Genomic DNA, 63163 nt, shown 5'->3' with positions numbered 1-63163 from the left:
TATCTGATATCCCAACCGCAGGACCAATCATAGCTATCGACTTAGCTCATACTACTATGCTAGTGGCTTAAATACAGGGCATTCATTCAAACATTTTTTTTGTGAAATATGAGATACACCTATTCAGATCCAAAATTATATTTTGTAAAGTTCTTACATGTGTGTGACTTTAGCTACTATCATTTAATGCATGCATCATTGCATAAATTTTTTCTTGTACCGACTTTTCGAGCCCTCTAAGCAGAATACCCTCTTCGAATGAGTGTAACCAGTTTCGTACCTTTTAATTCCGCCCTAATTGCTTATCCTTTGACAGATACTATTTCGACTACCATTTGTAATCTTCCTCATTGTCAGTTATCCACTGAAGAAATCATCTCATTCACCCAATCTCTCAAGTTTTCATCAATAATTGGTCTGATAAATTCTTTCAAAAATTCCCCTAAGTATTTCTTAAGAAACTCATATAAAATTATGCAGAAATTCCGTTAAGAAACTCTAAGGAATACCTTCAAATAATCATTCCCGAATTCTATCAAGGATTCTTTAGTATATGTTTCCATTGGTCCGTTAAAAAATTCTTTTAGAAATATCAGTCAGGATTCTTCCAGATTTTCTTAACGAAACCTTTACAAAATTTCTCTAACGATTTCATCAAGTTTTTTTTTTCAAGTAGGTATTCCTTAAAAGATTTCTACGAGAATTCCCAAAGGAATCCGTGTAGAAATAAAGGAATTTCTAAAAGAATCGTTGAAGAATCTTTTAGAACCTAAATGCATTCTAAGATTAATTCCGGAAAGAATCATTGGATTGATTTTAAAGCTATCGTTATTGATATTCTTGAAGAATTACAACAGAAAAACTTTATGAAATCTTGCATAAGCAGGACTCAATAGCATTTTAGTAAACAAGCATGTTTTGATTGCGGTAGCTCTCACCTCTTTCCACCCACACACACCTATACCTAATACTAGCATATACCGTAATGTGTGTTCATCCTTATAGCGTTGCGTGATCGAAACAAGATTGTTTACAAAACAGCAACTTAGATTTTTTATACGTTAGACCAGAAGTACTATGAGGAATTACGTGAAGCATAGGAATTTTTGAAAGAATTTATTATGAAATGGTAGGTTTATTTCCCAAACGAATCAATGGCGGAATTTCTGCAGAAGGGCTTGGGCGAATTCCCGTAGGGAAGTGGAACCATCTCGGCAGGGGTCCTATTTTAGGCATTTTTCTGCTATAACTCAGCCAATTTTATACGTATAGTATTTAGTCGTGTACAAAATGTCAAGTCAATTGCTTTGGAATTGACTGAATTATAGCGAACAGTGCCCAAAATATCGACCGCTGCCCAAGTGGTTCGCTACCCTATGACTCCCAGAGAAAATTTGTGCAGGAATCCTTTAGAGGTGAACGTGTCCATCCTAGTAGGACTCTCTGGACGAAAAAATTGAGAAATCCTCTAAGGAATCTATGTAACGTATCTTGAAGAAATCCTTGGAGATCCTTTTCAATACTTGGAGAAAAAGATCAAATCCTTACGGGAATTCCTTTAAAGGTTCATGAACAAATTGTGAAAGATGCTGTGTTGTGATGTTTCAGTCCTGATCACCCATATGGTGATGCAGAGGGCCGAATTGTGAAAGAGGACTTAAAAATATCGCAACAGATTTCTTCAGACGATTCTCTACAGCAACTATTGGATAAATTTCTGAAGGAAAGAAAGAAATGCTTGAAGAAATACCTAAGAAATCCTTGAAAGGAATTGTAGAGATATCGTTTGAGGCATTGCAAAAAGAACGAAAATTCTAAAAAAAAAAATGAATTTCTGAAGGGATGATGTTTTACCCCAAATGGTATCGTTTCTAGACATCTTTAAGAAACTCTGTATGTGATTCTTGGCAATATCACTGAAAGGATTCCTTAAGAAACACTTGAATGAATTCCCGAAGCAATCGATGGATCAACATATGAAGGAAATCTTGGAGAAATTTTCTAATAGGTCCTTGAAGTAATTCCTAGATGAATTATAAAAGATATCCTGAAAAGAATTCTTGGAAAAGGTGCCCCAGTTGGAAGAAATACTTTGCATTTTCTTAGAGGTTTTGTGAATTCTGGATGAATCCTTAGTGCTATCGTTAAAGAAATCTTGGAAGAATATAAGATCCTTGAACGGACTCTAGTACAGTTTTTGGAGGAATTTCTGTATTTGGTTCTGTATAATTTTTCAATTTGAATTTTTGCAGTAATACTTGGATGAATACTTGAATCCATGAAGGATTATTGGAGGAATTTCTAAAGCATTTCTATCTAGCAAAAACATGCAAAGGACGCAAAGGATCCTCAAGGAAGAATAGCTAGCATAGCATAGCATGGCATGAATATTTGCACAAATCTTGGGTGTAGTTGCAAAGTTGATGTCGCTACTGTCTATAATGTCAAAGATCCACTCAACTTCACACACCTGGCCAAGTCCTTGCAAGCATTTTTATGTTATATCCATTCATCAACTTAGAAAGAGCCCAGAACTGAAGCAGCTTCCAATAGATGAACGGATGTTGAAAATAGCGTATTTGCAATTTAAATAATGTAGGGAATCGCGCTACTTAGGCGGTGGCTTCTATATTCGTCTGTTTTCCACTATAACTCAGTCAAATTTGAACTAATTGACACAACTTTTGGAATGTGGTGAGATAGGTATAGTATCTACCCGGGTACAACATTTCAAGTCAATTGGTTCAAAATTGACTGAGTTATAGTGGAAAACAGACGAATATAGAAGCCACTGCCCAAGTGGCGCGATACCCTAATCAGAAAGATCTCATCCAATTCCATCGTAGCGTAGTCCACTGACTCTGGCGAGGTTGACGAGAGATGACGGAAGTAGCGCATTTATTGCAGACACTGGCAGACACCACCTTTTCGCGATACCCGATGCTTTTTTTTCTCTAAATATCTACAAAAAAAGGATGGACCGAGACGAAGAACAACGGTCAAGAATCAAGATCCCGGAAACTGCCACCAGCCACACTATAACTGTGGCCAGTCAGTGTCCGACACGAAGTCCAATCTTTCGACACCGACAAACTCTTGTTCCCCCTTACACAATGTTCCCCTTTTTTTCACTCATCTTTTCCTTAAGGCGAAACTGGAAGCATTTCCTCATTTTTTGGTTTTAGATTTTTCATTAAATAACGAAGCAATATTTTCAAAATCGGTTTTCGTGCACATGTAGAGTATTGATCAGGGTATCTTCTGAATTTTTTACGCTGTAGAAAATGTTTTTCGTTTTTGCAGAAACCATTTTTCTCTCGCGTAAAAAAATCAGAAGATATCCTGATCCATACTCTACATGTGCACGAAAACCGATTTTGAAAATATGGCTTCGTTATTTAATAAAAAAATCAAAAACCAAAAAGTGAGGAAATGGATCCAGTTTCGCCTTAAGAAACCCCGACTGGAACGTTGTACAATTTTCTCAAAAGGTTTCGTTTTCGTTATTTTGGTTTCTTCTTGTGTATTCCACGGGGAAAGCATCGCATGCAGCACATCACTGTTTTTCAATTCCCCTCTTTTCCACACGTCCGCGCGCGTTCGTGGACTGCTGCGATACGATCCTCGGGCGAATACCTATAGAATTTCTTTAAGAAATGTGCGTAAGATTCATCGAAAAAAAAAATCTTGTATGAGTAATTGTAGAAATACATGAACACATCCATGCATGAAATAATCCCCGAAACATTTGTTGTACAAAACTGTTGGTACAAGTTCTGGGGAAATTTGTATCTTAAAATTCGGAGAATTGCTTACTGAACTCATTTTTATAAATTCTAGAGAATAATTGAATAAATTCTAAACGAATCTTTTGAGAAATCTCAAAATGATTTATTGGATGAACTACTGAACTTATCTCTGGAAAATCCTAAAATAATTTTGGGAGGAATTTCTAAATGCATCTTTAAGAAGGAATTCCTTTAATTGTTTTGAATAAAAGCTTGGTAGAATTTCTAATGCATTTCTGGAAAAATCCCAAAAGGGATCCTCGGTAGAATTCATGGAAAAATTATCAAATAGATTTAACAAGGAGTGCTTGGATGATAAATCTATGAAACCTTCACAAAAATTTCTTAGAAGAACCCTGAAGAAATTCTGAAAGAATCTGAAAGATAATTATCTGTATTAACGAGATTTTTAGCCCTTAGCTAGTTCATCTCGCGACCCACGGTTTACTTCCCTTCCGAAAGAAGAACTCACATTTTATGAGCTTGTCGGGAGTTGAGGTCCTCGGCGTGACAGTCAAGTATTCTAACCATCACAACAGGTCCGCTCCAGAAATACTTAAGAAAACCTTGGAAAAATTGTCGAGGAAATTTTTAAAGTGATTCCAGATGGATTCTCAATGGATATCCTCAATGAGTCTTAGCCTCACATTAATTACATAAGGATGCTTTTAAGCATTCTTAGAGAAATCCTTAAACAATTTTTTTTTGGAGCAGTTTCAGGAGGAATTATCAATAAACCCTGTGAAATTTCTGGCTGTGATACTTGATGGAATGATTTTTTCAAAAGGTTTCTCGAGACAATTCTGGAAGAGCCCTCTCGAAAATCGCAGCAAGGATGTTTAGAAGAGTTTCTGGACGAATGCTAGCAAGAATTCCTAAAGGATAAATCTTTTTGGAAACTCCTAGAGTAGATGGATTTTGGAGAAGCCTGCGGAGGAATTCGAGAAGGATTTTTCGGAAGAATTCCTATAGATTTAGAGCAACTTCTGCAGGGCATCCTTGGAGGAATTATTGAATTATTATCCCATGGATTTTTACTAGGATGACCCGCATAGAAAAATACAGTTTGCATTAAGGTCCAAACAGTATGTCTCCTTTAACTGTCACTGTTACTGTTTCACGAACAGGTGCTTTTCTGTTGAAAACTATGAAACTCCGGCATTCGATCATAAAGAACGGTCTACGTAACGCATACCAAGTTGTAACAATATGTCATATTGTGTAGAAATTGTCAAAACATATAGCGATGAAACCTAGTGAAACATGGTGGCAAACTGGAATGACCATTTGTCAAATGGTTTGTGATTATATTTGCGCAACACACTCACACTTGGGTATTACACTGTATGCCACTTAAACTCAACAGTTTGCCAAATAGTTGCACACATTGGTGTATGTACCAATCAAACGCCACAGTTTGCAGTTTTGTAGAAAAAACGAAAAAATCTTTTCTGTTATCCACGACGTTATCCACCTGAGTGAAAACAAACGAAAAACTCAAACGAATCACTTCGCGGTAAGCAATTTGAAATAACTGGAGAAAGAAAATGGTAAGTTTTGAATGATAATTCTATTTTGTTTTTTGGTGCTTTATCTCATACATGAATAATATTTTACAGAATTCACGAACTGGAATTCAAAGGAATTCAATAGCATCCTGCCCGAAATTGCAACTGCAGAATGTTTCGCACAATCCGGGAGAAGCGAAGGATTCGTCTTGATGCCGGTGGAAATTGTGTCTCTTTCCATTAGAAATCCGCTGCCGCCCAGGAATGTTCACAACTTTAATCGCCGTATGTGCTGCCGGGCGTACGATAAGATGCGTCGCGAGTCGGAGAACTTCAGCAGTCATCACTGCTTTCGGAATGACCCGGATGCGCTGGATGATGCGAGGATGTCTTTGCATGAAGGTAAATCGTCTTGTTCATCCACAATATAAATATGATGGCAAATATGTATTGTATAATAAATAAATCATCAGTAAACACATAACCGCCTTTTTATTTTTAAATGGTTCAAATGCACTAGACCCATATATCATTTGCTTAAAAAACCATGGAAAACCTTAAATCAATAGTAACACATATAGTGTGCGTTTTTCCTGCAGATTTATTGTTAAATTGTTCTCTAACCATTTGCCATGCAGTGAGTTGTCTTAAAAACTGGATAATACATTGACTGTTTCCTTTACTGTATTGCGAAAAATTTGTTCGAGAAAACGAGCGATTTTTTATGGTAACCTATCTTAACCGCCTATTCCACATACTGTAATTTGGCGGCTTACCATTCGTCAAACTGGCAAATCTGTACATGGAATGGTTATCTTACTGTTATCTCAAACAGTCTGAGAATTGGTTAAATGATAATTGTTTATGGTCATCTACAGTATGAAAAACGTTCAATTTACAGTTCGTGATTATGCGGGGAACCTCTTAGTGAAACTCCTTAAAGAGACTTTGAAGATTTATTTTTCGAAGAAATCATTGCAGTCATTTTTGAATGAAACCTTCGTGTAATTTACGAAGTAATTCCTGGAAAAAATCCACAAGAAATCTGTAAAGAACGCCAAGATGGATGATGCATGCTTGAGGAAATGCCAAGGTAAATCCTTGGAGATATCTCTGGAAGAGTTATGTGAGAGAATAGTTTGGAAATCCTTGAATAATATTTGGAGATATACTTGACTCCCGTGGAAAAAATCATTAAAGGAATATTTAAAGCACATTCTTCTTCTGGCGGTATTCCAAAGTAATTTCTTGAAAAAATATGTGGTTCCGAAGGAATCATTGCATATTTTTTGTAGTAAGTCTTTCTGGAATTTTTTAAGCTTTTTCGTGCATTAGCTGACGCTTACCACGCTGACGTGCTACACGCTTAGCGTCCCTATCTGTATCGCAATGATCCCAATGTACGATTAGGGTTAAAGATTCTTTAAGTGATCTTCTAGAAGAACCCTCAGAGATGTCATCGATAGAATCCTTGGTAGACTTCCTGTATACCAGCGTTTCTCAAACTATGGGTTGCGATCTACTGGTGGGTCGCAGGCTGACTTTTGGTGGGTCGCGAAGTCTTTACTAGCTTATGTTGAATGTTACTGATAGCCATTTTCTAACTTAAAAATACTCTCTATGAGAAACCATTTCAAGGAGAATTATTTCAAGAATTTCAGTTTCTTCTTAATTCTATTCTGAATTTTGTATTATAAGTATTGTCTGAAGGATATTGAATGTTGAAACTTCTCTACGTTCTGAAATTGATTCTAAAACTATGAGTTTTTAATCGGAAGTTTTATGATTACGGTAAAACATTTGATTTTACTTGTGTTCTGAAAAAAAAAAAAATGAGTGTTGCTTGCATTTAACATTTTATGTTAGACTTACACGCTGGTTTCAGCAGTTAAAATATCAAAAAAATTAGAAATAAAAAAAATCTGCAAAATATTACCAAATTTCGACAAGAAACCTTCTTCAGTAAAGCTTCTGTGAAATTCAGATGAATATGGATAATCTGATATTTTACGGAACAACTGAAAAGTGATTTCAATAAAAATGGAAATAAAATAAGTGTGTATGAAGGACCATCTGCCCATGCAGCAATACTATTCTAAAAACTACTTGATGTTCACCCAATCGCTGCGAATATCTATAGCATTTTCAAACGATATTTAATTTTGAAAAAGAATATAAAGTTCTGCAGAAGCATAAAATTACCACTATATTTGAAGCCAGACTGGTATATATATTAGAAACTTGTAATCTTATCTCAAATTTCTAAGATTAAGAGTTAACTGATGCTGCAAACTTGGGCACCTTAATTTCTTAGACTTTCCAATAAATAAAAAAAAAATTTTTTTAAGTCTGAGGGCTACGTAACGCATGTTCATTACAACATATGAAAGTGATCAAATATATTTATTCAGAAAGGCAGTCCAAATTTGTAAAAAAAAATAAAAAAGTTATTTTATAAATTTTTGTGAGTCGTTTATAAAAATGGTGGGTTGCCAAATTCTTAGAAAATCAAAAGTGAGTCACAAGCCGAAAAAGCTTGAAAGCCCCTGCTGTATACAAATATTTCGAGAAATATTTGATGGAGCCTTCGCAAGAATCTGTTGAGGAGTTCTAAAGTACGTTTTAATACATCCTCAGAGACAACACTGTAAGAATTCCTAAAGTAGTGCTTCGATAAAAAAAAAAGTGAATGACATCCTTGCTTTAACCAATCGAAAGATTCTTAAAGGCAAATTAGTTTTCATTTCTGTCCATTTATTACGTAAGGGGATTTTTGCGATTTTTCGACACCCCCTCCCCCCCTCGTAAGATTTTTTGTATGGGAACCTGAATATTTTTGTATGGCGCGTAAGATTTCTCAAACCCCCCCTCCCCCCATAAACCCTTACGTAATTATTCTAAAGGATTACTTGATGGAGTTCCTAAACATGTAAATTGGTAAAGATTTTTTCGGCACAATTCTTTAAAAAATTCTTTCGTTCATTGATGGGGCTGGGAAATTCCCGATGAAATTCATAAACTATGTACTTTCAGTCCTGGGCACCCACGGTGGTGCAGCGTGCCGAATTGAAGGATCTCCATCCTAGGCTATTGCCAGCCATCGCCTTGACCTGCGGCCAGGTCAAACTTCTGTCGACTTGCTTGATTTCATTCTTGAAGCTGCGCCGCCATGAGCCTCTGGGTCTGCCTCTGCTGCGATGTCCTGATGGGTTCCAGTCTAACGCTTGTTTGTCCCTGTGTAGAGTGTGGCCGACCCACGCTCCCGAATTCCTGTCACTATCGGCTTTTGATGACATCGACTATGGAGCTCCACGTTGGATATCCAATTGTGTGGCCACTATACACGAATTATATACCACAGGCATCTATTGATGAAGACCTGTAGACGTTGAGTGTTCTCCACTGATACACACCAGGTTTCACTGGCGTATAACAGCACAGATTTCACGTTCGAGTTGGAAATTCGGATTTTTGTGCGTCGAGTGTCGACTAATCTGGTTGTTTTTCCATACATTTCTAAAACTCGCAAAATAAGCCCTCGACTTCTTGATTAGGGCACCATGGAAGCAATTCATAAAGGAACACAGAAATTCATTTTTAATCTTCCGTCATTTGGCCACCACCGTCAGCATCACGCTATTACTAAGTACAAAAAGCAAGATTTTTTCAACGTGTTGTACAAAATACATCAGCGCGATCACTCGAGAGTTAAATTTATAGATTCTTCATCGTGTGCATCTGTTATTTTCATGGGGCCTCCAAATTCTTAGCTACGCCAATAATGTATGATTTTTACTCGTATGGGAGAGTAAAAACTTGAAATGGAATTCAAATTATCTCATAGCATAGCCGACCGTACACATCCTGGGGTGGCTGTCGATAGAGACGTTAAATGCGCCAGAAAAATTGCTTGGGACTTGGCAAACCTTTCATTGAACGATCTCTTTTTTCGACACCTGGCCAGGTCCTTACGATCAGCGGGGATGGGGAGGAAATGTTGATTAGATATCTACTCAGAATATGTCCAAGAACTTGAGCCACTTCATAGATATCTGGAGTTGGAATTGGGATGGGAAGTAACGGGACTTTCCTTGGCGAGAAAGCAATTATGTAATACATTTCATGATATGAAAAGTATTTATTATACACGCTTACCTGATTATACCAGATATAATGAAATAAATAATGAACAAAATAGTTCGATCTCACCAAATACAAGGATTTGAGTGAGGCCCATGCATTCATCTCGTACACTACTACTGGTTGACACGGCTCCGGTACCCAAACTGCAACAGCTGGAAAACATTCGTTTTGAAGTCAGCGTCGTTCCGCTCTCACTGTGTCCACCATCCACTATAGTATTGTTTCTATTCAGCATACACTTTACTTTCCACAATATCATTTCACTTGAAAAAATCACATTTTGAGACAGACTGAGTTAGAGTTCTATCAGCCGAATTGATTAAAAGCGCTGACAGGGAGCAAGCCAAAAACACGGCACGTGAAAACTTTGCGTCCGTCTTCCGTCGCGGCACCTTGAAATGGAGTTCAAATTACCTCATCACCAAAAAATCATAAAGTACGAATTTACAAACGAAATTCGGGTGCAAATCCCAATATTAAAATAGAGAATTTTCATACATACCTACATGGAGGCGCAAAAAAATTGTAAACTCACAATAGTTATTTATGCAACAAGGTTGATAAACAATCAATATTTGAGATTTGTTATGCACTCTATATGGAAAGATACAGCACGTTGAACTTTTTTGTTAGAGAAACAAAAGTTGCCTATCCCAAACATTTTGGCCACCTCCTGTAACACCAAAAAGAAGCCCTTAAAATAAAAGTAATAGGTTAAAAAGAAGAAGACAAAGAAGGTAAATAATGAGAAAAGGAGAATAAGACGAAGATGAAGACGTAAAGAAGAAGAAGAAAAAGAAAAATAATGAGAACAATTAGATTAAGAAGAAGGGGAAGATAGGAAAACCGTACAAAGAATGTGATATGATCACTCACTTAAAACAGTATAGCTCTTTTATTTCTGTTATAAATTTATTGTTTTGGTAATTCACTTTCAGTAAAATTCTCATAAAAAATCCTATGTGCATGTACAAATATAGTATAGCAAAAAAACTCTTTTCGCAAAAGCTCCTCGAGGAGAAATCACAACACCGATTTCGTTGGTTCATTAAAATTTTTCTTGCAATCTGCTATAAATAGCTACCAACCTACCAGGTAGAATTAAATTTAAAACTCTCTCTAAGGAATAAAGCTTGAGGAGGGAAAATATCCCTCCTGTTCCTTTCAGCACACACGACGCACTTACTCATCTAATTGACTCGATTAGTTCCGGCCTTAAAGCTAGGTACCTATGTCTATCATCCATCCATCGACGACGAAGGCAATGTGTCTTCTCTCATCTCTGGTGGTGTTTCGTTCGGTTTTGGTATGAATGTTTAAAAGTACAAAAGATCTGCATGGTGTTCTAAAAATAAATAACCACCGGCGGCGGTGTTGGGTGTGGAAAACCACACGAAAGAGAGGGGGAAATCTGTTTCTGCGAGAGTATACCCGCTAATACACGTCTGTGTTGATATTTACAGGTATTTAAAGCTCACATCCCCTTTGAATGGGAAAGGCAAAAGAATGTTTGTGTATAAATTGTATCAAAACCGTTTTGACTTCTTTGGCGATTGTCTTGTCTGCACTTGTCAGTCCACTATCTTATCACTATCACTGTACACATGTAAAAGGAGATGGTATATTATACTGGTGTGTTATTGTTTCAATAGGAAATCGAATGAAATCTATCACTTTGGTACGATTAAAGCGGTTGCGGTGTGAAATGACTTGGTAGACCAGCTGATGTATATCCCATATGGTCTAGTGGCTAGGATATCTGGCTTTCACCCAGAAGGCCCGGGTTCGATTCCCGGTATGGGAAATTTTTTTCTTGCCCCCTAGCAAGCCATTTCAGCGCCCCAAGGTCGGTAGGGTTTCGACGAGTTGTTGTTGTAGCTGTTGGAGGTGGAGCTGTAGCCGTGGGTGGAGGTGCTTACGGAGTACCCAGCTGCGTTTCCGTAGCCACCTCGCAGGTTTGAGATGTCGGTGTAGGTGGGGTCGCTTTGGTCGGCGGATTGGGATTGCTGCTGCTGCTGCTGTTGCTGCGATTGTGGGTTGCCGGAAGTGGCGTCGTGTTGACTCGCGTACAGGTCGTGTGCGCTGGCGGTGGCACTTGTTGCGTAGGCTGACGCGTGAAGCGTGTGCGGCGGCACCTGATGGGCCGTTTGGTCGTGTGTCGGGATGGTGGCGACCTGTGGAATGTACGGCGCTGAGGAGGATGCAGTTTGCGGCGCGTAGTTCTGGTGGTAGTAGGACGAGGAGTGTGGAGCGTACGCAGATTGATACGAACTGCTGTGGGACCACGCGGGGCTGGCATTGGCCTTGGAGGAGAGTTCACGTTGCGTGAGGAAACACTGCAGGTGCGACATGAGCCGCAACCGGAGGGGATCTTGCACGTCCATGCCCTCGATGGAGACTAGATAGCGGGCCACTTCGGCGACGCACTCCCGGAAGCCGATGATGTGGTAGTCCATGGCGAAACGCTGCGGATCGTAGCTGGCATCGTCGAGTCCTGCAAGCAAAAAAGCGGGAGAGAGACTAATTTTAATGACCTTATTCTCTTTGGCTGGCGGGGATGTGTGAGAGCCAGGAGTGCACTTCAATATAAATAATAACATAATAATCCTATTTAACAGGTCCCAATCTACCCATAAATATCAATTTTGGTCGCCGTCGTCACTCATCGTTCCCTACCTCATGGCGTGTCAATGTTAACTTTTCCTCACACGTTCCCACGGATCGGCTGGAGCGACAGGGAATAGGGAGCTGGTCGCCGTAATATGCGCAATGCAGAAACAGGGAGTTCTAAAATTAGTGGGATAGCGTATTGGTTTAAAGGATGATTCGCCTAATTTCTTGACTTAACACAGATCGGTGCTTAAAGTTCCGTATTGTGACCATTAGGCATCTTCAGAACTTCAAGTTACCTGAATGAAAATGCAGAAACTTGATAGTTCATAGAAGGGTAACAATAATCATTTCCAAGAATCTCATTTGGGGCGTTCCGATCAAGTACAGTGTCAGTCTCTTAAGCAGCTTGAAAACAGCTTAAGATGCTCTACGGAGCTTTTTAATGTAGCCTGAAGTTGCTCGCAAACATACTTTAGTCCTTTAATCAGCCAGAAAGTTCCGATCAGAGAAGGTGTTGAAATCTTATCTGTAGAAGTTGTGCTATCCCAACAATTCCACTACTCCCTGTAATTTTATTCAAACACGAAGAGGAATTGAAACTCAGAAAAAAAAAATCAACTACTGAGAATATCACGCATGCATATTCCCCCTCTCTATTTCAAATTTTTACACATTATCCTACACACAGAGGTCCGCACGGTCCATTCGTCGTGTGTGAGCACCATCGCCTTCCCTTTCCCACACATCCAGAAGAGCCCCTGATGATGACTGAATCAGCTAGTCGGGTCTCGTCGAGTCAGTTAATATCGAAGAACCCCTCCGCATATTTTTTGATAGAACCTTCCTATTTCCCACAGTTCCTCGTCGGTCGTTGGTTTGGTTCCCGCGTGCTGGCTCTCTGCTGATGATATGATCGTTCTTCTGCTGGCTGGCATATAATATTCCAGAGTCACTGTGGGAAACTTTGGCATGAACAAGTGGTCAAAATTAAGGATACTATTTATCTTAATGTTTTCTTTCTTGGGTGATCGACTGTATGTTGAATGTCTTTAGTTATGTTGCTGGCTTTTCAGTCTTCTGGGAGAATCATAACAACTATTTATTTTCTTGATCCGACGTTTCGGTCCTTATTGGACCTTTTTCAAGGATTCGTCAGTAACAAACCTAAAGACATAATGTTTTCTTCATCTGATTTCTGTCAGATATCCTAACTGGGACTATGACTGCTACTCAGCTTTGTGTTGTATGAGCTTCTTCTCATAAAAGGCATGATGTAGATTCAGTTAACGTTAGATAACTGCAACATGTTAACGTTCACTTATCGATTTAAATTTAATAACTGCCACTACTGTCAGATGTTAAAGAACTGTCAATTGCTGAAAAATTACTTTCAGAAAACATTGCACTGCATCAAAAGGGCATGTGAAAAACGTCGCTTCGCTGTTGACATTTAAATTTGAGGGACAGCGGTGCGATAACTGCAAAACTGTTGCACTTGGCGAACTTGCAATAAAATATTTTTGAATTGGAAAATTGATATCCTTAAAACTTGTAAAACATTTTGTACCTTATGATGAATACTTTCCAAATGAAACACATTTCAATGATATATGAAAAGTTCTATTAGAAATAAGAATTAACTTGAACATCTGAATGTAGTTGGATAGTTTTTAAGTATCTGTATGGAAATTTGTCAAAAAACTAGTTGAAATTTGAGTAGGAAGTTTTGCATGAAAATTGCATCTCCACGGGTTCACCCAACAAACTTATCAGGAGCTCTGCTTTCAATATTTTTCTAAATTATTTCTTCAACATGTTTTCAGCAAATTCTTCACAAATTATCGAAGATATTTATTTCAAAAACATCTTTGTGGAGTCCGAAATACGTTCTTTAATTCTGACCAAAATATACGAATCATTCTAAAAATATTACTAGCAGGTGTTGCCTTGTGGTCTTGACAAATACATGTTCGGTTTGTAAGCAGATCTCCATGGGTCAGCCGTACCACTAACGATTTTTGCAATACGAATAGCTAGATGACGACCTAAGGCTGCATCTAATGAACATTATCCTGATAATGATGGTTAATGATGGTCAATAGATAAGGCTGCCACATGATATACACATGCAAAATGGTCATTGGCAGAGGAAGCTCTCAGTTAAAAACTGTGGAAGTGCTCATTGAACACTAAGCTGAGAAGCAGGCTTTGTCCCAGTGAGGACGTTACGCCAAGAAGAGGAGAGGAGATAAGGCTTTGGGTCACCATTCCGAAGACGGTGGGTTGTCCACTCCCGTTTCAGTTGGAAAATTTTGGATAAATATTCTATCATTATATCGAAATTTTGTATCCAATTTCAATAAAATAAAATCGGAAAAATCAGGAGATTGCGCTTTAATATCTCATTTTAAAAATCCGAATGGAATTTCTCTCGGAATTTCATCAATACATTCCCAAAACTGCTTCTTAAAAACAAAACAGAAAACACTTCAAGAGTACCACCAAATAAGGTGTTTCCCACAATATTCTTAAATAATTTCTATCAAGTAACGAAGAAATAAAGAATAATGCCATCCAGTGCTGTGCAAATTCAGGATGCCCAATGACACTCACTGTGAAGTGAGGATAAAAGCCGGCCACTAAAACAGATGCGTACCACGCCCAAGCCACTCACACTAAGCTTCGTCCAAGGTTGTATTAACATCAACAACATCCAACAGCAGCGAGTACCTCTTTACCTTGACAGGCACGACAAAACACGAAACTTTGACTCTGACATTCACAATCATATGGCGTGCTATATTTGTGTTTGTAACGTCTTGCACTAATACTAAATAAATTGATCCTCCTTCGGTTCAAACTTGGTGACGGTCATTCTGTAGTGACTAGCATGTGTCATAATTTCAGCGTCGGAGCGATTTTACAAATTAAAAAAAAAAAAAATGCGTGGTGGAAGTTCCGATCGCATAAAGGCGTTCGTCGCGAATATGTTTGTTAACGATTGGCAAATAACTTTAACGATGGAAAAATGGTAATGTCGAGGCTTTTTTGTGTTAAAATGGTGATCTTGTGCATGACTGATGTCATCTCTTTTGATTTAGACGCCATCGCAAGTCGGTGAATAAAGTTTATGGGATATGTGGTAAGATAATTTATATACCCAACAAATATTGCTGCACAATGGTTAAATAAACCGCTCTTAAGATTGATTTTTAAGCTGCTATTCAGCTATCATTGTTACTTGGGTAAATGTTCATTATGTAGAGATATTAACCATTCCAAGAAATACAACTTTAAATGGTAAGGAATGAAACTTCAGAACCTGAGAAAAGTCAGATATGCCCAACATATTTAATCAAATGATCAACCGAAAATCCTTAGTTGCCACTAGAACTATCTGAGATTTTTGTAATGTAATAATTTTACTAGAAATAGAAACAATATCAAACATTGTAATATTCCTAATCCTACATTCCTAAGTAATCAAAAATTCCACTACACACGTCAAAATACACGTTAAAGTATCCTGTAGTTCAGAAAAAGTTATAAACGGAGCTTTCTGGCTTCCCAAGAAGCTGTAGTATGCTCACGAACAGCTCCAGGCTACATAATGTTATTCTGAGGAGCATCTTTGGAAACTTACGAGCTTTTGACAAGACGATCGATATACAATTTGATCGGAATTCCGCACATACATGTCAGCAAAAGAACATTGTTCATCTCTGAAGCAGCTTCAAAGCTGTATTGCTAATCATATCTCTTGAGTACTTTTATGTTGGTTTTGGTTGCACATGATTTATTCATGTAATCTACGGTTGTTGCACGTACAATCAAGAGCACCTATTTCTGGATTTAGTAAACTCAAAATACCTTAGTTTGTGTTGTGTTCCTGGTTTTGGTCAGAAACAAATAGAACTACATCTAAACATCATTACCGGGCTCAATAACAAATTGCCGAGTTTATAACAGCTAAGTTGACTCGATAGTCGATCATTACCATACGTAGGTAAATTTTTACATTCAATTGGATTCCAAATGAAAAAAAAATCCCGGTTTTGTTGTATAATACGATTAAGCATGCTATTCTGATCGCAGTAGTATTTTTCCGAACTTCAACAATGACAAAATAGTTCTTGTTTGACATTGGAGGTCAATCTTGACGTAACGAAAGAAAAACGGCGTGCTGCAAAAGATATTACATTGGTTCACCTTTAACAACAAATGTTCCTACTTGACATACACGGTGAAAAGATCAACCTATAATCAGATATTTTGCAACGAATCTGCCAAAAAAATACATCGGGAGGTCTGCGTAAAAAAATATGAGAATTCTCTCAAAAAGTTCCACAGAAATTCGCTGACTATTTCTTAATGTTTCCAAAAAATAAAAGAAAATATTCCTTTACAGTTTTCTGCAATCTGCAAATTGAAATAGCAATCTTTTTAAATAAATTAAAACATCCAAAAAAAATGACCACTTTTTTTTTAAGATACTCAACATTTTTAAGAAACTCATTTTTTAAGAAACTCTGGCAAATATTGCCAATGTTGTGCTGAGGATATCCACGTGGAAGTTCCTAAGATATTGTTGAAATCTTTAAGAAAATTTCTTTAAAAAAAACCAAGCAAAATGGCATTAATGGAAAATTTTAGAGTTATTTCCCTGAAAAAAAATATAATTTGTTGGCAAAACATCTACGCAAGTTCTTATCGTATAGAATAACTTGGTAAACCTTCTTGTAAAAAATTCGGTAAACTTTCCAAAAAAAAGAGGTTTTGGATGTGGAGAAATTGTGTTAAAATTCTGTAGAAATTCAGAAAAAAATGCTCAAGTTTTGCAGGGTTATCAGATGAATTTTGTGATAGAATTCTCGTCAAGAACTTTTTTAGAAGTATGTATTGACGGATCTCTCATGTAAGGTACATCGGGGCAAGTTGAAATGGGTGGGGCACGATGAAATGCAAAATTTTGAAAAAGTTTTCATTACAGCTTTGGAAATAACCCTTAAATAAAAAAATACACATAACATTTAAATTGGCTATAATGATAAGATAACATCAAGCTAACCCACTGTTTCATTTTACCCCACCCGTTTCATTGTGCCCCAGAATTCTAGGAAAAAGCAGGAACTCTAGGGACACTTTCTGAGAAAGTCTGAACCAGCCCTAAACGATTTTAATTGGATTTTTAAGTTATTTTTGACATAAAAAAAAAAACATTTTTTGGAAATAGGCAGGCATGGATAGATTTTTGACGAATTTCTATCGGAATATTTGATTATTTTTTCCAAAAATACTGTGAGAGTTTCAGAATAAAAATAAAAAAGGAACTCGACAAATATTTCTGGTAAATATTGACAGCAGTCTGTAGAAGTCTTGGTGAATTTTTGAAGGGAACAGTGGTATTATTGAAACTATGTGAAAATACTGATGGAAAAAGAGGTTTCTGTAAAATGTATGGACAAGTTTTCATATTATTAAAAAAAAATATTTTTCTTCTTCCAAAAACTCACAATCAAGTTTTTCTCGCAGAATCTAAAGTTTCTCTCTCGCACACCTATCACCATCTTTAAAAAACAACAGCTTAATTACTTGCCTGATTTGGAGGTTATAAACATCCCCCCTGTATTCAGTTGTTTTGGCCAAACCAGTAGTTTTATTCTGATATCAAAAGCTTTTTCCAAAAAATCCAGCTTTTTCTCTAATGAAATGATCCCTTTTTTGTTTTCTGAGAACAAAACTCACTGAAGACAAGATTTTGGCAACCCCTGGTAACATTTTGGACGAGACATTTTTAAGCCATTCTTTAACTCAGTGGTGCCAGAAATGGGCAAGGGATGTTTTAATTTCCAAAATATTATAAGCCAAAGACATTCCTTGCCGCGAATCCATGACACACACTCAATACTGGGAGCAAGCTCAAAGCAATAAACACAATTCCCACATGAATTTCCGGAGAAGTTCATAGAGGAGAGGTCTGTGGAAAAATGTTTGGATGTATCTCAGCCCAAATAGCATTTTGATGACCAATTATGGTATTGAGAACCAATTTAAAAATGAATTGCTTTTTTTTTTGGTTTTATGATGGTTCTAAGAACCTCTTCTAGTCAATTTGACTAAAAATGTTACACCGTGTCCAATCAGTTCTCATACAAAATCAAATTCAATTCATTTCACATCTGTAATTAGGATTTTCAAAGTAAATATATTTATTGAAAGGTCAACTAACTTACACCACATACAGCATATCCCAAGTAACATTTTAAGTTTTGTTCGGCTCTACAAGAGATCTTCATGACCAATTTTATAAAACTTGCAATAAAACTGAATCATACATCAAAACCTCTTGATAACCTCTTTAAGAGCATCTTCCGGCAAAGTGGACCACTCTCGGAGAGGTTTTGCAAACCGCATTAAGAGTAGCAATAAACCCGTTTTAAAACTGAGTTGAAAATTCTCGATTGTTGTTGTTTTTTTTTTTCAACAAAAACTATGACAGCTCAAGATGCAGAGAAGCTTCTTCGATGGCATGTAAAGTTCAGGAGGATACATCATTCGTAAGTAGAAAGCGATTATTTCAAAGCAATATTTTAGTAGTTATTGTGCTGGTAGCCTTATGCGCATTCGAATTTACCGTGAATATTGGGGTTGCAGAATCATAAAATTAATGCGCTTCGAAAATAGTGAATATTATCACCTTGGAATGAAATAAATCAATTTGTGAATTTAGTAAAACTATCTCGAATCACAAGAAAACTCAGCAGAGAGAGTTTATTTATGTGAGCAGAGCATGTTATGAAAATGGTTGCAAACTACCAATTCAAGCAAAATTAACTATTTTTCATTCACGTAAGCTAATTCTTCAATATGGCGACGACCATAATCAGCGAAAATAAAACGAAAGCAAGTTTACTTTTATGATGACCGCAATAAACCTAGCAGTGTCGTAGTTCTGCTTTTCCATCAACAGATGTCGTTACTAATCGAACGGATCGCCATCTGTTGAGAGTTTTAACAGTTTTATTGTGGTAATAATGATTGCCAGAAGGTTTGCATATAGGAAAGTTTTGTTTACTCTTAAAATCTGTCTTTATGGATATCTTCAAGTATACTTGAAAAAACATTTTATCAATGGTTTTCATAAAAGCAGTCATAAAACTGTGAGTTTTAATTATAGCTGTTATAAAACCCTAATAAAAATCAAAGAAAACCAATCAGCAATGAAATTGTTACTTGGGATGTTTCGGAACTAACTGTCCTGTATCCTTCTCTGCTGATCACTTATGTGTCGTAAGTCCATTTCTGCTGGCACGCACGCCATTTCATTGGTATTTCGTCGTATTTTAACGAGTAATGGTTTTAAGTTGAAACAAATTAGGTTCCTGTCCTCCCCATTGCTAGTAGCAACTATGACCAGAAGAGAAAAAAATATGAGCTCCTGTATTGGTTAAGTACGGAGCCGTTTTTTTTTGTACAAAATAAAACGTAAAATAAACAAAAAAGTCCATTTACCTGTTTCAATGAGGTTTGCTGTGTTAAAGAAGCATGGGTGCATCATATCTGGTTGATCCACACCATTCTTACTAATAAAACATGCTTGTATTCCTATTGTGGTAAATTTTGTCCAAAATTTACGTTTTTTATGTTTATCTTTGAAATAACGGTTATTATCATGAAAATCAGCCCAAGTTGAGCTTACTTGTAAATTTCTTATCATATCATCACTAAAACTGTATTGTTTTAGCCTTAATATATCCATTTGGTACATAACTTGGGATACAAACTCAAAATTTATACTTATGGACTCTATTTCTCTACCGTAGAATGAAAAACTTTTCGGATATTTTTCTTGCGTGCCGGAGAAAACGGATTTCAGAAAACGGAAGTGTACTGCTAGGCTTATAGAAATAAATAGAAAATAAAGTTATTCTAAACCGTATGCTTTATTTATTCAGTATTATGTGGCCTTTTAATACATGTATTTATTTTGAAAATATGAATCACATATGTGAAATAAAATGATATTTTCTAAATTTGCATTTTGTATGAGAACTTATTGGACACGGTGTACTTGGGTGTGGAAGTATCGCTCCTAGAATGCCAAGAGGAATCAAAGGAAAAATTATTGGTGAAACTCTAGGCGAATTTTATGGAGGAATCCCTGGCAGAGTGCCTTGAGAAATAACCCTTGAAATTGTGGGATGAAATTCTACAGGAATTCTTTAGAAATCTTCCTGCGAAAATCCCTTGTTAAAACTCCGACAATAACCCCAATGTCATCTCTAGAGGAATTGCTGCAAAAAAATCTGGAGTAATTCCTAGAATAATTGTTGGAGGTATTCCAATTTAAATCTCAAAAGATATCTTTGATAGGATTCCAGATGAAATTCGTGAAGAAATTCACGGAGGAATTACTGAAAAAAGTTCTGGGGGAATGTCTGGAGCAATTCCAGTAGAAATGGCTTTAGAAATTTAATCATGAATTCCTGGAGAATTCCTAGCGAGAAATTCTAGAAAAATCTCTGCAGGAGTTTCGGAAGAAATCACAAGAGAGATTTTTCAAGCAATACCAAAAGATATTCCTGTAGGTATACCACAAATAAATTCTGGAGGAATCTTAAGAGAAACCATCCGGCAATTCGTAGAAGAAGCCCTATAGGTATATTAGGGATTCCTGGACAAAGAATTTTAGTAATATAGGAAAACACATACTTTTTTTTAAAGAAATTCCTGGAGGGATTGCCGAAGAAATACCTTGAAGAATCTCCGGAAAAATTCCTGGAGCAATCTAAGCAAAAAATCTTGAAGGAATCCCTAGGAAAATCCCAAGATTCATTCCAGAATGATCCTACATGAAGGCAAAAACTTCTTAAGGCTCAAGCATCCGTCATCATTTTTCGGAAAATCAAAAGCAGTTTTCTCCGTGCAAATCAAAACGAGGATCATGAAAATATATTCACTGCATTATGTTCCTTATTTGGAGTACAGTGAATATATTTTCATAGCAAAAACTTTTGTTTTGAACGAAAAAACTGCTTTCAAATGTTTGATGATGACGATGATTTCAATGACGAAAAGTTCAACGTTAACGAACTCCAACGAAAACTTCTGAAAGTATCACACGAGAACAGGTTGGAAAAGTTCTTATGGACATTTCTGTAAGGATTCTTATGAAAATCCTCGGAAGAAATCCTGGAGGAATCGCAGCAAGAATTTCTGGAGTAATTCCACCACGAATTCCTGAAAGGTTTACAATAGGAACCCTGAAAAAATCTCAGCAAAAATATATGTTGGAAAATATATCGGGTTGGAAAACCAGACGAGAAATCTCTGGATAAATTTTGGAGAAATCCCTGGTAGAATCCCGACTGCAACTCCAGCAGCAATAGTAGCAGGTAACCTACCGATGAATCTAATCATCAATTCCAATTTCTGTAACAATCTGAGCGGCCAGTTGCGCTCATAAACCTGCCTATTATGGCGGCAATGTCTACGCACTCTCTCCCCTCTCCTTCCTCAGAGTCTGCGTAGTTTATGTACATCCTCCAAGTATTCCTGGAAGCAGCTTTAGAAAGAGAATGCGAATTTTGCATAAAGCAGAAATGTGTTGATTTTCAAAAATATGAACAAGGGACAATTAATGACATTTTTTTATTCATAATTTTTCGGGAATTTTAGACATCTTCCCCACTTTGTTACGCTTTTTCGTGTACCTAACACACGGTGTGTCACACTTATCAGAACCTCCCTCCCCCTCCTCCTAAACGATGGACGTCATATTTGAATGAATTCCAATCGGACATACTTATGTCTGGTTCTGGGTCATTTGCCATTTAGCCATTTAGCCGACTTCCGTTTGGTCGAAAAAGGAATGATGAAGAAGTGATCATGCCACTGTTTGCTATTTGATCAAATACGGCCAAACGGCATTCTGTCAAACGACCCTTTTGGTTAGATGGCGACCAGCTAAACGACATTCGGCCAAATGACCGAACACACTTATTTCCTCCCCTTTGCTGATTATTTTGGAAGATAAAAAAAATCAATCTTTGGCCACTGTAGCGCCCACAGTGCAGCTAATCCAGCGCGGTAGCCGAACAAAAATATGTGAACGCGTACGCATTCCAGTTGCCACGGTCGGATCGGAACCGACCTCAAATCTGGAGAGCAACAGTACAACGATTGAGAGTGAGACGGAGGGGTAACCCTCGTCGTAATGTTTTGATGATCACACGGCATATCGCAAACAATATTGTATATCGGTAATGCGTGCTAACAGTGAGAACGAATAAAAAACGACTTATCGCATTGAACCCGACTCATCCGTCATCATCGTGGGTTGTTGGCTAGGGGGTGGTTCCATTAAAAACATATTCCGGAAAATTTGTTTCCCACCACCATTACCGAATCGAATCGAATCGGATCGCGGAGGGCGGTGTGGGAAGTGGAAACGGCACTTTAAGGGTGCTGCTAAGGGAATATAATCACGGCGATAATTCGCGATCCGGCGAGCAAGGATGCTCACACGCATCATCACAGGGGAAAAACCACCGTGGGAGATTCGAGTCGGATCGGATCCCGTTTGGGTAATTCGGAAAGCGCAGAAACCTTGGCTTCTCAAAGTTCCAGGAAGGAAGGATAAATACCGATAATGGAATGCACATCAGCCTCCCTCTCTTGGCGTTTTACATCTTCCCAGTTCCCGCGCCACTCTCAGTCAGTCAGTCCAGTCAGTGTGGTAGCGGTGAATCGATTGAGCCTGAGATTGTGAGATGATTATGGGAACCCTTTTTCTGGTTAGCTGATTGGTTTTTTGACGTTTTTTTGATGGTTCTGGCTTCTCACGGAACGGCCTTTGATTGGACCTTCCCACCGCGTGCAAACACACACACAGTCTGCCATAGCCACGCCAGGTCCAGGCCAGGCAGTCCAGATCCAACATTAATTATGCCTCGGGGCGTTGATTGCTGTTTTGACTGCGGAATGGGGCGGCCGTTGGGTTCCCAGCGATTAGGAACCAGACAGTCAGCGTCTGGTGGTGGGAAGCTCGTTGAAAATTCATTCACAAGTGGGAGTTTCTTCTGAAAAGATTTTTTCATTCATACTGCTGTTAGGCAATTATGAATCTTCTGGTGTTCAGTATAGCCCAGGATTGGTAAAATTATAAGCATCGTGTAGCTGATCTCTGTGTACTGGATTGGAATTGCGAAAAGTGGGTATATTTTTGGTTTCCTGGCTCCAGAAGTACTTGAGTTCTATCTGAGATTAAATTTATAATATGTATTAATAAATCTCTAAAAATACCATCATTTCATCGATCACTTCCTGTTTGCCAATCAACGCAACGGTCCACACCCCAATCAAACCCTTTCATCAGAGTAATGCGACCCGGAAGCCGTGACGAACTTTTTCCTTCCTTCCTACCTTCCGATGAGGAAGTCCACTTCTCCCAAAGTCGCATATTTGCCTTCGTCAATCCTTTTTTTTGCAAAGTATAAGACGCAAAAAGTATTATAAAAAAAACTTCATCGCAATGCACAAAGCGGAACTGTTCCAGAGCATCACCACCGCACCACCACCGGCGACGGAAAGTAAGTTAGTAGTAAAACAAACTTTTATTCCTTCGATACGTCGCCATCGTCGCAGTTCGCAGTTCTCAGTTCTCGTAGTTGACAAGGGTCCTTTTAGTCCTCTCGGCTTTGTCCCTCCCTCGCCCTCCGCATCACGTTCCAGGAACACCGCCGCCACCAGCGTGGGAACAAGGATACCGGATGTATTAAGTTCCTCTTTCCCATCATAAAAAGGTACAACAACGAGTGACCTGATAAACATCTCGGCACTCCACGCTGCCACCGTTGCTGGTCGTCGCCATCCGTCTCTTCCATGTGTGTTGGTAGTACAGTAATCCGTCCATATGGGGTGAAAATTGGCACCGCGTGTATGGAGACTGGCACAAAGCTATGTTCATTTAGAATCCGGAATGACAAAATCACGTATATCTTAGGGATGGAATAACAAACATAAAAGGTGAAGCCCTCAAAACAAAGGTTATTTATTGTACTTTCATGGAAAAATATCATTGAAATTATTTATTTTTATTTTTCACACATTTTCTCACTTTTTCAGTGTTGACCTCTCTAAAAATCTGCACAACGGTGGTAAATTTTAGCAACAACCCCTTCCGCACGTTTGTTCAACAATCAGGTCATGTATGCAGTGTCCTGAGTGCCTTGACTAGTCTGACTAGGATTCCGAAGAAAAATTTCCAAACTTTTTTTTTATTGCGAAATGAGGGGCAATTCAGTGAATTGAGAAAACACGAAATTTGAGTGTTTTTTTCGTTGATAAACACTACCCATCTGTGACGATACCACTGAACGTCTCCGGCTGTCATGGCAGCTCATCAAAATAGGTAAAATCTCTACACCGTGTCCAATAAGTTCTCATACAAAATACAAATTTAGAACATATAATTTTATTTCTCATCTGTTATTAATATTTTCAAAATGAATGCATGTATTGAAGGGCCACATAATACTGATTCAATAAAGCATACGATTTAGAAAAACGATATTTTTTGTTTGTTTTTAGAAGCCTAGTAGTACACTTCCGTTTTCTGAAATCCGTTTGCTCCGGCACGCAAGAAAAATGTTCGAAAAGTTTTTCATTCTACGGTAGCTAAATAGAGTCCATAAGGTTAAATTTTAAGTTTTTATCCCCAGTATTGTACCAAATGGATATACTAAGGTTAAATTTAAGCAATTTCAGTGATGATATGGTAAAAAATTTCCAAGTAAGCTCAACTTGGGCTGATTTCCTTGAAAATGACCGTTATATTAAAGATAAACATCATAAAACGTAAATTTTGAACAAAATTTACCACAACAGGAACACAAGCATGTTTTAGAAGGGAGAATAATGTGAATCAACAAGATAATATGCAGCCATGCTTCTTTAACACAACAAATTTCATTAAAACAGGTAGATGGACATTTTTGTTTAATTTACGTTTTATTTTATACAACATAAAACGGCTTCGTACTTCACCAATACAGAATGTTATATTTCTTCTCTTCTGGTCATAGTTGCTACTAGCAATGGCGAGGACAGCAACCTAATTTGTTTCAACCTAAAACCTTTACCCGTTAAAATGAGACAAAATACAAATGAAATGACGTGCGTGCCAGCTGAAATGGACTTACGACACTTAAGCGATCAACAGAGAAAAATAAAGGACAATTAATTCCAAAACATATGCTATATTTGATCAATGTTAGTTGGCCTTTCGATAAATACACTTACTTTGAAAATCCTAATTACAGATGAGAAATGAATTCAATTTGATTTTGTATGAGAACTTATTGGACACGGTGTACATATCCCTTGTGTGCGTTTTTGAAAAGCAGCACGCGATTCTTGAGGCTGTCATCCTTGTATGAATTGGTTCTCATCATCTTGTTGCGAAAAAAACATGCCCAGAGTTCGAACTTCTTGCCAAATCATCAAATTCAAGGCAGATTTATCAATGAACCCAAGCTTTTTTTCTTCCGAGGACACTTCCTTATGCCATGGTTAACAACATCTGTGCACATAACACATAATGGTTTTGACGATATTAACATTTTTCGCGACTGTCGTACCTGACCACGCTAAATTTTCAACGTGTTTGTGCAAGATTTTTTTCCTCCTCTTTTCTTCAATCTGAAATAACTTTTCACTCGTTGCAAGAAAATCGATGAAATTTTCACCATTTAAAGAGGATTAGTGTCTGATCAAAGTGCTGCAAAAGAATGATGATTATGTTCATTGAGAGCGCCACTAGAAAATGTGACATGATTCCGGATTCTAAGTGAACATAGCTTTATTTAAAAATTGTAAGCTGGTAGTACTGCTATCCTTCTGGCTTCAGCTAGATCGAGGAGGATGAACATCTCGAGAGTCTTACCAAGGAGGTGCGGTTTAAACATCGTATATTCTGACATTTAACGGTGAAATCTCTTTTAGAGGCGGCAGCTAAACTTCTCACAAAATATGAGGAAAAAAAGGTAAATGGTATGGAAATTCAAAAATTGACCTGGCAACAAAAAAGGACTATGATTGGAAACGCAGATCTTGCAATGCCAGTATTTTAAAAGGCCCGTACGAGCGAGCTATTTAGCTTGAGAACGAACGAATGGACTGAACATAGCTGCTATTTAAGAGGGGCGATAGCCTAGATCAACAAAATGTCCATGTTATAAAGTGTATGCTAATGGGGCCAGTTATGAATCAAGTAGACCAAAATTTTGGTAATCTCCCCTCTACTATCCGTCGTTGACTATTCTACATTAAAAATGAAAATTTGTGAGGAGTGTAGACTTTGGACAGATCGCTCTGCACCACTCCCAACCCTACCCCAAAAAGTCTACGTGGTTTATGACCAGCCCCAATAAAAAAAATGAATGTACGCAAGAGCACTAACAAAAATCATCGTCACAAAAGCATAATCGCCCAATGCTAATTACCGTGTTGTCGAATTACTGGGGTACAATTTTAATTCGACAAACTGGTCACCCTACATCACCTTGTTCAACAAAATTTGACAGCACTATTTTTGTTTTGTTTTGATTTCCGGAATTGTTATGGAACACAATTTGTGGTGGTGCAAAAACAAGCTCGTGCTTTCTACAATTGTTACCTTCCGCATTTCATTCCGGTTGGTCCCCAGTCGGTTTGGGTGTCGAATAGCACCAAATCAGAACTTCCGAAAGTAGCGGCTACAAGAGGAGCTAAGGGTTTAAGCGTAATATTAATAACTGTTTTGCTTTAATAGTGTACATGGTTGTGACGTTTGAACACTTTTAATTCGAATAAGTACGAATTAAAAAGTGTCGTATTAAAACGTGTTGAGTTAACAGAGTAAGATGGTAGTAAGTAAACGTCAAACAGGAGCAAAAACGATGCGAGCGCCATGAGCGAGAGATTAGCGAACTATAGGATATTTTAATAGTCCGTTAAAAAGGGAAACTATGGGAAGTGGGTAGAGTGAGACGTCTGTTTGTACTGGGAATATTTTTCAACTATTACATCTATGAGCCGGCAAACGATAAACGCGTATGGGGGAGTCCAAAGCATGACATGAAAAGTGTTATCGAGGCTAGTATCGAGGCCACCAATGAGCTGAGCGTAGAAAGGTCTGAAACATGTGACCTTCTCTGCAGCTAGGGAAAACTACTTTGCAAGCAATTTGAAAGTAGGTCATTAGATTTCCGATGACAAAATTTGCAATAAAACAGACCAAGTACTGGCGGATTGCCAGCGACACTTCTCAGATATTATTGATGATAACTAGATCATCAAGTCTAATCGATTCTCTATCTCAGTTTTATTTGGAGGGCATTTTGAGAGAGACAAAAGTATGATAGCAAACAAGGGCAAGATGCTTACAGGGCTAGTCAACAGTAGCAACAAATCTTATACCGTTTTCAATTTAAGTTAATTAAAATCCAAATGTCGTGGCCACATTTGAGCTGCACACAAATGGTTTTAGACAGATGGAGTTCGTTGTCAGATGAATACCTAACCGGATTTCATAAAAGCGGATCGACTAATTGCTGACTGAACTGCTACCGATACAGAAAGCAAAAAAAGGAAAATAAAATGAAACAAAGGAGAAAAAAGAAACAAGATTGACAAAGATATAACACTATCTTTCGTTGAAACAGAGAAGACTGATTTGTCCAACATTAGATGAATCAAAACCGATAAGTGCCACAAATTTGCAGTTATCACACCAGCAACCGTCAACATGGTGCGCCCGGTTGGCAGCCGAAAGGAAGAGCCGAGTGAATTTAATACTCATTTAACGTTAATTGACGGGGTTTTGACGTGTATCAGACATTACAGTTATCGAATTTTGTTCGCTAAGTGAAACGTTGACATGTTACAGCTATCGAACGTCTACTGTATTCAAATTCTGATGGTCTCAAACATCCGATATTGCGGTTCTTTACTTCAATTTGTGGTCAGTTATCAGAGCGATCGGCCATGGTCAGTGAAAAGAATTGTCTGACAAAAGATACACAAAACAAGAACAAAGAAGACGCGGCGATTACTCTTTATTCCAACAGGTAACAAATAATGACAAGATCTCGAAAAATTGTGTTGCAGACAAAACGGTACCTGAATTTGTTGCGTACTTTTCAGCTCGTGAATAATCAATTATTACCATCCCAAAATCGAAACATTTTGATGATACATCTTCAGCAGCGTTGCAGTGTTTACCGATTCGAAGTTACCGCTCGAAAATCTCAATGCAAGCCTTGAAAATCACTAAACTCATCTGTTCAAGTTGCGACAAACCTATGTCGCATTGGGTAGAATGTCGCAACAAATTCAGGTTGCGACATTGTCGTTATTGTTGCGCGATGGTTGAATTTTGATTCACTGGCCATGGTATTCGGAAAAGTTCTTTCCAGGGTTCCTAAAAATACACCTGAAAACCAGTTCCACCAGTTTATTTTGAGATTCCTCCGGGCATTATTTCACGTATTCTTTTGGAAAACCTCATGGTATTTTCCTGGGATTTCTCTAGAACTACACTTAAGTTTTCCCTATGAGTTTCTTCTAGGATATATCTGAGAATTTTTATTTGATTCCTTTGGGTAATGCCATACAATTCAACATGGTCATCTCGTGGAATTCCATGAGAAGTAATATTGTTTGGGAACTTAAAAGAGATGCTGACTCCCGGTATCTCTCAAGGAGTTGCTTCTGGAAATCAACCAGGTTTTTTTTTAATTAAATTCCTTCTGGACAGAAGAAAATTGTCAGACAAAAGACGCACAAAACAAACAACAGAGAAAGCGTGGCGATCTTGAAAATTTTCATTGTAAATAAATCGGAAGCTGAATTCGTTGCGTACTTTTCAACTCGTGAATAATCGATTATTACTACCCCAAAAACGAACATGTTTGATGATAGATCTTCAACAGCATTGTAGTGTTTACCGAGTCAAAGCTACCACTCGGAAATCGCAATGCGAGACTTAAAAATATCTACTCGTAAACTCGTGGTGTGCGATCTTTATCCTTTTTTTGATAAAATTGGGACAAACATATGTCGCATTGGGTGGATTGTCACAACATACGCAGGTTGCAACATTGTCATTATTGTTGCGCGCTGGTTGAAATTTGATTCAGTGCTTCTGGAGCTTCAACCTTTATTCCTACAGGAGTTTCACCAGAAAGTGGAATTCCTTAAGGATCCCATTCTGGATTTTGCCCAAGAGATCCACTTAAAATTCCTCTAGTGGTTTTCTCTGAAATTCCTTGAAGAGTTTCCTACGAAAGTTCCTCCAGAAATTCTTCCTAGATGTTTTTTTTTCTGAAATTGTGTATCTGAAAATCTTTCAAAAGTTTTCCATAAGTGGCTCATAGGATAACAACAGGAGTTTCTGCTAAGACTTCTGGGATTCATCCAGAAATTTCATTTATAAACTTGTTCTTGTATTCCTCCATGAGCTTTTGCTGGATTGCTTCTTGAATCTTCTTTTAAAATTATCCAGGTTTTCCTGTAGGGTCTTTCAAGAATTTCTTTCGGGAATTCTGCACGAGTTTCTGCTGAAAATTCTTCAATAATCCCTTTTGGAAGCCCATCTGGAATTTATCTTGAATATTTTCCATGAGTTCTTTTGGCAATTCTTCATTACACCAACAAAGCTAGCCATGAAAGTGTTTGCACTGCTCAGGTCATTTTGACAGACCACACACATGCACGAAAAAGACGGATCTTATATTCTACTTTATCGATCTTGTTGCCGTCCATTTCATGCTCATGTTACATCTGTCAAAATGACCTGAGAATTGTCAGCCATTTTGAGGTTAGGTTCGTTAGTGTAATGAAGAATCCATCGGAAGTTCCTTTTGAAGATTCTACAGGAGTTCCTCGTAGAAATCCTTCAGAAGTTGGGAACCTTCTTGGAGTTCTTCCTATGAATCTTCCTGGAGTTCCAGGGATACTTCGGCAGTTCTTTTTGGGACTCGTCCAGACATTCTATCTGGAGAAGTCGGAGGAATCTTCCACGGTTTTATTCTGGTAACCTTTAAAAAGTTCTTTTGAAAATCTCCTTGGTGTTTCTGGGAAATCCGTGATTGATCCCTAGAAGGCATTCTCGGAGGAACATCAGACCAAGCGCTTGTAGGAGTCCTTAAGAACTGAAGGAATTCTCCAAAAAGAATTCAGAAGAATAAGGAATAATTCAAAAAACTTTCGTGTAGGAATCCCCAAAAAGAATTCCTAGGTTAGTCCACAGATGGAACTCCAGGATGAATACACTGAAGCAATTATCGGATGAAGCTTCTTGAGGAAACCTCAGAAGAGTTTCCTGGGGGAATCTCTAGGATGAGCACCAGTAAAATTGCCCTAATAAAAAAAAAGAACATGTTATTCCGTCATCAACGAGTAGATGTACGAGGAGGCCGACTTGGATGCAAACCACGTATTCGATAAACTGCGTACCACATGGAGGGTTCACTGTACCCTAGTACGAACGGAGAAGAAGCAGCGAGAAACAGACGAAGCGAGGCGACCCTCTTCTAGGGTTAGGCGACCAACAACCGTATGGCTGGCTGACTGACTGGTCCTTGTTCTTACTATATGCTCGGTGTATTGACTTCGTTAATTAGGTTTCTCTAGCTACGCCGCCGATGATGCTGTTCCTTGTAGTTTTTGTGTTCTTAATTTTCAACCATAGAGGAAGAAAGATGCACTCGGTCGAATCCTTGACTTTCGAACATACGTAACGTATGGAGAGGACACTTGAGAGCATGTTCCGGTCAAGCGACAACAGATGGTCCCCGTTTTTGTCCCGACCCTTGTCCGGGAAGGAAAGATTTTTCATCTCGTGAGAAGCGATTGACACACCATTCTTAATAATCTCCCCGAAGATGGAATATCAAAACAAAAAAGTCACGGAAGGATAAGAAATGGGAAACCTACCTCGTGCATGCAGTTGCTTCAGGTGATCCACCGTAAGTTGGAGGATTTCGGCTTTCTCCAGCTTGGCGGAGCCCTGCTTCTCGTACGCACTGGGGACCAACCGTTTCAGCTCCGATAGGGACGAGTTGATCCGATCGCGCCGTTTCTTCTCGATGACTCCGCGACGTCGCTTCCGACTCAGCAGTTGACAGCTGTCCGATCCGCCAGGTGAGGTGCTGCGCGTGGGAACGAAAAGAAACCCGAAGGAAAAGCAATGTTCAGTTTTATTTCTGGACTGGAAGTTGAAGTTTAATATTGGAGGGGGTGCAGAACTGCAGAACATGAGTGCATGCAGGCAGGCAGGCAATGAGACATTAATGCATGGATGTGTAACATAATTTATGACTTTTTTTCCATTTCGTTAAACACTCTCCTGGCCGGCGCGGTGGCGTGGCACTGACTCCGCGTTCTCGAATTAACTTTGCGGTTGAGTGAGTTCTGGATGGAAGTTGTTCGCCCTTTGGTTCCCACGATCCGTTTGATAAGCGAGGATACTGGACCGGATGGGGGATCAGGAGGGTGCTAGAGGGTGTTTGATGGTCATTAAACAATACTCAAAGTAAATTAATTCAAAGTAAATGAGTGGGTCCTTAAGTAGCCTGAGGATCAACTGAAAAAATGATTGCAAAATAGAGCTCATTAGGGAAAAACAATCAAACGGTCAATTAGCAACGTATAAGAACATTTTTATTCCACTAAGGGTTCAAAAGAATAAAAAATATATAACAGCGGGGTTAAGGTGGCCCACACTTACATGAAAAACAAAAATTTCGAAAAATGCCAAGTCTTACCTCCTCAATCAGTTGTTTTGGACTCCCAGAAGCTACGTTCAAAATTTGAGCAAAATCGGTTGAGCCTAAGGGGGCGCTCAAAATGCTTGAAGTTTGTATGGGAAAACTTGACCAAATGTATGCAGAAATTTTAAGTTTTCGAAATTTGCTGCTAGGTGGCGCTGTAAGCGTTCAATAATCATATTATTGTAGGATACTATATGCCAAACAATTTTGTCGAAGACTGCAAAGTGATCCAACGTCTGTGAAAAAAGTTATACCCTGGGCCTAGGTAAAGTGAGGATAAACTTTATTGTTTTTGGAATAATGTAATGAAATCTCAATACTTTGCCTCACTTTGCCTAGGGTATAACCTTTTTCACAGCGGTCGGATCACTTCGCGGTCTTCGACGAAGATCTTTGGCATATAGTCACCTACAATAATACCGAAGGGTTTGTTTATTGAATGCTTACAGCGCCACCTAGCGGCAAAATTCGAAATCGTAAAATTTCTGCATACATTTGGCCAAGTTTTCCCATACAAACTTCAAGCGTTTTGAGCGCCCCCTTAGGCTCAACTGATTTTGCTCAAATTTTGAATGTAGCTTCTGGGAGTCCAAAACAACCGATTGAGGAGATAAGACTTGGCATTTTTCTTAATTTTTTTTTTTCATATAAGTGTGGGCCACCCTAAGCGGGGTGTTCATCCTGAGCAAATTACTCAATTCCTGGATTTTTCCCGAGTTTGAAAAAAACTTTTATAATGTTTGATTGAGTGTATAATTTTTTAAGGCTCTCAACATTAATTTCCTGTTCAGCTGGTCATATAAAGTGAGCGATTCTCTCATGTCTTCTTTTAAAACTTTTGATGTAACCCATCTAAAGAATGAATACATACTATATATTTGGAACACGTATCTAGTCGCCATGTATAAATCGCATGATAAACAAAAAAAAAAACGTTTATGAAACTCAACGTTTTTCAAATCTAAAGTTTATCAAAAAATCATATTTTTTAATTTTTAATTTCTGTCAAAAGTGTTTAAAAAGGTAAGCTCACTTTTTCCTTTTTTTATTTTTGCCTAATGATGCTGTAATAAATCAGAAATTCTACTTTTTCAAAAATTCACATTTTATCAGACTAATAATTTAAAAAATCCCCTTTGATTTCGCTGAAAACTCTTCTGTCTGACAGGAATGTACTCAGGAAATTAATTAGAAATTTCAAAGGTGATTCTGACCGAAATTCATCAAAGAGTTTCATCTGGACATTTCCTAAATAAATCTTCAGAAAATCACTTTGACATAATATGTTATACACTCTCTTAAGACGATTTTTTTCCAACAAAAAGGCCTATTTTTTCAAATATTCTACTCAAAAGAGCCCCTCGAGGATTTCGGTCAGACATTTCTCAAGAGATTGCTGTTGGACTTGTGTCAAAGGGATCAGATAGTAAACATATGAATAATAACGTCAATATCCGTCCAGGGAAGAATTTATTTTTTCGCACTCGCCAATACCCTCTTTTCCAACTCGGCTTAAATCCTAAGAGGAATGCAGGTTTATCGCAAAAATATTAAACTATTCCAGAGAGTGTATTCAATGTTTTTTTTTAGAAATTCCGCTGAAATACAGATGTTGGAAATGCCCAACAGTCCCTACAAAAATATTCGAGAAACCTTCAAAACATCTGACTTTTTTCTGAAATTTTTCAAAAATTACGAAAAATGGCCGAAAATCCTTAAAGAGCTTTAACATATTCCCAAATTTATGTATAATATATAAATTTACTAAAAAAAGAAAAACAGTCGAACGTACAAAAAATGTTTATATCCATTTTTATTCTCATACAGTATAATGGGTTTTCCAATAATATTCTTCACCACCTAAAACTCCCTGACCAATGGAAGAATTTTCGGAAAATTTCAGCATTTTTCGAGTTGAATTCAATTTTTGGAAAATTTCATATTTTTATAATTCTCTACGGATACTAAATATCTATTTTGACTGCATAAATCCAAAAAGTTTTTGTCACATACATAAGGTTATGAAGAAAGTAGAACAAACATAGACAAGTCCAGAATCCTAGTACTAGAAAAAAGATGCTGGGGATATATTAATCAATATCTGAAAACCTCTATAGTAAAAATATGAAAAAAGGAATGTTTCAAAAAGAGTAGTTTTTCGAGAACAATTGAGCAAACCTAGTTTTAGATTAAGTCAAACAAAAATATTTCAATGCATTCTTAAAAAAATCTTACGAATCTTAGCGGTGTAATTAGAGACCATTGTTGCCTTATTGATACGACACTAATAGTCTACTCCGTAATGGAATAAACGTCGTATTTGCTCACTTGAAGTACACAATCTGGAGTTTTTTTTCTCAGACAGATCAGTGTAAAATTTGTTGACTTAATTTGGTGAAAAAAAAAAGAAATCTCTGAACTTGAGACACTAAAATATGTGTTGGGTTATGAATGAAAAAATCTTTGTTACACATTCAATACATTTGTTTAAATTTTTAACTAACCCTCTAACCCTTTAACCCTCTAGTACAGATGGGTAAATTATTGGTTAAATTGGGAAAAAAATCCACAGCTCACACATCCTGAGCTGTGGGTTTTTTCCCAATTTAACCAATAATTTACCCATCTGTACATATGTACGTTGGTTTATTTGAAATTCATAATTGACCACACGGATTGGTATTACCGAAAATTTGCACTTTGAGTGGGCCTCTAGTACCATTTTTTTTTATTATTTTGGTCTAAATATCATGTTTGTCATCTCAAATCGATTTAAACATGTTTTGGAAGATGATTCCTTTTAATTGCCGACTTTGTGAATTTTGGTTTTCTTTTTACATCACCAAATTTTTATATTTTTCCTGAAAGCCTATTCATCATACCGATTTTTTTTTTAAACTAAAACAGCTTCACTGGCTTTGCGGGCCAAAATTGTTAAATTGTTAAAAGGGCCACAAGTTTCTGAATAAATTTATTTCAAACATTTGCAGAAATCAACAAAAAATCAATATATTTTTTTTCAATCATCTAACATAATCAAAAATCTCAACAGAGCTTCTTAGAAAAACTTAGGAAACCGGAAATTAATGGAAGATAATTTAACCTAAAAACCCATATAGGCTCGGGAATTCCGAAATTCAAAGAATAAAAAATGAAAAAAAAAACGATGTCATGTCAATGTTTTCAAAATGTTGGAGCTCTTCGTTTTTGTAATGTTGAGCAAATTATCTTATACTAATCAGGTAAAAGTCTTAAATACAAACATTATTCGTTAGTGATGCTAGGTCAATGTAGATCTTTCTAAAAACATTGTGATGATTTTTTTTTTCATTTTAAGCGTTTTTTTTTTGGAATTTCATGAAAAAAAAATTGAAAAAAACTAAACAATGTTTTCGACAGCTTTGGAAGCTCCTTCAAAGTCCAGCGAAGCCTTTATTTCGAATTTAAAAAAAGTAAAGCGAGTCATTGGAAGTATTTCTTACAAACAACAAAGGTATTTAGGAAAATTTTTGGCTTTATCTTTTTTTTCTGATTTTTATGAGAAGGCAATAAAGATGTGCCCTGAAAACCGGCAGACATGATTTTCTGTGGAATGTTTGAAAGATTTTTTAGAGAAGGTTTGAGACAGCTTGAAGAAAAAAAAATCTGAAAAGAGAGAAATCCGTCTAGAAAAAAAAAAACATAAATTGATTTCTCGAGAAATAGAGAAATTTCTTACAAAATTCTGGAAAAAATACAAAAAAAATTCGTAGGATGTTTCTTAAATAAGTTTTTGGAAACCCCAATAAATTTACCTAAATATTTTTTTGTGGACATGGTCATATATAAACATTGGATACACCTTGCAATAGTAGTTTACGCAACAAGGTGCAGAATGATGATTTTTACAGCACGAGCCGTACATTTATCCAACGAGGCTTGCCGAGTTGGATAATTACGATGAGTGCTGTAAAAATCGAGTTCTGCACCGAGTTGCGTACAACGTTTTTTGCAACTTCATAAATTACCACTTGAGGCTGGTTTTTAACAAAACTTTTTCATCAGACTGCACATTGATGTTTATAGTCATGATAAAGGAAGTCTGATCATAGCAGGTTATACTGTGCAGCTGTGCAGTTGTCATAATTTTTCAAACCTGCGTCCAGAAAGCATCAATAAGTTGATCAAAACTGAAAACAGTGCTGTAATGGTTCATTACACAACGCAAACCAGTGCTGTAATGAACCATTACAGCACTGTTAACACGCTAAGTACCGACAGGCAAAAAAACGTGGAACTGTTTTTTTGCACATCCATATCTCAGCAGATAGTGAACCAAATTTCAATCTTTTTGCGTTAACGGAATCCTACACTATCCTAGAGAAGTGTAGTGAAAGCCGATTGGAATTTCATGCAGCTTCCGGTGAGAACCAGGCGAAAACATTAGTTCCACATTTTTAACTTCTTCCGGTTCCGTTTTGTTCCCAGATTGGTTGTGAGTACCATGTCTTTGTAGCGAGTTCTTTCGGAACCTCGACAAGATAGCAACATTCTGTCTTCGGCAAAGTTGTTCAGAACAACAACCACTACCTGGTGATGGATTCCATAGTTCCGAATTTCCCCACCACGTGGCGCTAGTGTACATAGTGACTTCCGGTATGACTTTGGTGGGATATAGCACGAGATTGAAGCCAGATAGGGAGGTACGATCTTCGGCAAAGTGGTTCAGGACTACGAGTACTTTCAGGTCATGAAGAGCATGGTTCAGAATTTCACCGCCACGTGGCGCTAGTGTACATTGCTACTTCCGGTATGACTTTGAAGGGATATAGCACAAGATTGAAGCCAGATATGGAGGTACGATCTTCGGCAAAGTTGTTCAGGACTACGAGTTGTCCCAGGTCATGATGAGCATAGTTCGGAATTTCACCACCACGTGGCGCTAGTGTACATAGCTACTTCCGGTATGACTTTGGAGGGATATAGCACAAGATTGAAGCCAGATATGGAGGTACGATCTTCGGCAAAGTTGTTCAGGACTACGAGTTGTCCTAGGTCATGGAGAGCATGGTTCGAAATTTCACCACCACGTGGCGCTAGTGTACATAGCTACTTCCGGTATGACTTTGGAGAGATATAGCACGAGATTGAAGCCAGATATGGAGGTACGATCTTCGGCAAAGTTGTACAGGACCACGAGTTGTCCCAGGTCATGAAGAGCATGGTTCGAAATTTCACCACCACGTGGCGCTAGTGTACATAGCTACTTCCGGTATGACTTTGGAGGGATATAGCACGAGATTGAAGCCAGATATGGAGGTACGATCTTCGGCAAAGTTGTTCAGGACTACGAGTTTTCCCAGGTCATGAAGAGCATGGTTCGGAATTTCACCACCACGTGGCGCTAGTGTACATAGCTACTTCCGGTATGACTTTGGAGAGATATAGCACGAGATTGAAGCCAGATATGGAGGTACGATCTTCGGCAAAGTTGTTCAGGACTACGAGTCTTCCCAGGTCATGAAGGGCATGGTTCGGAATTTCACCACCACGTGGCGCTAGTGTACATAGCTACTTCCGGTATGACTTTGGAGGGATTAGCACGAGATTGAAGCCCGATATGGAGGTACGATCTTCGGCAAAGTTGTTCAGGACTACGAGTTTTCCCAGGTCATGAAGAGCATAGTTCGGAATTTCACCACCACATGGCGCTAGTGTGCATAGTGACTTCCGGTACGACTTTTGTGGGATATAGCACGAGATTGAAGCCAGACAGGAAGGTGCGATCTTCGGCAAAAATGTTCAGAACTGTGATTACTTCTAGGTGATGAAGAACTTGTTTCGGAATTGCACCACCACGTGGCGCTAGTGTACATAGTGACTTCCGATACAGCTTTTGTGAGATATAGCACGAGATTGAAGCCAGATAGGAAGGTACGATCTTTGGCAAAGTTGTTCAGAACTATGAATACTTTTTGGTCATGAAGAACATAGTTCGGAATTTCACCACCACGTGGCGCTAGTGTACACAGCTATTTCCGGTACGACTTTGGAGGGATATAGCATGAAATCGAAGCCAGATAGGAGGTGCGATCTTCGGCAAAGTTGTTCAGGACTACGAGTACTTCTAGGTCATGAAGAGCATAGTTTCGAATTTCACCACCACGTGGCGCTAGTGTACATAGTGACTTGCGGTACGACTTTGATGGGATATAGCACGAGATTGAAGCCTGATAGGAAGATACGATCTTCGGCAAAGTTGTTCAGAACTATGAGCACTTCTAGGTGATGAAGAACTTGCTTCGGAATTTCACCACCACGTGGTGCTAGTGTACATGTTCACCTCCGGTACGACTTTGGTGAGATATATCACAAGATTGAAGCCAGACAGGAAGGTACGGTCTTCAGGAAAGGTGTTCAGGACTACGAGTACTTCTGTGTCATGAAGAGCATATTTTCGAATTTCACCATCACGTGGCGCTAGTGTACATAGCTATTTTCGGTACGATTTTGTTGGGATATAGCACGAGATTGAAGCCAGATAGTATAACTTTAGAAAAATAAATATGTCACGAGATCGAAGCCAGGTAGGAAGGTGCATTGTTCAGGACTACGAATACTTATAGGTCATGAAGAGCATGGTTCCAAATTCCACCACCACGGACGCTAGTGTACATAGTTACTTCCGGTACGACTTTGGTGAGATATAGCACGAGATTGAAGCCCGTCAGGAAGGTACGATCTTCGGCAAAGTTGTTCAGGACTACGAGCACTTCCAGTTCCGAACGTCACCACCACGTGGCGCTAGTGTACATACTAACCTCCGGTACGAATTTGATGAGGTATTGCACGATCTTCAAGTCTGATAGGAAGGCAAAATTGTTCAGGACTACAGCACTACCGGGTTTGGAATTTCCCACCACGTTGTGATAATGTACAAAAAACTTCAGACACGATTTTTAAGAGCTATTCAAGAGAAATTTATGCCAGATTGGGACTTCTCTGACTCACTCGAAGGAGTGTTCTGACAATTTATCTCGCTATTTGTATGATAATTCCTCAAGGAAATCCGACAAGGAATTTCCTCAGGGTTGGTCCTGGGATTTTTTTCAATGATGTATTCGAGAATTTTATTTTAGGGATTTTTGTTCCACAGATTCCTTGGAATTTCTTTAGAAATTTAGGCTGACACGAATTTCGATTTTCCCCCCTCTCGCAAATTTTTTGTCAGAATTCGACAATTTGAGGGGGGACACAAATAAATTGTTTGAGAAATTAAAAAATTACGAGTCAACGGGCAAAGTGACAAAAAAAGAAAATGAGATTTGTTCCGTCCTTATTCAAGCATTTCTCCAGTTATTCCTTCTGGAATTACCCAACCTATTCATTATGTCTTCAGGAACTCCAGGATATTTTTCAAAGCATTCCTCCAGGAATTCCTCAAAATATTTTTCAAGAAATTCCTCCTCCAAGGATTCCTGCGAATATTTATTCGTGGAATTCCCAAAGGAATATATGCAGTCGTTATTACTAAAATTCCTCACGGACACCCTTCAGATATCCCTCCTGAGGTTCCAGCTGAATTTCTTCCAGTAAAGGAATTGCTTCTGGAATTTCTTGAAATATTCTTCCAGGTATTCTTCAAGAAATAGTTGAATAATTCATACAAAGATTGTTCCAGGTATTCGAAAAATTCTTCAAAATTTCACCAAGAACTCTTTGGGATTTTTTAGACATTGCTTCGGAAATGCCTCCAAAGATTCCTTCGAATATCCATTCTCCTATGAATTCTTTTAGCGGCTCTTTCTGGATTATTCCCAAGATTTCTTTCGGGAAATCATCTGGATGATTCCATTTGGGATCCTTGAGTATTGTTTTGCAAATCTTTTCAGGGATTCAGGAGATTTTCCAGAGATATCTTCAAAAATTCACCCAGGCATACCTTTAATATTTTCTACAGGGAATTTTTGACAGTGATTTTGGAATTTCTCTAGATGCCCCTTTGTATTTTCATTCATGAACCCATCCTCTAGCGCTTTCTTTCCCCAAGGATTTCTTCAGAAATTCCTCCGGAGCTTGAAAACTTTAGCGATTTTATTTCAAATCACTCCGGTGCTTCTTTCTGCGATTCATTTACGATAAATTTTAGTGATTCTTTCGATTCATTATGAAACTCCCCAATTGAGTATTTAGGAAAGTTTTTTTGTGATGCTTTCGGAATATGTTTTGCAGGGATTGCTACGTATTTTGTTCCTAGAGTTCGTTCACGAGGTCCTTGAAAGATTCTTTCAGAAATTTATGCAATGATTTATTGCATTGATTTGCAATGATTTATGATTTATTCGGAAATTCCTCTCCAGAGTGCCCGAGTCAGTGGCGCAGTTGATCACATGACCCCCTTTATTTGCGGATGGTCATGGGTTTAATATATTATGCTGGATAATAAATATGAAGTTGGTGCCGGAAATTTATTTGAATATCTTTTTGTGCGAATCATCATTATGAGAATATCTTTCTGAGGTTAATATTTTTCACGAAAACAAAAATCTGCCATAAGATCAAAGCTTTTGCAATAATTATACTTAAATCTTTATTCTACTAGAACTGAATCTCTTAGAGAAACGCCTTGAACATTCGAAGAAAAAATTTCTGTAGATATTCTTGGAGAATACTTTCCAAGTGTTCCTGAAATGATCCTTGATCCTTGAACGTGGGAGCAAGCCTCGTACCTTTCTATCTGGCTTCAATCTTGCGATACATCTCACTAAAGACGTATCGGAAGTCACTATGTACAGTGGCGTCACGTGGTGGTGGGATTCGGAGCTATGCTCTGCATGACCTGGGATTACACGTAGTCATGAACAACATTGCCGCAGATCGCATCTTCCCATCTGGCTTCATTCTTATGATAAAGCTCCAAGTGGTGGTGAAATTCTGAACTATGCTCTTCATAACCTGGAAGTACTCGTAGTCCAGAACAACTATGCCGAAGATCGCATCTTTCTATCTAATTTCAATCTCGTGCTATATCTCTCCAAAGTCATACCGGAACGAGCTATGTACACTAGCGCCACGTGGTGGTGAAATTTGGAACTATGCTCTTCATGACCTGGGAAAACTCGTAGTCCTGAACAACTTTGTCGAAGATGGTACCTTCCTATCTGGCTTCAATCTTGTGATATATCTCACTAAAGTCGCACCCGAAGTAACTATGTACACTAGCGCCACGTGGTGGTGAAATTCTGAACTATGCTCTTCATGACCAGGAAGTACTCGTAGTCCTGAAAAACTTTGCCGAAGATCGCATCTTCCTATCTGGCTTCAATCTCGTGCTATACCCCTTCAAAGTCATACCAGAAATAGATATGTACACTAGCGCCACGTGGTGGTGAAATTCTAAACTATGCTCTTCAAGACCTGGAAGTACTCGTAGTCCTGAACAACTTTGCCGAAGATTGTATCTTCCTATCTGGCTACAATCTCGTGCTATATCCCTCCAAAGTCACACCGGAAGTAGCTATGTACACTAGCGCCACGTGGTGGTGAAATTCCGAACTATGCTCATCATGACCTGGGACAACTCGTAGTCCTGAACAACTTTGCCGAAGATCGTACCTCCATATCTGGCTTCAATCTTGTGCTATATCCCTTCAAAGTCATACCGGAAGTAGCAATGTATACTAGCGCCACGTGGCGGTGAAATTCTGAACCATGCTCTTCATGACCTGAAAGTACTCGTAGTCCTGAACCACTTTGCCGAAGATCGTACCTCCCTATCTGGCTTCAATCTCGTGCTATATCCCACCAAAGTCATACCGGAAGTCACTATGTACACTAGCGCCACGTGGTGGGGAAATTCGGAACTATGGAATCCATCACCAGGTAGTGGTTGTTGTTCTGAACAACTTTGCCGAAGACAGAATGTTGCTATCTTGTCGAGGTTCCGAAAGAACTCGCTACAAAGACATGGTACTCACAACCAATCTGGGAACAAAACGGAACCGGAAGAAGTTAAAAATGTGGAACTAATGTTTTCGCCTGGTTCTCACCGGAAGCTGCATGAAATTCCAATCGGCTTTCACTACACTTCTCTAGGATAGTGTAGGATTCCGTTAACACAAAAAGATTGAAATTTGGTTCACTATCTGCTGAGATATGGATGTGCAAAAAAATTAGTTCCACGTTTTTCTGCCTGTCGGTACTTTACGTTACAAAAACCCTGTTGGTATAAGCAGTGTTAATTTGGTGTGGAAAAGTAGGCCTTTTCCTGTCAGATTTGCGTGAGGTAAAATGGCCTATTACGATGAGAAGTTGCAAAAAAATATTTAAGGAAACTGTCCCAAAAGTATAACGGATACAACAAATTTCAGTGCTGAAACGAAATGAAAATCCTCTGGTTCTTTTGTGAAACTAAAACAAACTTGAGTTCTGTAAAAAAAAACAAAATCCGTGGTAAAATTTAACTTGGATTCGGGAAAAATGCAGTTTTCTTAGCAAAGTGAGAAATATGGGAAACCAATTAAAACTAAAAAAATAAATAAAATAAGTGTTTTAAGAATCATCTCAAATTCTGGACTTATCTGTTTTGAACATAATCAAAACAAACTTCAGGCCTTTCAAATATTGTCCTAAAATTGGGAACCGGAAAAATCATAGGTATATGAAGAAGAATTAAGTATTTTGAGGAAATGTTTAAACTATCAAGCTTTTGAAGGTTTATTAACCCTCCTTTGGCATTAGGGTCATTTTTTAACCAAACCGTACACTACGTTAGCGAGCTGTTCACAACGTGATGCAATAGGAAGGTTAATTTCGAGTTAACAATTCTGAAGGATTGTAGTTTTAATACATCTTTTGGAATATTATCAACGTTAAATTGTTCAGTAGTTAATTCCCATATGTACAAATATTGGTGTAATTTTTGATTGTCATTATGGAACCTATCTGTGGGCTTCATTCTTATACAATTTTAAAATCAGTTTTTGGGTCACTCAAAACTCAAACATATTGTGGTCAAACATGATTAGCATATTGAGTTTGCTGCGACAGAGCATAAACAATTTATGGATTCGTTGCGCTGATTCACTGATTGAGGAAAACTGACTGTCATTATTATATCTTTTTTAATTACAACAAAAGGAACGAAATTTGAATAAGATCTTTAAGCCATTTGGCCATTTGACACCAACAATGTGAGATTTTCAACTCGGTTTCAAATGACAGTTTGTCACAGGTCCTCCTTGACATTAGGTAGCACGCAATTGAAGCCAGCTGTGTCCCTTCTCTCAGGACAAAATGGCCGGGACAATTAAAATTTTCACTTTTCAAAAATAGTCAACTAGGTTTAACTTTTTGAAAGAGTATTAGAAGATCTCAAATTTTCACTGGAAGTTGATCAACTAGTTGTCTATCATTGGCCCTATTTTGAGAAAGATCTTTCTATTGAATCCGGGGAAATAATAGTTTAAATAATCTGGGTTATCCAATTATTATAAACAATCTTTCTAGCTCGTAGAATAGCCCTATCTCTTCCAGATTTGGACCAATGGTAGACAACTAGTTGATCAATTTACAGTGAAATTGTGAGAATAATTGATGCATTTACCGAAAAGTTAGGCTAGTTGGCCATTTTCACAAAAGTCCAGATCATTTGTCTATTCTCTGTATAGTAATAGTATGTGAACTATGCCAACTTTCATGAAATTAGATAGTTGAAGCATCAAGATGTTCTCTGGCTATATCATAGCAGTTTTAAAGTATACCTATTATATATTTTCTAATTACCTATATATTCTTTCAATAGTAGCTTCTGGTGTAATTTCGTATCGACATTATCGCCTTTCCAGGATATATTTTGAAAGCTGCTGTTGAGCTGGCATAAAATAAGAAATTTATGAAAAATTGAGTCCAATCAAATCTAAATTTAACATGTAGGAGTAGAATTAACAAATACTGCCAACATAAAGACTATTGAAATAATTTGAAAGTATTTTAAATCAGCTTCTTTGAAAGTTTGTATGTATATTCTTGCGTGAGAAGTGGCTTCTATAATGATAATAATGATAATAACATATGACCAACAATGTCTCAAATTGTAATGCCCATAAAGACCGAATGTGAAATTCATCAACTAAGTACTTTTTTTAGATTGTGTTGGTCCTCAATAAATGTGGATGATTATTAGATACTTTAGAATATTTCCACCCAAAAACACGAACAAATTTGTCATTTTTGAATCGATATTTTCAATTTGAATGAGATTTTGTTCATGCGCTGGATTTAGTGAATCATTTACTTTTGCATCTACACAAAGTATGAAAAAAAAAACTAATTTTCTTCTTCAATAAATTATAACTCGAAAACAATTTGTTGGATTGAAATGATGTCTGGTAAGATGTTTGAGAATATCAGAAAGGCTTTTTGAAAAAGAAAAAAATACACTTAGAGTAACATTCAGCGCGGGTCTATGTTAGATGTCATATAATTTTAATTTTCCAAAAACCTTACCTTTTTTATTATTTTTCCGCAGAAAGCTGACTTTTATCCTCAAAATTTTTCAAGTAGCCAAGAATGTGTGAAATAGAAGCAAGCAAAAGAAAACAATATTTAAGATTTTCGATATCAAAAATAGATTTTACAGGTACCAATGAAAAAGTTATATATTTTTTTCTTACAGCCAACCATACTTAAGTTACAGCGAATTTGAAAGATCAAAAAATTAAAAAAAATGTATGAGATCTTGTGGAACGTTAATTGTCAAGTGTTCAAAATAATCTAGCTATTTAATGCTGATAATTTGAAATAGAACTCACAGTTTTATATTTTTAAATATGTTTTAAGCATAAACTTATTCATTCAATTTGATTTTATTTTAACTCTGATTATTGTAACAAGTTTTTATAGTTATTTGTGTTGTTGACAATAAAATGTGTTGTTTATAGAAATTTAAAGAATGTTTTTGAAGTTAAATATTGTCTTTCAAATGTGATAGAAACCACTGTAGCTTTGGAAGACACGTTTCTTGCTTGTGTTGTGGACAGGTGTAACTTGCAGTTTCTGAGTGCAAAACAGGTTAATAACTAAACAGGTTAAAACTAAACTCATCGGCAAGATAAAGGGTGATTCCCTATTAATTATGCATTTCAAATTTTTGCGTATTCGTTCATTTTTTTTTTCATCAACACGAATGAATCGATATTTGATCCTAAATGTACATTTATTTAGTTCAGATAACATAAGTTTAGAAAAACTTCACTGATTCACTATCTAATACTCCTAATTAATTTGCCGTATTTGTACTTCAAATCGAAGACCTATTTCAGTGACATAATTCACAACCAAAAATTCACAAGAAAAAAAGGTAAAAAAACAACACTTACTGTTCTTTAGACGACTCTTCCGAGTACAGATCGTCATCCGAAAGCGACTCAGATAACGTCCGCTTGGTACCCTTGGACGATGGTGGGGTCCACGTGTTATTGTTGTTATGCTGCTGCTGCTGTTGCTGCTGTTGACCTGTCGTCGAATTGGGGGTGGAACTGGCTACCGGCACTAGTCCAGCACCAACGCCGCCGCCACCACCACCGACGGTCGAATAGCCCCAGTGCAGCGGAGTGTTGTGATGATGATGGTGATGCAGATGATGATCCATTTTTTGGCAGTTTAGTTAATTTCCACTCACTATCACTTGTTGACTATCACTATCACTTCTCACTTCAATCGGGAAATTATTCAAATCGAATCAGGTGTTCTACAAACGCAATTCGGAAATCTTCCTCTGAAGTGACCAACCACCTTAACTTTTGCCTTAGACCTTAGAGTATAGTAGACACGCGCCGGGCGCCTTTCGCCTCTCTTCCTATATTCGAGAAGTGTTGTTTTGTTGTGTGTTTTCCGGTTTTTGCGCGGCGACCGAAGGCCTACACGTGACTTGTCATGTGTACAAACGACGTCCGACTGATTTAATGACGTATGCCGAACGCATGCAATGCATGTGCCATCCCCACTCCCGCCGGTTAATGTTTATGATTTTTATCACCCTCTATGCTCTCTATGCTCGTTCCACTGCGCCCGGTTGGCTGTGGTTGGGCGAGCGGCAGGATCGGGGCTTTGTTTCCGCATTGTTCGACGGGGTGAGAGAGGATGAACCCTGGGCTCTGGATTGCCTGCGGTTCTCGACGGGTGAGTGAGTGGAAGGAGGGCGCGCCCAGCGGGCGATCGCTGCAGGACAACACATCGAACCGGCGAGAGAGGTAGAGAGCCGAAATGCTTTTCATCGTCACTTCGTGCTGTGTTCGGTTGGTTCGAATGAACCTTTTTGGGTGGGGGAAACCATAACAGCATACGACGAGTTCATTATGCTTCCCCCACTCTTATGCAAACGCGAATGAATTTATGAGCCCGGTAGCATAAAGAGAGTATAGTATAGAGAGCCACACGCATGCACGTGTCTCATTGAAGCATGGAAGCGTGGCCGGCTCGTGACTGAAACGGAAAGCATAGATTCTTTTTCATTCACTCCAACGTACGCACGCAATTTGATGGGATGCAGCGATGCAGTCTTGCCAGTGCCTGTAGTGCAGTGGGTGGTTGTTGGTAAACTGAGGCAAAGGATTTTGGTAACAATTGCGTAACTAAATTTCACCATCACTACTTAAATCCTTGCTGATGTAGTTTTTGAGTATGTACCAAGATAGAACATTTTATAAAGAGGGTTGCGTATTTTCATATAACTAGCGGATTATATCCTGACGGTCGTACGTGAGTTGATCGAAAGGTGGAAGTAGTACTTCAGCGAGCACCCGGAAGGAGAGAAGAAGTTGCAAAGAAAATGAGAACTTCAATGCACCAAGGACGAGAATACACCAAAGCGAAATTAACCCTTAAAAGATGTGGACAACTTTTTTGCATAGTTTTACCTATAGCTTTTGACCTAGTAGGTGAATTTTCAAAACCAAAATGTTTTAATCAAGGGGATTAGTTGTGCTACCATATGCATATATGTAGATTATGTTATGCTAGGACATTTTGGAGATAAAGCTGGAAATGTAGTGTACACCACTTGTTCTTCATTCGATTCCGCGATTTATTTCTATGTACATGTGATATATTTCAATGGAAATTACACAATATTCTTTGTTTGGGTTGGGGCTGTTAGATAGAAATGTCTTATGTCCTTTCACAGCTGTAGTTCACTAGGTTATCCAAAACGTCCAGAAGTTTTGAACTTTGTCTACTGAATACAAATAGTTGTGTTTACTTTTTAAATCACTTGAACTTGCTGAATTACATTCAAATACACATTTTGAAACATGAAATGATGGTAGTCATGACCTGGTGATGTTCTAGGCAACCTAAAATAGATCTGGAGCTCTGATTGTAAGGCCTTTACCTGTAATACTATATCAAACTAATGTAAGAATGTCAGAACTGATTTCATTAGATCCAGACATGTAAATCACAGTATTAAAGACTAACTGCACATCAATGGCGATACCTTAGGCCATCGAAATCATTCTGGAGTTAAGGCCTTTATATCTACACCCGTAATAACGCATCGGGTGCATTTCAAACTTGGTAAAGTGCGTTTTGGTAGTCATAGAAGATCAGTTGCATCATATGATACTTGTATACACATCATAGAGGCATCCTGGATCATCCGAACCTGAATTCTGAAGTTGAGAAATATGATTTGAATTAAAAATGGTATATCAACAAAAGTGTACAAACACCAGAGTTTGCCCATTTGATTCATGCACATAGTGGAAGCCATGGGAGAGAAGTTTCCAGAACATCAAAGATATCTGAGGTCACCTTTCAGTATTATGCCTTCAGATCTACACTCGTAACAAAGCACCCTACACGTTCAAAATTTGGAGCTGTGTGTTTCAGTAGACATAGATGACAAGTTCGACCATGTATCATATGACTTAAAGCATTTCTAGATCATCCAAACCATTCTGAACCTAAAATATACGGTTTTCATTTGTAAGTACCTATCGAGTGCACTAATATCAGCATTTATCTCATTTGATTCAAACATATAATACAAGTAGTGGGAGACAAATTTCCAGCACATCAGCGATATCTGAAGCATCATTTTTTTTATATTATATGGTTAAGGCCTTCAGATCAACCCTTGTAACAAAGCATCGGCTACATGTTAAACTCACTATAATGCGTTTTGGTAGTCATAAAAGATCAGTTGATTCACGTGATAATTGAATATACATCTTTGAAGCTTCCCGGATCATCCAAACTATTCCGAAAATAAGACATATAGGGTATTGTACCATTTGGGCAGGTGTACCTATTTTGGGCACTTGCCGCTATAACTAAGTTAATTTCGAACTGAATGATTTGAATTTTTGTACAGAGTTAGATACTGTACGTGCCTAACTCTATACAAAATTTCGAACCAACCGGTTTGAAATTGACTTAGTTATAGCGGCAAGTGCCTAAAATAGGTGCACCTGCCCAAATGGTACAAGATCCTAATTTGCATGTGTAATGGCCCATCAAAAGAAGTGCACAAATATCAGAATTTGCTCATTTGATTTATACATGTAATGCTAATAATGGGAGACAAATTTCCAGTGCGTCAGGGATATCTGAGGTCACTTGTATTTAATAGCATATGGTTAAGGCCTTCATATCTACAACCCGTAGCTAATCATCGGCTTAGGCTCGTGCACAAGAAAGGAAGGCAAGGGAGAGGTTTTTCGTAGTTTTCGTAAAGGCGGAGTGTCACCTAGTTCATGGAATTTCGGAAATGTGAGGGGTTTAACCTCCTAAACTCCTCCCTTGGGCACGAGCTTGCATCGGCTACATTTCAAACTTAGTGTAGAGTATTACAGTAGACATAGTAGATCAATTCAATCATATTTCTTGTATGTTAGAGCTGTCCCAGATCATCCAAACCATGCTGAATGCTGGATGAGTTCAGTTAAAATTGGTAATGACTTTTAAAAATAGTGCACACATATCAGATTTAATACTAATTTTAATATATGAACTGCATGTACTATTATGCTTTGAATTTGTAGACATTCTTTCAAATGAACCTCCGAACAAACCCAAAATAAAAGTTGTTCCAAGGCGCATAGAATAGCATGAATTGCTGTGGTTCATTGTTTTCTTTGTTAACGAGATCATTTACCCTAGGCTAGTTTATATTGGGGCCCACAGCTTTACTTCCTTTCAAAACAAGAACTAACATTTTTAAGTAATTCGTCGTGTAGAAAGAAGAACAATCTCAACTTGTTGCAGAAGTTAAACAATCATCGTATTTTTATGGTTAACCCGTAAGAACCGGGACGATCTTTTATTGGTAAAATTGCAATATCTTCTTTGTTTTACCCTGGAGTCATTTTTATAGTCAAGGGGGTGCTAATAAATGCATGGTACCTCCCCCTTTTACTGGTAGCCGAAAAGCTTGTTTTGTAAATTGTACATGTTTTTACCCATCATAGTCTGTTGAAGTTTTGATCTCAGAGCTATTCTTAGGCCTCCGAAGTACTCCGAAATTTGTGTCATAAATCCAGCATTCTAAACCAAATTTTACACACGATGGATGATCCAGGCATTCCAAACTATTCTCGAATTAGGACCTTCAAGGTCTACAGGCTCTACTATTGTTTCACTTCACTCTATCGGCATCATTCTTTCACGATTGTGTCTGTTGCACTTCATCATATTACGAGTATGTCTATGAGTTGCTATATGGGAGTCCACTGGCATTCAACTGGACCCAATATATGTTTAAGTATGGGTGTCAGTATCTGTAAATCTTTGGATATTTTCATTGTAGCGAATGCTCGCGGAATATAACGGTACTCTTACCTAGAGCCTCAGAGTACAATTCTTACTTAGCCACATTCACTTGGTGATCTAGGTCATCCAAACTATTCTGGAATTAAGACCTTCAAGCTCTACAAGCTCTACTCTTGTATCTCTTTACTTTATCGATGTAATTCTTTCACGATTATTTCTGTTGTATCTCATGGGCATCCCATTGTGTTATTTGTGCATCCATTGACATATTAAATGATTTTAATAGTATTTTGAAGTGTAGGAATTTACCCAAAAATTCCTCAGAAATTCATCGTGATGTTCTCCGAGAATACCTCTACAAGTTCCTAAGAAATGTTCACAAGTTTCCCGGCAGTTTCCTGGAAATTCATTCAGGAGCTGTTCTGTAATTCTTCAAGAAGTTCCACGGGAATTACTTCAAGAACCTTTAGAAAAATCCTGCAGAAATTACTCGAGAATTCCTCCAGGAATTCCACGGGAATTTCATCCGTGAGTTCCCCGAATATTCCTCGGGAATCCTCCAAAGATTTCTCCAGGAGTTCATGCAAACCATATGTCTCATTTTCGGAATAGTTTGGATGATCCGGGAAGCTTCTAAGATGTATATTTAAGCATCACGTGAATCAACTGATCTTCTATGACTACCAAAACGCATTATAGTGGGTTTAACGTGTAGCCGATACTTTGTGACGAGTGTAGATTTGGAGGCTTTGACCATATATTTAATATAAAAAATGATGCTACAGATATCGCTGATGTACCGGAAATTTGTCTCTCACGACTTGTATTATATGTTTGTATCAAATTAGATAATTGCTGATAGTAGTGCACTTGATAGGTCATTACAAATGAAAACCGTATATTTTAGCTTCAGAATGCTTTGGATGAACTAGAAAAGCCTCAAGTGATATGATATGTGGTCGAACTTATCATCTATGTCTACTGAAACACACTGCACCAAATTTTGAACGTGTAGGGTGCTTTGTTGCGAGTGTAGATCTGAAGGCCTTAACCACATAATACTGAAAGGTGACCTCAAATATCTTTGATGCTCTGGAAACTTCTCTCCCATGGCTTGCACTATGTGCATGAATCAAATGGGCAAACTCTGGTGTTTGTGCACTTTTGTTGATATGTATACTGTTCGCTCCCAACGCGAAGTACCAGTTAGATTTTGACCGCATCTCCCACCCAAACTAACCTCGAGTCGCCGCGACTAATTTACGGCTCCAAACCCACTAACATCACCCTATCACCCTCACACACACCACGTCGTTTGTGCCTGCCCACCGAGCGACGACGTAATGATTGATCATGCAAGGATCGACCGACCAACCACGCGTAGCCGCGTGTCCTTATGTGCCAGCCGACGACGACCGAACCATCGCACCACTGCCTATGTACATTAGACCTGTTCACTTTTTTTGACCTACCCGTGTCACATCAAATTATCAATCCACATGCAAAAACAAGCCTTCAGTCCAAAAATGAGCCAAATTGATAAAGGTTTAGAGGTGTATCAAATCGATTTTGTGTTTTTTTGAGCATTTTCACGAAAATGTACTTCAATATCCAGAAAATTGCAACAAAAAGGTACCGAAAATACCGTTAAAATATAGTTAGAACAATACCCAACAACTTTGCCGAAAATACTACGGTGTTTAAATTTCGTATTTCAAAGTTATTCAACAATTTTCGTTAAAAAATCACGAAAAAATACAATATTTTTACGATTTTTCATGTAAAAGTAATATAATTTTACATTGTTTTAAGTGACTAATTTAATGAGCTATTGCTCCTATGTGTTACGAACATTTCGTCCATACATCATTTTAGTGTAGAAATTCGTTTTCATTGACTAATTATCAAAAGTTTGTCACGTTGATACTAAAAATTGTACAGAGTTGCCAGCATAAAATATAACAAAGTTACCCATGATTTAAACGTCATTACACTTCTTTGTCTCATCTCCATCAGTTTAAATTTGGTGCAGATGGTTGAGCATGAGATAGTCGATTCGAAGATTCAAGGTTCGAATCCTGGAATAGGATTTTTTTGCGTCTCGATCCAGCTATAAGTTGATGAAACTACGCACTACATCTCATTGCAATTTGGCATCATAGTGCTACAATGAAACAATGCTCATTGTTTCGAAACCATAAAGTGCATAGGTAGTAAGAATGAACAATGTTTTCAATCGTCAATGGAAACAAGGCGCCGTCGTCGTCGCTCAGCCCGACTGTCATCGTCACCGATGAACCAACGGTGCTGCGCCGTCGCAGATGCCACTTTGTTTCGCACTCACAAGCTCACGCACGCTCGTTCGGCATCGAATGAATTTCTCTGTTATAACTTAATTAATTAGTGTAACAACCGGCAAATCTGTGTAATGTTAATGTATGCTATGCATATTTTACTGAAATAGTCTATTACCCATAAAAAAAAATTAAGCAAACAGACATTTTAGACAATTGGAAAATTTCAATTGAATCCCAGTCGGTGTGAAAATGAGCCGCCACCGCGTCGTTGCGTCGAAGAAAGTGACAAGAAGAACGGATGGAAGCGAAACGCATGCATGTTGTTATGAATGTTCCCATCGTCGGCGTCCGTCCGATGCTGATGGGCGTTCGTTTTCATCGTCATGTTTTGGTTTCAACAATGTAGGCCCCTGCATGGCAGATTCATCATCCTAACTGCTACAAAGAAAGAAAAAAGTTTATCGTATATTTGAGCTTGAACCTGGGACCTTCTGATCCGCAAGCTCGAGCCTAACCATCTGCACCATTTCTGATACTTAAATCAAAAGACATTAGAATACGATGGCATGACGTCTTAATCATGGGTAACTTTGTTTTAATTCGTGCTGGTAACTCTGTGCGATTTTTAGTATCAACGTGACATACTTTTGATAATTAGTCAATGAAAACGAATTCCTACACAAAAACGATGTATGGACGAAATGTTCGTTACACAAAGGAGTAATCGCTAATTAATTTAGTCACGAAAAATGATGTAAAATTACATGACTTTTATATGTAAAATCGTAAAAATATCGTGTTTTTTCGTGATTTTTTAACTGAAATTGTTGAATAACTTCGAAATACGCAATTTAAACACCGTAGTGTCTTCGGCAAAGTTGTAGGGTATTGTTCTAACTATATCTTAACGGTATCTCCGGCATCTTTTCGGAACAATTTTGTGAATTTCTGAGTAAATTTCTGTGAAAACGGCTAAAAAAACACAAAATCGATTTGATACACCTTTAAATCTTCATTAATTTGGCTCAATTTTGGACTGAAGACTTGGTTTTGCATGTGGATTGATAATTTGATGTGTCACGGAGAATCGGAGAAAAAAAGTTTCAAAGTGAACAGGTCTAATGTACATATAAGGAAATTTCCACCACCGCCACAGCGCAGCGCAATTTTCTACCTCCATTCAGTCTCTACCGATCCTTCGAGAGGATTGCGTGCGCAACCAAATAGTCTTCATTCAACCACCAACCTGTACAGACCTGAAATATATCTAGTTAAGTAGTTTTTAGTGCAAGAACCGCCTTTTCCTCCCCAGTGGAAGCCATAGCCTTTCCGAAGACTAAGTTCCCCTCCTTCCCATCGAGATACCGGTCCTGTGCTGTTCCTCCGACGGAACATATACCATTTTAAATTCAAATCATATTTCTTAATTTCAGAATAGTTCGGATGATCCAGGATGCCTCTATGATGTGTATACAAGTATCATATGATTCAACTGATCTTCTATGACTACCAAAACGCACTATACCAAGTATGAAATGCACCCGATGCGTTATTACGGGTGTAGATATAAAGGCCTTAACTCCAGAATGATTTCGATGGCCTAAGGTATCGTCATTGATGTGCAGTTAGTCTTTGATACTCTGATTTACATGTCTGGATCTAATGAAATCAGTTCTGACATTCATACATTAGTTTGATATAGTATTTCAAATAAAGGTCTTTTTTTTATCTGTATTAACGAGATTTTTAGCCCTAGGCAAATAAAGGTCTTACAATCAGAACTCCAGATCTATTTTAGGTTGCCTAGAACATCACCAGGTCATGACTACCATAATTCGATGTTTCAAAATGTGTATTTGAATGTAATCCAGCAAATTCAAGTGATTTAAAAAAAGTAAACACAACTATTTGTATTCAGTAGACAAAGTTCAAAACTTCTAGACGTTTTGGATAACCTGGAAAACTATGTTAGAGCTGTAAAAGGACATAAGACGTTTCTATCTAACAGCCCCAACCCAAACAAAGAATATTGTGCAATTTCCATTGAAATATAGCACATGTCAATAGAAACAAATCGCGGAATCGAATGAAGAACAAGTGGTGTACACTACATTTCCAGCTATATCTCCAAAATGTCCTAGCATAACATAATCTACATATATGCATATGATAGCACAACTAAGCTCCTTGATAAAAAACATTTTGGTTTTAAAAATCCACCCACTGGGTCGAAAGCCATAAGTAAAACTATGCAAAAAAGTTGTCCACATCTTTTAAGGGTTAATGATGCCATTGAACAGCTCAAGAACATGCAGCTAGTGCATGCCGGGCATTCTACGGGCGCCTTCAGCGGTCTGCCACCAGTTGGATGCTCCTTCCAGATGACGACGACCGACGTCGTCGGTTGAGCCCAGCGTACGAACCATACGAATGACGATCAACACTTGTTGGATGCGCAGCACAATTTGGCGGTCGGTGTTCGCGTTTTGGTCACGTGTGGAGCCGCCGCCGCCGCCGGCCGGTGGATCATTGTGGTGGGTATCGACGACTGACGACTGCAACCCATAGAGATACATAAACGCGTGTGTGACTCCTCCGGTTGGCGTATGGTTGGCTGCGGTTTCGACGCGCAATATGTGGGTCACGTGCAATATTATGTTTTGAGAACAGAAAGTGCAACTTGGAACAAGTGCAATTTCGGTTTAATCACGACCTTGGAACTTGTTGACCTCGTTTAGACGTTGTTTTAACAGTTCTCTGACTTTGTTGTTATTCTGTATTCTAAATCATGCGGCAAGCCTCTACTTACCTTGATATTTTGAAAGCATACTGTAGATCACGTTGACCGTTCAGTAGACTGCAGTTTAATTGTGCAAGCAATAATTACCGGATATACAGTCGTTGCCTATACAAGCGGTATACACTACGATTGCAAGATAATCTGCGACTAAATCCCAAGCAATTCTGGCGTTTTGCTAACACAAAGCGGAAAGGAGGCGGATTATCAGTAGAAAAGTGCAACCTTTTTGCAGCCCATTTTGAGAGTGCATTCAACTCTTCTCGCGCATCTACGACTCAGATCGAACTGGCAGTTCGGGATACTCCAAGCAATGTGCTTTCGTTACTTACCTTACCGATCAGGCTAAGGCCGGGGTGGCCTCTGCTGTACATAGTAGCCGTCTCCATTGCACTCGGTCCATGGCTGTTTGTCTGCACCGCACTCTGCGTTGGGTTAGCAGATCGTCCTCCACATGGTCGACCCACCTAGCTCGCTGCGCTCCACGTCTTCTTGTACCGGTCGGATGACTCTCGAGAACCATTTTAGTCGGGTTGCTATCCGACATCCTGATGACGTGACTCGCCCACCGTAGCCTCCCAATTTTCGCGGTATGGACGATGGTTGATTTTCTTAGCAGCTGATGCAGCTCATGGTTCATTCGCCTTCTCCAAGTCCCGTCTTCCATCTGCACTCCGCCGTAGATGGTACGCAACACCTTCCGTTCGAAAACTCCAAGGGCGCGTTGGTTCTCTGCACGTAGGGTCCATGTTTCGTGCCCATAGAGGACGACCGGTCTAATCAGCGTTTTATATATAGTTAACTTCGTGTTACGGCGAACTTTATTCGATCGTAGAGTTCTGCGGAGTCCAAAGTAGGCACGATTTCCTGCCACAATGCGCCTCTGAATTTCTCTGCTGGTGTCGTTGTCGTCGGTCACCAGTGAGCCCAAGTACACGAATTCTTCAACCGCCTCAATTTCATCACCGTCGATATGAATTCGGGGTGGCGGGCGCGGTGATTCCTCCCTGGAGCACTTTGCCATCATGTACTTTGTCTTCGACATATTAATGACTAATCCGATTCGCCTGGCTTCACTCTTTAGTCGGATGTACGTTTCCGCCATCGTCTCAAATTTACGAGCAATAATATCAATATCATCGGCGAAACCAAGCAGCTGAACGGACTCCGTGAAAATCGTTCTCGATCGCCGATTTGAAATCGATGAACAAGTGATGTGTGGGCACGTTGTATTCGCGGCATTTCTGCAACACCTGGCGGATGGCGAACATCTGGTCCGTTGTAGCGCGTTCACCCATAAATCCAGCCTGACATTGCCCCACGAACTCTCTTGAAATCGGTGATAGATGGCGGCATAAAATTTGGGAGAGTATCATGTAAGCAGCGCTCAGTAGTATGATCGCGTGGTAGTTCCCGCAATCCAACTTGTCGCACTTTTCGTAGATGGGACACACAATACCTTCCATCCACTCCTCCGGTAATATTTCCTCCTCCCAAATCTTGGTAATGACCCAGTGTAGTGCTTTTACCAGTGCTTCTCCACCGTATTTTAGAAGCTCGCTTGGTAGTTGATCTGCCCCAGCGGCTTCGTTGTTTTTCAACCGGCCAACCTCCTCCTCAATCTCTTGGAGGTCAGGGGCCGGAAGTCTTTCGTCCTGTGCACATAGTCCTAGATCTGTTACCACGCCACCTTCGGTACTTGCAACATCGCCATTGAGGTGCTCATCGTAATGCTGCCGCCACCTCTCGACCACCTCACGCTCGCTCGTGAGAATATTCCCGTGATTATCTCGGCACATGTCGGCTTGTGGCACAAAGCCTCTGCGCGAGCGGTTCAGCTTCTCGTAGAACTTTCGTGTGTCCTTAGCGCGGTACAGCTCTTCCATCGCTTTGCGATCCTGTTCTTCCTGCTGGCGCTTCTTCATCCGGAAGACTGAGTTCTGCCTGTTCCGCGCCTGTTTGTAACGTGCCTCATTCGCTCTCGTACGGTGTTGCAGCATTCTCGCCCATGCTGCATTCTTCTCGTTTTTTCAACTGTTCATATTCGCCGTCGTACCAGTCGTTTCTGTGATTCGGAGTCGCGAAGCCTACACGGTAAAAAATCTGCACTCTGATATGAACAGATTGGCACTTGAATTCGCACTACTGTCCGAACAGTTTGTTATCATCTAAACGTCAGTTGAAAAAGAACATCAAATGCCTCTTCAGTTTTACTGGAAGTGCACTTCAATTCACTGTTGACCATGTTTTGATTTCAAAATAAAAAATAAAAAAGTGCACCCCCGCAACACCAAGATTCGATACCAGGACCTTGAGAGTCAAAGTCTTCTGCATAACCACTACACTCCTTCACATCTGATAATGAGGTGTGAATCGAAGCGAAACACTTTCTACCACCTGTCATTTTTATTTACTTTTATGCCCAAAACAGTCATTACCAAATCAACAGTTTTTCACTTTGGATTGTATTGCTTTGTACATTAGTGCAAATCTAAGTGATTTTCAGTTAATTTCTTCGGTGGGTTTGTTTTGGTTCTCAAATCAAAACTGACAGCATTGCGATTTAAAAGGAAAAGAATTTCTAATCATGTTGATTGGGACGTTGAATAGTTAAAGGATTTTTCCCTTACATCCAGCGTGCAGAATTTTTACCGTGTAGTGCTGTAACCGAGGTACTACCTATGGCGGATCGGAAGTCCCTCCAGCCATCTTCAAGTGTAGCTGCGCCAAGCTGCTCTTCCGTTGGTAGGGTTACTGCTAACTGCTGCGCGTAGTCTTGAGCCACTTCTACGTTACGCAGCTGCTCGATGTTGAGCCGCGGCGTTCGACTTCGATAACTGTCGAAAGTTTTGAGCGCATGCATACAGCGACTAAGTAGTGATCCGAATCTATATTCGCACTGCGGTATGTGCGGACATTGGTTATATCCGAGAAGAATTTACCGTCGATTAGAACGTAGTCGATTTGGTTTTCTGTTTGATGGTCGGGTGATCTCCAGGTGGCTTTGTGGATATATTTGCGGGGGAAGAAGGTGCTTCGGACTACCATACCACGGGAGGCTGCAAAGTTTACGCATCGCTGGCCGTTATCATTCGATACGGCGTGCAGGCTGTTTCGCCCGATTACCGGTCTGTACATTTCCTCCCTTCCTACCTGCGCGTTCATGTCGCCGGCAACGATTTTCACGTCACGCGGCGAGCAACCATCGTATGTTTGCTCTAACTGCGCGTAGAACGCTTCTTCCTCGTCATCAGGTCTCCCTTCGTGTGGGCAGTGGACGTTCATGATTCTGTAGTTGAAGAAACGGCCCTTAACTCTCAACATGCACATCCTTGCGTTGATCGGCTGCCACCCGATCACACGTTGTCGCATCTTCCCCAACGCTATAAATCCTGTTCCCAGTTCATTGGTGGTGCCACAGCTTAGGTAGAAGGTAGCCGCTTGATGCCCGCTTTTTCACATTTTCTGTCCAGTCCAACAAAGTTCCTGCAACGCCACGATGTCGAAGTTGCGGGGATGTAGTTCGTCGTAAATTATCCTGTCACATCCTGCGAAACCTAGTGGCTTGCAATTCCATGTTCCAAGTTTCCAATCGTAGTCCTTTTTTCGTCGCGTAGGTCTTTGCCGATTTATCGAGTCGTATTTTCTCCAATGTTATTCATAATGGGGATTTTTACGGGTGGCTTATTGGGCCTACGCCAACACTCCTGTCTCGCCGGAGGGCCATCGTGTCTGTTCTGTTTAACGTCCCAACCAACACTGGGACGACCACGCTGATGATGAGGCTACCACCTTGGATCCAGCTGGGCGTGGTGCAGCGTTTCTTACTCAGCCGCTGGATGCCAGAACAGACGCTGTTTGAGCCGCACCTTCTTGGTGAACAGAAGCTCGGGTCGTTCGACACTGTGTTGTCAAATACTAATGGACGAAATCACAAAACAACGTTTTTATTGACGGACGGCACATCTCCTAAACAAGCGTTAGATTGGAACACAGCAGGACATCGCAGCATATGCAGACCCAGAGATACAAAGCGGCGCATCCTCAACAACGAAATCAAGCAAGTCGACAGAAATTTGACCTGGCCACAGGTCAAGGTGATGTGATGGCTTTAGGACAGAAGGTCGAAGGACAAAAGGTCGAAGGACAAAAGGTCGAATGGACAAAAGGTCGAATGGGCAAAAGGTCGAATGGACAAAAGGTTGAATGGGACAAAAGGTCGAATGGGACAAAAGGTCGAATGAGACAAAAGGTCGGATGGACAAAAGGTCGAATGATCAAAAACATTACTAGACCAAGTTACCAGCTGGTGTGTCACTTATAAGAATAAATAGTGCATGTTGCTGCTCATTGAGAGTAACATTATGGTGCTGTTATAGTAATCATATGTATTTCAGCCACTGACTTTTCTATAGTAAATGTTTCCTTCTTTTGTTTATAGGCTATTCTTTGTTGATGTAGTATTTAATCCCGAGTAGAGGAAAAGAGCTCAATAATAGCATATTTTGATATGGAGATCAAAAAGTGATATGGGTTTGATTGACATAAGAGATAAAAGATCTAAAAATAAAATCAAAAATTTACTCCTGGAACATCATCATCAAATCATATTTAGATTTTGTAAGATCTAACCAATAGCAGCGAGCTATTCGTATGATCTTGAAATATCAAATTTTGATATTGTTCAGATGTTCCAGGAACATTTTTCAGATATTATTTTCAGATCTTTTATCTCTTATATCAATCAAACCAACATCATGTTTTGATCGCCAGTATTTTACCTCTACCCGGGATGGCAATTTAGTTTGATGTTTTGTTCAGTAATTTTTCCTTCTTAAATTTATAGGCTGTTCTTTTAAGTTTTGTTACTGAATTAATTATCGACTATTTAGGTACTTATAATTCAATCAGAAATTTTGCCTTCTTTAATTCAATAGCTGTTCTTCCTATCTACACTGCAGAAACAATTACTACTTGTGATTAGTGATCATCCCCTCTTGGATTTATAGGTAGTTCCGACGAATTACACTGTATAAGTATAAATAATTTCATCGAATTTTGACTGTTGATGATTATGTTGGGAGGTATGGCGTTCAGTCTTTGAAAAAATAACTCAAAAACGGATTCTTAAGCTTTCATAAGTTATTCCTCCAAAGATTGAAAGCCATACCTCCCAACCCGTGAACCGTATAGTACATTTTTTTTCATTATCGTCGCAACGCCTTTACCGTCATGACTAATGTTGCTACCGTCACATACTACATTCATACTGCCGTCGATGCATGAATGTCGTCTACCATGAATGTAACATTTGGCATTATGATTGTAACACAAATCAAGATGATGGGAGTACGAAATGACTGTTTTGAAATGTAGAGCTGGAGTGGCTCCGAAAATTGCGAAAGAAAAATGCGGATAACTCGTGCTAGAGGGTGTCAGGGGTATTACTTGGGGTCTGACAGGGAAGGGGGAAGGTTTTGGAGGTTTTTTAGGAAGTTTCAGAGGATTTTCGGCTGATTTCAAACACATTACGAAGTCGTTACATGGCGTTTCGGGGGTTTCGGAGAGTCACATGTGCGTTACATGGGGTCAGAAGGGGTTTAAGGGGGATTTCAAAGGCATTTCAAGAAGCTTCAGAGCATTTCCAGCAGATTTCATTATCGTTACGGAGGCGTTACATAGCGTTTTCGGGGGTTTCGGAAGGTCTGAGGTGCGTTACATGGGGTTTCTGGGGGTTTTAGGGGGATTTTGGAGGCATACCAAAGAGCTTCAGAGAATTTTCGGCGGATTTCACAAACGTTACGGAAGCGTTACATAGCGTTTTCAGGGGTTTCGGAAGGTCTGAGGTGCGTTACATGGGGTTCAGGGGGTTTCCGGGGGCTTCAGGGGGTTTTTGGAGGCATTCCCAAAGGCCTCAGAGCATTTTCGGAGGATTTTAGAAATGTTACGGAGGCGTTACGTGACGTTTTCGGGGGTTTTGGAGGATCTAAGGTGCGTTACATGGGGTTTCAGGTGATTTAAGGTAGATTTCGGAAACATTCCAAGAAGCTTCAGAGAATTTTCAGCGGATTTGATTTCAAAGTCGTTACAGAGGCGTTTTGAGGATGGCGGAAACCCTCAGTAGTGTCCCTATATTGTCCTCGAAATACCAAGTGCAATATTTATTCCCAAAATGGCCTAGGATATCGGGCTTCAACATAAACTCAATTAGCCAGGTTCGAAAATATCCGTATGGCATGAGACTTTTTGATTTGTTAGACGTGGGTCGTAGCTATTCCAGTTGGGAGCCACTGACTTTTGTTCCCCTGCTCCATTGGTGGTTATGACCCTCGGAACGCACAATCCGAAAATCTTTGTCTCCGCTTCTTCACACTCCCGGTTCCTAAGTTATACGCATGTCCCGTTCGCAGTTTTCGGAACCACTGGGATTTCATTAGTTCACTCAATTTGTCAATCCTCTACATTTTTTGCCGTGATTAAAAAAATGTCACAGTCACCCATGAATATTTCATCTGCTCATACGTGAATGTTTTTGTTGCATGATAGTCTAGACCATACACCGACGATTATCATGCAAACTACAGTTTTTGACAGTACATTTTGGATCACTGCTCCCAACGTAAATTAATTCGTTTTGTTTGCTCATATAGTACCCAGAGATTTGTTCTTCTCTAATTAATAGATTGTTTAACTATATTAAATCGCTGTAATGATTGGAATTTAAAATGACAATATTTCAATATATTATTCATCCTTCTTCTACCCATAGGCTATTCTTTCAAGGAGTACTATTTTCCACATTTAACTTTCATGAATAACATTACTTTATATCCTTCTATTGGCTTCTACTTTTTATCATTCTAGGCTTCTATTTTGGATTGCAATGCGGTAGTAAATAGCTGCAAATAAGCTAATTGTCGTTTTTCTGTCAAATACTGACCACTTTATCATGTCTTCCAAATTGTCTACTATCAATTATACCTTTTGTTCTATTCAACCTTTTGTCCATTCGTCCTTTTGTCCATTCGATCTTTTGCCCATTCGACCTTTTGTCCTTCGACCTTTTGTCCTTCGACCTTATGTCTTTCGACCTTTTGTCATAGATTCTGATGTGATGACTGGCAATCGCCCAGGATCTTTCAATTCGGACCTCTGCACCACCATCGGTGCTCAGGACTGAAACACAACACACTTATCGTCAGGGCCGGATTTAAGGGGGGCCGACTCCAACAACTACCTTGGTTAAGTCGCTGCTCAAAACTTTCCGTCATTACCGGTGACCGTCACGGCATAACATAGAGCAACTGAAGCAACCGGATGTCGCCTTAGTATACGCGCAGAATCTCAACGCAGCGTTGCCAGACGAGGGCGAGCTCGCTGTGGCCCCTCTAGAGGACTCCTGTATAGTGAAAGCAACTATCAACGACGCAGCCGAATGCACCATCGGGTACATGAAAATAAGTTGACGGAACGAATGTTTCGACGAGAAGTGCACAGAGATTTGGCGAAGAAGAAGGCAGAGCGGGCGGTAATGCTGCTTCAAGAAACCCGACAGAACGTGGAACGCTACAAACAGAAACGGAAACAGAAAATTCGTCTCTTTCAAGAGAAAAAGCGCCGCATGGAAGAAGCGGAGTGCGAAGAAATGGAACTACAGAAAATGCCGTTCTCAAGAAACACGGAAGTTCCACCAGAAGCTCAACGCATCCCGCAACGGCTTCGCGCCGCGAGCAGGGATAAGGACGGAGACTAGGGATGACGGACGGCCGTGAGATGATCAACAAGGCAGCTGGTAAGGATAGTATCATACCTCAACTCGTCGAGATAGGCATTGAAAAGTTGACCACCTGCCTGATGCATTGGTTGATAGTCAGTAGACCGGAGAGCCGCCTATGATGTAGTGAGCAAGTTTCGAACGGCAAACACGTGTTGCATGTAACAACCGAGAGTAAACGGGGGAAGATGTCCTAATCCTGGTTTCGTTGGCTAAAACCGCAACTAAATTAAGTTTTATCATGATATAGTCTTCTGCAAATTTGTTCATTAGGGTATCAACTGTTATTCTTTCAATTCTGAGCCAAATCGAACTCGCCAAACCGGTGTGCTGCATGAGAGACTGGAGGTCATCCAATTTCCCATATATTTGGACTGAACATTCCATACAAACCTTCAACTCATTTGCGCCAGCTCAGTTTTCAACCGATTGAGTTGAATCTTTCACAGATTGTTCTTCTCATCCAAATGCACGATTCTAGAGGGTGCCCCGTGAATTTTGAGAACTTTTTTTTCGCTCCATACAAATGTGGGCCGGTCTAATAGTCAGGTTCTGGGAAACCGAACAGCTTCCGGAGGAGTGGGAGGTAGAGGTAATTTGCCACATTTACAAGAAAGGCGACCATTTGGAATGTGAGAACTTCAGAAAGAAAACCCTTTTGCATGCGCCTATCTTAGT

The 63163-nt window shown here is 39.0% G+C and overlaps 1 protein-coding gene and 1 non-coding gene across 2 annotated transcripts; one reads left to right on the top strand and one right to left on the bottom strand.

Annotated features, from left to right (window-relative positions):
- Positions 1–10345: 10345 nt before the first annotated feature.
- On the bottom strand, positions 10346–46390 carry LOC109418113 (hairy/enhancer-of-split related with YRPW motif protein). Its single transcript, XM_019692302.3, has 3 exons — positions 45225–46390; positions 31031–31245; positions 10346–11933 (listed from the first exon to the last, which is right to left on the bottom strand). Exons 1-3 carry the CDS (start codon positions 45494–45496, stop codon positions 11260–11262), a joined length of 1161 nt encoding a protein of 386 aa, XP_019547847.2. The 5' UTR covers positions 45497–46390; the 3' UTR covers positions 10346–11259.
- Positions 11172–11243, top strand: Trnae-uuc (transfer RNA glutamic acid (anticodon UUC)). The gene has a single exon. It is a non-coding gene; the product is annotated as a tRNA-Glu (tRNA).
- Positions 46391–63163: the final 16773 nt, after the last annotated feature.

Source organism: Aedes albopictus, chromosome 2 (genome assembly GCF_035046485.1).
Source record: "Aedes albopictus strain Foshan chromosome 2, AalbF5, whole genome shotgun sequence".
NCBI classification, from domain to species: Eukaryota; Metazoa; Arthropoda; class Insecta; order Diptera; family Culicidae; genus Aedes; species Aedes albopictus.
The sequence above is the reverse complement of the archived record's forward strand: the minus strand, read 5'-3'. Positions and strand labels throughout refer to the sequence as shown.

Bases quoted from the DNA above. Each gene is read 5' to 3' on its own strand.
- LOC109418113 (XM_019692302.3), bottom strand. From the start codon at position 45,496: ATGGATCATCATCTGCATCACCATCATCATCACAACACTCCGCTGCAC. The intron at 31,246-45,224 runs GTAAGTGTTGTT...TCCCACGCGCAG, and splicing joins GAAGAGTCGTCTAAAGAACA to CACCTCACCTGGCGGATCGG. The intron at 11,934-31,030 runs GTAGGTTTCCCA...TTTTGCTTGCAG, and splicing joins GAAGCAACTGCATGCACGAG to GACTCGACGATGCCAGCTAC.